General features: G+C 42.2%; 1 protein-coding gene across 1 annotated transcript; it reads left to right on the forward strand.

Moving 5' to 3' along the window:
- The first annotated feature begins 2,926 nt into the window (after positions 1–2,926).
- Positions 2,927–52,545, forward strand: RGS5 (regulator of G protein signaling 5). Its single transcript, XM_047705131.1, has 5 exons — positions 2,927–3,070; positions 28,540–28,650; positions 36,064–36,125; positions 44,720–44,886; positions 47,447–52,545. Exons 1-5 carry the CDS (start codon positions 3,027–3,029, stop codon positions 47,606–47,608), a joined length of 546 nt encoding a protein of 181 aa, XP_047561087.1. The 5' UTR covers positions 2,927–3,026; the 3' UTR covers positions 47,609–52,545.
- The last annotated feature ends 19,544 nt before the right edge of the window (positions 52,546–72,089 follow it).

Consider the following 72,089-nt stretch of genomic DNA (forward strand, 5'->3'; position numbering starts at 1 on the left):
AGTGCTGTGTAAGGTGAAGACTCCACCTTACTTATTGCCTGTGCTCTTGGTGGGCCTTAAGGTGGACTCGGAAGTGTTAGGAGAGATTCAACAGTGGGTGGATGCCTGTTCACCATCGACCACAGATGGTCCCAGATGTCCCTGGATGGGAGGTTCTCCCCACAATGTGCCATCATTGGCTATAAAAGGCATCCCAATAAATGTGTTGTTAACCATGCTGAAGTGGACCAATGCATGATTTAGTTAAGAAAATGTATTAGAAATAAATCACAGCAGTCCTGTGGGGTAGGCAGGAGACCGTTCCATTGGACAAAAACCTCAATAATCCCCACTACTGCCAGCTCCGTAGCTAATTGCTGCCTCTGTGCTATCGAGCATCTTGGAATCTGCGCCCCGAGCTTCCTGCAAATATGTGGGCACCTGTCTGGGTTCTTCTCTGAGGTCTATCCGCTGCTTCTTGAGTGACCACTCCCAACCATGCCTTCCCACCTTCTATAAAGAGATGGAAACCACTCCAAACGTTACACCCTGTGTTTCCTTTCTCTGTGCTATTATAGCTTTCTACACTTTTCATACATTTACCATCATTTTGAGGGATGTTTGGGAGGGCAAGGAGAAAAAAAAATATAGTTCCATTTATTTTAGAAAGAACGTCAAGTTTATTTTACTTGAGTGTGATAGTTAATTCCGTGCCCAGGTATTTGGTGAACCAGGATTCTGGGTGTGTCTGTGAGGGTGGTTTTGGATGAGATTAACCTTTGAACCCATAGAAGTGTCAACCCCTTCCTCCCCAGGGTGTGTGTGGCTCATCCAATCCAGTAACGGCCAGACAAGGACAAAAAGGCTGAGGAAGGGAGGACTCACTCTCTCTTCCTGCCTGACTGTCTTCCCTGGGCCCTGGGTCCTCTTTCGCCCTCAGCCTTGGACTCAGACTGGAACCAGCACCACAGTTCTGCTTCTCAGTAGGACCGTGTGCCATTGGCTCTCCTGGGCCCGCAACTTGCCAACCACAGATCTCAGGACTGCTCAGCTTCCACGACTGCATGAGCTGATTCTTTATAATAAATTTCTCCTTACATATGTGCAGATACGGGCCATGTTTCTCTGCAGAACCCTGCCTCAGACAATGAGCAGACTCTTTTACATGCTCTTAGGCTATTTCATCCTTATGAAGGTTTTAAAACCAAAACAGATGCCGGATTCATATTTATTTCTATTGCATTTCACATCTTACACATGTTGGCTTCTAGACACCTTTTAGTAAGGCTGAGATAGTTTCGGTTCTTTAATAATCCATTCACGCATCACACAAACTTCTAGATTGGTCATAAACCTGCTTTGATGCTTCAACCTTCAGCCCTGGCCAAGACATCACCCTCCATTGCCTTACATTAATTTTTTTTTTCACTTTATTCTCTCCTCAAGGATCCTTAAATATCAAACTGTAATTTAGGTTCTTGCCCAAGGAGTCTCCTCGGCTAGTTTTACTTTCCTAACTTGAGACCCAGTGGTCAACACCGGTGTTCATATTCTATGAACACTGAGTGTCTGTCACTCAGATGAGCTGATTTGCTGGTGTTTACGTGGCTGGCAAATGGCAGAACTTGGACAATTGCACTTAGCTCAAGCACTGTTTGTAAGTGTCGACGTGCTGACTTTGTGCTCGGTGCTGGGGTTGCAAAGGTGACTATGACAGGGTTCCTTGTAAATAAAATATATGGTAGAGAGCTGTGGTCTTTAAACCACTTTGATTATAAATCATAGTAAGAAATACAGTTAATCTAATGACCTTGTTCACACACCCATATTGGTCATGAAAGCAAAAGTTTCAGAAAATAATATTTAACTTTCTTCATGTGGTGCACCTGCTTGTATGTCTATTATAATCTATTTAATTTAAAACATCAGATCATAATACACTGTATTGACTTTGCAAGCCAGGGACGGGCCCCAATCAACAATTTAAAACAATTTCAGACAATGGGGAACATTATGAGAATCATCTTTAGTTCTAAATTTAGAGCTTTCCTTACAGATGATGTGGTTGCTGTTTATTTTTAGCTTGGACTCATGCCTACCCCTTAGGCATCCGCATTTACATATTAATTTATTAACCCCTTGGGTCCTGATAGGATGAACTGCAAATGAGGTCATTTTTGGTAGAAATAATCCTGGAGTGATATAAGACAGGGAAGGTGGAAGAGGCAGGCAAGATAAGCCTGGCCAAGGATGGGTGACAGGGGCAGGGTCCAAGGAATTATCTGACGTCATTATCAAAGTAGAGAATAATCCCAAAACCAATTACGGAATTAGGGGAACTTGGGGGCAACTCGTGGATAGAATGCCGCAGGGTATTTTGTCTCCTACATCTCTCATCTCAGGGCTTATTTCCTCCCCCAAATCTTCTCTGGTGGCCCTTGAAAGCACTCACACGTCTTGAGCCTGCCTCCATCACTCACTTGCATGGTATTAATAGGATGTTTGGGGGTCTTGGGGTCAGGCAGTACCTTTCCTTGAATTCCCAGCATCCCGCTGAGAGCCTGGGGGTGGGACTCAGCACATAATCCCCCAGCCTTTTCTGAATCTCACCTCCAGCACTGTGACACCCAGTTGGGCTAACTGATCTCTGGGGCTCTTGCCGTCCAGCAGGCTATGATTTTGACAGATCTGGGGCAGCCCAAGGCATGCTGCTCTGTGGCTGGCTCACGTTTACACGTTAAAACATGAATGACCCATGCAGGAGGGACCAGCCCTGCCCCGGCAGAATGAGCATCCTTCCGGAGCAGACGGAAGCCTAAGGCTGCAGAGACAGGAGTCTGGCCTGCAGCTCCCACAGCTGCTGCTGCGTCCCAGCCTGTGATTTCCTCTAAGGTCTGGATTGGTCCAGGGAGCAGAGAGGGCTGGCAAAGAGCCTCTATATATTCCTCAGAGGGAGAGGCTGTCCCAGACACTTGGGAAGTTTTCAGAGTCTCGCTCTGCTGTTCCGAATTTGTGCTCAAAACTGAGGAGCTAAGCCACTTGCCAAAATGTGCAAAGGACTTGCGGCTTTGCCCCACTCATGCCTGGAAAGGTGAGAACCAAGTTATTTTGGCTTAAGAGATAGAGATAACCAGAATCTTTGCTGAGGGGCAGGGAGGTGGATACCCAGGGGTGATAGAAAGCTGGTGATGTTTGTTCTGAAACAGGTGTGTGATTGTAGAGTGGGGCTTGTCTCCTCTCTGCCAACAGCACTGACACTTGTAGGACCTGAGCTGTGGGAGGCAGATCCAACAGGGGCTGTCTCATGCACCATTTCATATCCAGATCTCATTTCCTCCGGGGAGATACCAAAGCCATGGGTGCCTGGTCAGGGTCAACGAGTGCATGATTAAGAGCATGGATTCCAACATCATATTGCCTGCCTTTGAATCCTGACTCCACTACTTATATTTTGTGGGGTTGGGTGATTTATTTACTCTCTCTGTCTTTCAGTTTCCTTCTCTGTGAAACAGAGATGCTGGGAGCATCTACCTCAGGGGCTGGTTATTAGGACTGAATGAATTACTGGATCTTAAACTCCTAGCACACAGTCTGGCACAGCCTAGAACTGTGTAAATGCAGGCCTTTATTACTTGATGCATGTGGACTGAGAGAGGGAGGCCAGTTTGCAGTGAGGAGAGGGGGTTTTTCATTGTTCTTAGTGTCTTGATCCCATTAGATGGTAGTAGCTGGATTCCTGGAGAGAAGAAAGCCCCTGGGACACAGAGGTTATTTACTGGCTAGTACTCTCCTAAATACATGGGAAAACACCTTTGAGATTCTCTGGTTATCCGTTAAGCTGGACGATATTCTGGAGGGAATCCAAAGTATCCAGGCTAACAACCCAACAACCCTAACTGATGCAGGGAAGTGGGGATCTTACTTCCTAAGAATGGAGTTGATTACACTTGGTTTGAGTTTTCACCATTTAAAGGAAATAAAGTGACCCTTGTGCAACCCAACTCCATCCCTAAAGCCATTGGCAGTGTTTGCCTAAGAAGGTTGTGTTCAGTGGGCTGTTTGTGATCTTTCCTGCCTCTCAGAAGCTCAGGTCTGACTCCTCTTACTGTTCTATACCTGATTCACAATCAGCCATAACACTGAATTGCTTTTTGTTACCTTTCAGTGCACAGTGAAATCTTACGCACCACAATACAACTAGTGCTCATGTGAAATTCTTTAGGGTGGCCAAGGAGTTTTTTGTCTCAATTGCCTGAAGTTTTAATTTACTGGCTGGTGGTAGAATCTTGCAATTTCAGTTTCTTATTAATTTTTTTCATGTTCTATTTCCACTGCAAATAGAATCTTAGTTCCAATTACAATGCTACCTGAGAGGAGTGTTTTGGAGAAATGGGATTGTGGAACTGTGGAACTGTTAGTGCACAATCATGGAAAAATCTGAGACTATCTATCCTGATTTTTCTAGAGAAAAATCTAGACTATCTATCTATACTGTTTGTTCAAGCATGGTGCTTGAACGAATGCATCCAAACCTACCAACCCTGCTCTCTCTGTCTCTCATTTCCCACCTCGCCAGTGGCCCTCTCTCCACTTCTCTCTACACTACAGGAGGAACGGAGGTGGACCGTAGTGCTTACTTAGATAAGGATGTTTGAAGAGTCATATAGCATAAATTAGGATAACGTATATGCTTACAAAAGGAATCTATAATGGAAAGCTCTACCAAAGAGTTGCATTGGGCATAAAATTCAGTTTACAAAAACCAGATTAACATGTTGTGATTGATTGTAGTGGAAAGAGGACTGGTAAAGGAGTAAGAAGCAGATTCAGTTTGGTCATTATCTAAATTTGGACCCATGAGCAGTTTCTTTCACTTCTCCAGGATTCTATGTTCTCATTTAATCAATGAGAGTTGGACTGACTATCTTCTCACCTTCTTTCCCACACTGCCGTAGCTTAAATATGTTTAAGACACAGTTTAAATCAGCAGCTAGCAAGAGATGCAATTAAAGGGAAATTTATCCTAATGAATTTCTCCCTAAAAGTTTAGGAGCAGAAAAGAGTCAGTTAATGAAAACTCGTCCAGAACCCAGCCCTGTGCTGAAATCATGGCGGTGGCAGAAGCAACCTACTCTAGGATTCTAATGAGGATTTACAAGAAAACAAAATTTACTCCATGTGCCTGGAGAGTCTGTCCTAGAAAATAGTCCTTCATCAATGTGTAGAGAAGCATTAAGCCAGAGTCAACTTTGACATAATCATAGGAACTGTTCTTTCTTTCTTTAGATCTTAAGACTATTGCTTATGAAAACCCAAAGTGGACCTCACACATTTTTATATATTCGGAGAGACCAGTAATCCAAACATACGAGCAACAAATGGCCACCACCCCAGACTTCTGCCTCATGGCATATTGAAACCAGTGCTGTGTTGGTGGCAATGTGACAGTCAGTGGAAAAATTAAAAAGCTGAGTCAATTCAAGTTTGTATTTTTCACCCACAGTCTTCAACTTTGAATGTTAGGCTTCTTCTGAAGATGCGTTTTATTTCTAGGTTCTCTGAAATAAACTTCTCTGAACAAGTTTAAGTTTAAGGTAAACATGGCTCTTCCAAAAAAGACAAAAAATTCCAAAATAAAAAGTGTTATTGTGACGATTCCCAAAAAAGTCGTTAGTATAATATAAGGCAGTCAGGGTGATTAATATAATTGTTCTCTTTCAGTGCTGACAAGTCCTGTCACCAAGTTCACGGTCTCTGCTAACCTAAAAAGGAGAATAAGAGAGGAATGAAAACTTAGCTACTGACAGAGAGTTTCCCCTGGGATAGTAATGAAGTGTCACAAGCCCTGTACCTCTGTCGGTGTCTGCTGTAGCTCTGATTTCTGTTGAAGGTTATAAAGCTGCTGGTGGTGAAATGTTTTCAGTCCACAGTTCACATGGGAGCGTCTGGTCATCTCAAGTTCGTGGCAATGCTGGGAATTTCAGGAACTGTGGAAAGTTAATGAGGAAGGGGACATTCTGGGTTTTTTTAATTTATTATTATTTTCACTAGACATTCCATTGTTTTCTCCTCTTCCAATTTATATATAGGTCTACGTGCGGGTAATTTCGAGTAGAAAGTCACCTAATAAGCAAGGCCACTGACCAACTAATTGTTTAAGGTCGTTAAGCCACATGGAAGCACCTTGCTGAATGGGCCAGGTTCCTGGGTCTGCAGGGTTAAGTAAATACTGCTTTTTCAAAGGTATGAACACATCCTTGGGCCAACTGTGGAGAAAAAAGGTGGCAATGAACTTGAACAAGTCACAGCTCAGTGAAAATAGGTAAAAGATGATCAAAGAAGCCTACAGAGAGAGTGGCAGTGACTCTAGCTAACTTTAGGATCGTGCTTTCTGGGAATAAGTATGAATTTAAAGCTTGCTGTAGCTCATAGAGAGTCTTCTAGTATAATCACCTATATTCCAATGAAATTTCATTATGTTAAGAAAGTAAAGGAACTATTTAGTAAAATTGAGGGGTGGTGAGTCACTCAGAAAGACTTGGATTCTTATTGATGAGACAATATTGATCATTTCTCTGGATTGCCTTTCAAAGCTCCATACTTGCCTTAGGCACAGAGACGAAAGACCCTGACCCTGCTCTCAAGGAACTTGCAGGAAGCCCTGTTGGGGAGACCGCTAGCAAGAAATGAGTCCACGGTGTTGAGATCTACTGTGAAGGAGTAAAAGCATGGAGTGTAGAAAAGCAGAAGAGTGGGAGGAGTTGGGGTGGGAGCCCAGAGAACTTTTGGTGGTCAGGAAAACTTTGCAAGAAATTACAATAAACGGTACTTAACCCAGGCTTGTGAATGAAGCCTCAGGAAGGAAAGTTTGCCAGGTCTATGGGAGAAGAGCCAGGAGGATGAAGGCATTCCAAGGGGCCAACTCCCCAAGGAGCCTGTGCAGAGTCAAGGAAGGGAAAGGGCCCAGTGAGCTTGGTGGTGTTAGCACCTCTTCATCCGCTCTGCATCATCTGTCTGAGGCGAGCAAGGAGGGAACTTTGAATTTCTAATCGGTTAACCTCCCTGCAGCGCATCCTGTATCTTGTTTCCTTGGGACTTGTCAATTCCATCCACTCCTTTCTGTGAAGATGGAAGAGATTTGCTCAGCGGAGAGATATTCTCCCCACCCCCCCACCCCTTCACCTAAAGAATTTATTTACTAAATAGACAGTCCGTACTTGGCACATAGTAGGCACTTAATAAATATTTTGTCAGAAGAATGCATAAATAAGCTTATAACAAGTGAAGAAGACAGGGTTGCTCCCAGTTTGGCCTGGTGTTTCTTCTGCTTGCAAAGGGTCAGGGAAGGATATCAGCAGGGCTATTAGAGGCTATAATGGGGACAGAGAGTCTGTTCTGAAACAAAGAGGGATTCCCTCCCCAGGGAGCAGGAGTCAGGTTGGGAGGGGGAGGAAGGTGGAGGGGAGGTCTTAGGAAAATCTTGTTAAACAGGTGAGTCCTTTTGTTTCTGGTGGAAGTGGGCCTGGAGCTCTTGGTGAAGCTCCTGGAACCATCACTTTGGCTCCGTCTCCTGCAGTCACTGTCCCACCTTCTCCTGCGGATTTCATCCTCTGTTCTGAAGAGGCGTCTCTTCCTAGTCTTCCGTTCAGTCTGGGCCATGTTGAAACACCAGATCTCAATTCACAATACTTGTGGGTCCCAGAATCTTAAGTTTGGAAAGATCCTTGAAAGATTATCTAATTTTTTTCCTTCTTTAGCAAAGACAAGCCACTAATCGGGAACAGCTGATATCTAGGGACAGGGCTAATGTTTCTGTGGCTCACGGTTACGGCTTTTGTCTGTCCTGCTGGCCAGAAAGCAAAGGAACTAAACTTTAATTAGTTCAGTCCGGATCAATCCTTAGTAACAGGAACCAGACTATGGCTGGAGGCCAGAAGATAGCAGGTTCCTATCTCTTTCTTCCTTTAAAGCCCCCATTCAGGTCCCAGATAACATTGAGCCTGCACTAAATTTTAAAGGCTGAGTCACCCAGAGGAGAAAGACAATGAAAGCCTGTTTTCTACTACCTGAGGAAGTAACTCTTAAGACTACACATTTTAGGAATACTTAAGAAAACCCAGGCAAGGTCACAGTCTATCCCCTGCCTTAACATCAGCAGGAAGGTGGAGCAGAAAGAACAGGGCACTCATAACTCTTCCTCTATTACTCCCTAGCTGTGTGAACTGGAGAAAATCACTAAAACTCTCTGAGCTTCATTTCCTCATTTGTAAATGAGGATATTTTCTTGTTTCGGAGAGATGCTGTATCCCCTATTAAAGAATTAATTTCCTTCCATCCTTCTTTCCCTCTTAATGGGCAGTCAGGAAATCATTTAAATCTCAAGTAGGTGCCAAGGTCTTTGATAAAACTTATTTACTTTCACCCTTCCTCATCATAACCTTGTCTTTTTAAATAATAAAGATGGATATGTCAGATAGTACAGTATTTTTACTATTTCAGCCATCATTCTTTCAGTAGGTATCTCCTCTAAAAATATACCAACTTTTTCCAAAACATTAATAGATGTTAATTTTTACTAAACATTAAGAGACATTAAAAACCAAAATCATACTTAAAAATGAATAATTCTTTAGTATTAGTAAACATCCGGTGAGCATTCCAATATCCTCAATGGCCTTTTTGCAGTTGGATTGTTTGAACAGGATCAAACCAAGGTCACGCTTTTTTATTGTTATTACTGAATTTTATTATTATTAAATAGATAAGCACTACCCATTGATCTAGCACTCTTTCTACAATTAACTGGGCTCCGTTATGTAAAAGCACTTCTTATAAATGTCCTTAAGGACACCTAGAGACTGCTTTTACCTGGTAGGGAGTCAGTAGCATCTTCATCTTACTATGAAGTGATTTGACAGCAGGTGTGGTGAGGCAGGGCGCACTGTTCACACACAGTGCTGACCTGAGGGGTTTGCCTCCAGTTCCCTTTCTCCCACACTTTCATATCCCTTCACTGCCAGGAACAGCCTCTCAAAGAGCCTGCCGGTCTTCTCTACTCTACTGAAGGTTGTGCACCATGCCAGGGGCTGGAAGCCTGCTGGGGGTGCAGATCCTTACTCTGCTACTTTACTTCTGGTGGTGGTGGGGAGCCCCTGCTGAGCTAGCTCACGTCCAGTCACCCTGCCCACCACATCCCACCTACCCCACCCCCCAGGACTCAAGGACAGCCCCAAATCTCCACCCCAGTGCAGAGAACACATAAAACCCAGGCTCACACTTTGGGATTAGTTGAGAGACCCTTAAATCTCTCCTTAGTCAATAGGACTCCTGTCTTTTATTTCTCTTTTCCTTGCCATTATTTGTAGAACACAGAATTTTTACTTTTTTTTTGTTTTTTTTTTAAGAGAAAGAGAAAGCACACATGTGCATGGGGTCGGGGAGAAGCAGAGGGAGAGAGAGAGAATCTTAGGAACCCAACACAGGACTTGATCTCAGGACCCTGAGATCATGACCTGAGCTGAAATCAAGAGTCAGGTGCTTAACCTACTGAGCCACTCAGGCGCCCTGTAGAACACAGAATTTTTAGATGCAAGTGTAAAAGGCTATAACACATGGGAAGGGTCCTGGGTGGGGAGAGCAGGTGTCCTGAGCTATAACCTTGGCCTCTGCTAAGTAGCAGAGGGTGAGTCCTCCATCAGGTGCCTCTCCTGGCCTCATCAACCATACTTGTAATGGTGACGAGTCAATTCTATGATCCTCTCCCCTGCTTCCAGCCTCACTACTTTATTGCCCTTAATTTGGATGCCATGCATTTTGAGGAAAGATTGTACTTCTATTTGAATTTTGCATCTCATCCCAATACCACAGGAAGGCCAGGGAACTAACTTCTGGATGTAGCTTGAAAGCAGTAATCACTTAAAAATGGGCAATTTTCTTCCAGCCACTTTGGATCTCAAAGGACTAAATTAAGAACCCCATATTTCTTTAAAAAAATAGTTGTGATACATTCAGAATAAACTTTCAGTTTGTCAAAAATACATATTTATGGGCAGTGGAATGTGAGTCTAATTTTGGTGAATTCCATGAAAGGAAAAGATGCTTTCAGTTTCTTATAAATTCAAGGGTAATTTAGGTTCAAAGATCATGGATTCTAACAGCCTGTGATTTTTGTACTTTGTTTACAGTTAATCTCAAGAGTGTAAGCTCCTGGAGGGCAGGCAGGGAAATGGAATGTAAGGACACAGACATGCCTGGCCTTGGGGATGGGGTTCCATTGACTGCTTTCACACTAGGTCACTTTTTTCTCCAATGGGAAGAGTGGCCCACTCATGCCCGCCCTTCCCAATGCTGCCCAGAATGAAACTCACCCTTCGCCGTAGCAGTTTAAGAGTTTCTATCCTTGAGGCTGGAATGAGAAGGGTGAATCAGATTTCTAGTCCTTTATGTATTTAAACAGTCTTCATCTACCACCTGAGTAGATCCTGGAGTCCCAGCATTCTCAAAGCAGTGTGGGGACTGCATAGATCCATGCCAGGCACATAGCGCACCGTGATTGTAACTTCCACCTACATGAGGACATGGAGCTTGCCTCTGCTGCAGGCATTAGAAACTGTGTCTTTCCTGGAAAATCTGAAGGTGTAGCCAACCTACTCACAGGACCCATGTGTCATCAACCCCGCTCAAGTGCATGTTACTGGGTTGATTCACTCTGACCAGAGTGCTCCTGGAAAGTCCAGACAGGGCATTTCTTCGCAAAGCCTTCTATTCCGTTGCCATGTGGAGATAACAATAACTTGGCCTCTCCCTGTTTCTCCTTCAAAGAGGAAATGTTCCAGGGTTGAAGGGTTCACCCAGGCAATCTTTGAATACTTTGGGCAGTAGGTGTTCGATCATCACAATGGCTCCATGAAGAGCAAACGAGGCTACGGTCACGTGTCTATAGTTTACATGTTCTTCCTTCTCCTATCTGACTGCTTCCCCAGACACTTCTCAAGCAACACCTAGCCCATCTGGAAAAATCTCACTCAGCTCCTCACAACTCTACATTCTAGAATGATATTGGAACTACCCTCTTAAAGTCAGAGGAGAATCAGCATGCAGAAAAGTAGTTGAAAAATGTAAAGTGCTCCGCTGTGTAAGTTCTTATTATCAGTAGTGGAGTGTGTGGAGCTGTTTTGGTCAAGCTACTACTTTTTGACATTTTCTTATGCAGAACATCTGTTTCTGGATTAGGCTCTTGTCTGAGGGGATTCGGGAAATTTAGAAAGAATCAAGATGTTCCGCTGGCAAAGTAGTTTCTTGTGTTTAGCAGCATATTTGAAGTCATAGTTTACAAGAGATATCTGAGTTCAAGGTCGCAGGACGGGATGACCCGTGAACTTCGGGACAAGGTCAACAGTGTACGTTATTCTCAAGACTTTCTCGGAAGCACCCATTGTCTAAGGTCTGGTGCTGGTGCTTTCTGAATGACAAGCTACCAGAATCTGTTCCTGAATCCCCAAATCTAAAAACATGTATGTCGCTTGAACCTGCGTGCATGTCCATACACTGTGCACACACCCCGGATATTTTTATAACATGGAAAGAAAAGATCTGTTGAAATCAGAGATCCCTGTAAATAAACTGAAAGTGAAGCTGTTCACAGAGATGGATGTAGATCGATGGGGATTTTTTTCCTTCTCTGACAAATATGTCTCTTACCCTCATGGTTAACATTCACACTTCCTCCTTCAGCTGGCAACATCAAGGGAAAAACCGTCTGTGAGTTGGGATTTTCTCAAAATTCTCAGCTGAAGTTTCAAAAGCCTTTTAGATTTTTTTTTTAATTGCCCTCTAACTTTTATATTCCAGATTCAGTAAGAATAGCTTAACCTTTGTCTCCCTTCCTGGTCCACACAGCACCCTGAGGTTTGTAATCAGGCCAAAATGAGTGGCAGAGGCCGGCCTGCAGTGAGGGAAGGAATATGGAACTTTCATCAGCTTCTCATGGAACACATTTTACTAAATGGATCCTGGCTTATGAGCAAGGAAAGGGCAAGAAGAACTAAGACAGCGAGTGATTATGACAGTCTAGAAATTAGTGTCTCGCACAATCTTGACCTCTCAGATGCACGCAGTAAAGTCAAATGCCTAGAATGGATGAATTCTGCTCCTTGAGGGGAGAGTGATTTTTTTTTTCTTTCTCTCTCCTCTCTCACACCACCAACTCAGAATCACAGACTGAGAATAAGATCATGGCCCCAGATAAAATTCTTTCTTTCACAGGTGAGAAAACAGGTCCAGACCTGTTAGGAAGACTTGTCCAAGATCACCTAGCTGGTTTGAGTTGGAACTAATTCGAGATCTGCGGATTGATTTTCCACCTTTATTTTATTTATTTTATTTCCACTTTAATTTATGAATTTTGCGTGTCTTCACTTTTAAAATACTTATTCTTCCATAGACACCATCTTTCAAAAGGTTTTGGTTACCAAACAAACTGTAGTCTTTAGGGAAAAAAAGAATTTCCCCATTACTACGTACCAGCTGCATAGAGCTGCCAATTAGAATAACTGAACAGCGTAAGACAGGCTCATTACATAGCAGTTAAGAGCCCAGGGGCTGAAATGAGATTGAGTTTGACTCCTACCATTGTAATTTATGAGATTATTTTGGGCAAATCCCCAAACTTCTCTGTAACTCAGTTTTCTCATTTGCAAGGTAGGGGTAATATTTATGCTTTCTTCATGGGATTGTTATGTGCACTAAATAAGGTTATGCACTAGATGTAGTGAGTAAACCAGTAAGTTGGGGGGATATGCGTGATTTCTCTTAGTGCATGATTTTTCTTAACCATCTTCAACTGGGGAAAAAAACTTTGCAGCCAAATCTCGGAATGGGGCTAGAACAGGGAACTGTAAAGCACCCAAAACCAGATGAGACAAGTCCTCCTCCTAGCTTCCCTTCTTCATCTGTGCCTGTTTCAATGCCTTGTAGATTGTTTTTCTGACATCCTGAGTAAATATTTCTCAGAGGCAGGCCATGTCTCAAGGCTTTAACTGGATCGTTTATGCCGTTTAGAAGACATTGTTCTTCCCATCTATGTTCTGTGGCATGTCCCTAGCACCTCCCTGGTCCTCAGGGTTTTGTTTTGTTTTTTTTTTTTTTTCCCTTGTTGTGTGTTATATCTGATGGTCTCTTAAGAGCTGTGACTTGGATTTGCAAGACATACAGTTACACATGCATTTGTCTCCAATCCCTCTTGCTTTCAGGCTAGAGGAGGGTGCTCAGCCCAGCGACTCCTACTTTTGCATCTTTCTGGTGGCACCTTGGGTGACCATCTGCTTGGTTTCTGGTCTTTGTTTCTATCCTGAGCCCAGATCTCTAACTTAGAAGCTCCCAACCTATCCCAGCAACCACACAATTTAGGGTGCCCCCACTCTTCAGTTCTTGCTGTGTGAGGTCCACAGGGCAGACGGCATTACTCCCTAGGAGGAAAGTGAGGGAACGCTATAGCATACTGGAGAGAAGTGTCCAGGATCATGACCCTGCATCACACTCACAGACTTTGAAAGCTTCTTGGGAATTTTTAGAAAATTGTCTTAGGAAAATGTGGACTTCTGTATTAAACATTGGGAAGGATCTTTGGGGAGCTGGAAGAGATGCAGGAAGCAAACACCTATGTCAGGGTGCAGACTAATTCCCTAGTCCTCCGTGGTCACACAATTTTCCAGCCAAAGCACCCATCCTCAAACATCTACGTTTGATGAACATATCAAACACATCCTGAACACATCAAACAGTTTCTCTGCTTCTCCCTTGGGGATAAGCTAGCCCTCCATCCTCTGAGCTCTCACTCACAGAACTTTTTTCATCTTCCTTCTAGTTCATACCACTTTTCCCCCCACTTCCCTCAGATTCGACTTGGGTTGGGTATTTGACAGTACCTGATTTAATTCTTTTTCTTTTTTTTTTTTAAAGATCTTATTTATTTGACAGACAGAAATCACAAGTAGGCAGAAAGGCAGGCACAGAGAGAGGGGGAGGCAGGCTCCCCGCCAAGCAGAGAGCCCGATGCGGGGCCCGATCCCAGGACCCCGGGATCTCGACCTGAGCCGAAGGCAGAGGCTTCCACCCACTGAGCCACCCAGGCACCCCCCTGATTTAATTCTTATCCTAATTCTGCAAGGTAGATGTTATTAACATCCCTGTTTCACCAATGAAAAAGCACGGATAATTTTTTAAATATTTTATTTATTTATGTGTGCAAGCAGAGGGTGGGGCAGAGGAAGAAGGAGAGACAGAGAATCCTAAACCGACTCCTCACTGAGCACAGCCTGATGGGGGCTCGATCCAAGGACCCTGAGATCATGACCCAAGCTGAAATGAAGAGTCAGACGCTTAACCAATTGAGCCACCCAGGTGCCCCAGAAACACAGATAATTTAAATGTTTGGCCCACGGTCAGGAGGTTCACTTGGTGTACATGAGTTCCAGTGTGCTACTTTTAAATCTAGGGGGTAGCCCACTGTACCATAGCTGTATCCCAGTAAAACTATGCAGACGTACCTCCTTTGTAAAATGAAAGCTACTTGAGGTGGGGGAACAGTTTCTTCTTAATTGTGTAAAACACTCCCATACGTTCTGGTACAGTGCCTGAAAGATGGGGGTCCTCTATTCAAGTCTGATAAGTGAATGAACATGGAAATGCATATGAATCAGTAACTGGTTAATTCTCGAAAATATAAATCTTGAGGATGATAAGGGGTTGTTACAATATTTTGGCGGAGGGAGAGAAGAAATAGTATGAAATCAAATCCATTGCTTCAGACAAGAAATAGTCCTTTTTTTTCTCACACTGAGGTCATTATTTTGCTCAACAAACCCTTTTAATCATTTGGCAAAAAGAAACATTAATGCAGTATTTCTGATTATTTGAGATAATGAGTTTGGATCTGTTACATAAAGTCACAGTGAAAGGACAAATTGCATTCTGGGAGCCATAGATTTTACTAAGTGATGGGGCACATGTTACTGTTGAGTAAGGTCCTTGCAGATTTTATTTTGCCTCTCTTTCCTTTCTTCCTTCTTCAATACTCTTTATTGCCTACTTTATGTCCTTCTTTTATAATATATAAAATAAGTTTAAATAAGGTAGGGGCCGTGTACTACTAGAAACTTTTGGTCTATGAATTCTTCTTTATAATTTCGAGCAGAATGACATGGAGATGTTCAAAGGCTATGAGTCACACCAGTGTAAGAGAAGCTGTCGTGGGAATGCTGCTGACCCCTCCACTTTGGGAACTCAAAATAAACCATAAATTTCTGTCTTCCTCAACTGGAGGATGATGTTCCCACTATTCATTATCTGGCTTCCAAACTGAATTACCAAAAGTCCAGAAATCTTGCCAACAATATTTTGAATAAAACAGGGAATTGAAGGCCAAAGGGAAGTAATCTGCTTCTATCCTGTCTGCTTTGTCCCCCCATGGCCTCTTTCATCACCCCCAATAACCTACTCTTGAGTGATGAATGTGTCAGAGACAGGCCTTGAAAGCATGGGAAATATTTCCATTTCCACAGGAACCCATGGGTAGGGAGTAGCCAATGCCTGGGAAAAACAATACTCTTTTTTTTTTTTTTTCATTTTTAAATAGCAGCACAAAAGTGGTGATACTAGAATGTAGCTCTGAGCCACGCCGGGAAGCAACAGGCATCTCCAGATTGGCTTTCTGTGTCTCTCCATAGGAGTGTTTTCCAGCAGTGTACCTTCTCTGTGCCCTCAGAATTAGTTGTAATATTCTATGGAGAGGCCTTCTGAAAGGAGCTGATCTTGCATGTTAATCAAACAGATCTCTGTTGAACATGCTCTATTCTGTTCTGTTCCATTTCATTCCATTCCGTTCCATTCACCTAATGAACATTTAATAACCAACATTCGTGGGCAAGATGCTGTGCCAGAAATAGTAGAGCAAATGTAATTAAAGGATAATAAGAACAGGTAACTCTTGCACTACTGGGTATTTACCCCAAAGATACAGATGTAGTGAAAAGAAGGGTCATATGCACCCCAGTGTTCATAGCAGCAATGTCCACAATAGCCAAACTATGGAAGGATCCAAGATGCCCTTTAACAGACAAATGGATAAAGAAGATGTGGTCCATATATACGATGGAATATTACTCAGCCATGAGAAAGGATGAATACCTGACATTTGCATCAGCATGGATGGAACTGGAGGAAATTATGCTGAATGAAATAAGTCAAACAGATGAAGATAATTATCATATGGTTTCACTTATTTATGGAACATAAGGAATAGCATGAAGGACATTAGGAGAAGGAAGGGAAAAATGAAGGGGGGGAATCAGAGAGGGAGACGAACCATGAGAGATTATGGACTCCAGGAATCAAACAGGATTTTAGGGTTGCCTGGGTGGCTCAGTTGGTTAAGTGTCTGCCTTCGGCTCAGGTCATGATCCCAAGGTTCTGGGATCAAGTCCTGCATCAGGCTTCTTTTTTTTTTTTTTTTTAAAGAATTTATTTATTTATGTGACAGAGAGAGCACAAGCAGGCAGAGAGGCAGGCAGAGAGAGAGGAGGAAGCAGGCTCCCTGCTGAGCAGAGAGCCCGATGTGGGGCTCGATCCCAGGACTCCGAGATCATGACCTGAGCCGAAGGCAGCGGCTTAACCCACTGAGCCACCCAGGCGCCCTGCATCAGGCTTCTTGCTCAGTCCTGATTCTCCCTCTGCCTGCCATTCCCTCTGCTTGTGCACTTTCTCTCTCTCTCTCTGACAGATAAATAAATTAAACATGAAAAAAAAAAACACAGGGTTTTAGAGGGGAGGATGGTGGGAGGATGGGTGAGCCCAGCAATGGGTATCAAGGAGGGCACATACTGCATGGAGCACTGGGTATTATATGCAAACACTGAATCATGGAACACTGCACCAAAAATTAATGATGTGCCGTATGGTGACTAACATAACAAAATAAAAATTATTTTAAAAAATAAGAAGAGGTAACTCTTACAGAATATTTACTCTGCTTCAAGTGCTTCTGAACATTTCAATGCATTAATTTATTAAGCCTCAGAACATATGTATGAGGCAGAAACTGTATTATCACCATTTTACATAGAAAAATGGAGGCTCAGAATTTAAGTAACTTGCCCAAAGTTACTCAGCTGGTAAGTAAGAGTTGGAATATAAGCTCAAGGAGTGCAGACCTGTGCCTTAGGAGTTATAGCAACTTTAGTGTACTGAGTTAATTTCAAGATGCTCTGGGAGACCAAGAAAATAAGATATGGTACTCACCCCCAAGAAGATTGCTATCTCACTGGAAGTACAGACATCTGGAGCTCTTAGATCTACACTCATGGGTGCTGAGAGCCATTGTGTGAAAATGTGCTGTCCATGACTATGCAGGAAAAATGTGTTCTATCCCTTGCTCTGTAACTTCTTAGAAATCTTGGGATAAGATCTTGTAAGATCTTGTAAAAAACCTTTTAATTTCTATGAACCTCAGTTTTTTACTCTTTTAAAGTAAGAGAAGGGCAAATTAAAAGCCCTCTAAGATCCCCTGAGCATGACTCTATTTTGTGATTTTATACTAGAGAAGACAGAAAGCAGTATAGGTTGGGGTAGTTACCAGGTTTTAGGAAAAGAGAGAAATTTGTCTGGGGCCCAGAGTATTAGAACAGCTTTAAATTGCCATACAGATGGTGGGAGAGGAAGATAATGTGCTTGGGAGATAATGGAGAGACCAGCAGGAATAAGATAGACATTTTCCTTCATTGGCACAGGATTTTTAGTAAATCATCATCATCATCATCCCTGCTATGGGGACATGGTAAATACGCCAGGCATTAACATAAGTGCTTCATATATAGTAACTCCTCTTATCATCACAAGAACCTTATGAAGTAGGTACCATTTTGTCTCCATCTTACTGATTAGAAAACTGAGAAGTTTAAGTTTTTAAACGTTACCAAAACCTTTTAAGGTAAGGTTTAAAAACTTGCCAAAAGTCAAATATGTAGTAAGATAAATCTGGATGGTTTGGCTCTGTGCCCTTAACCACTATGCTAGTCTATCTCTTGCCTTTTAGATTTGGTATCAATTTGGTTATGGGTAAGAGCCCACTACTTCATTTTGTTGTCCCTCTAGTTGCTTTACGAACTCTTGCAGTTATGCAACCTGGGAGAGGATTTTGCCACAGTTGGGAGGTGGACATTTTCTTTGCCAAGTATGGAGAAGAGATTGAACACAGCTCAAGTGTTATTTGTCCCTGTAATAATGGAACTGAGATCTGGAAAGTGTCGTATGAGATCATCTGGTCAGATCCAGGTGGTTCCATATGACTTAAATTTTCCAAAGCAGCTAGTTGCTTGTCTTTTCTTGATGACTTTTTTTCAGCAATGGAAATTTTGCCACATATAGTTCACTATCACCATGGTTTCATCACCACATGGTGACTGAGTTCTCCTGAACACTTACTATTTTAATTTAAGCAATCTTGTGTTTGTGTGGGGGCTGCTTTTTCACACATACAGGTGACTGGTTTTGGATAGTTTAAAATGGATACATCATTATTTATGTTCTTTGCTTGAAACTTCACCATGCCTTGAAGCCACTCTTCAGCCCCTTGTTTGGGTCTGGAAATCATTTTGGATGAAATCAGGAGCTCTGGTGCTGAACGTCAGTTCTTATAGACACAGCTCTCTCTCTCTCTCTCTCTCTCTCTCTCTCTCTCTCTCTCTCTCTCTCCCTCTGTGGTCCTACCACCTCCCTGGAGTCCTGCAAAGGTGGGTGGTGGGTGAAGGTGGAGATTTGATGAGTTGTAGAACACTGAACTGTAGTCCTCTGACCTTGTCTCAGGAATGCTCTCTTGCCCCTCTCTCTTTTCCTGCTTCTTCCTTTACCACTCATTAAAAGTGGTCCTCTTTTTTGGGAACAAGCCAGCACATCTCCCCAGTGAGTTTAGGGTCTTGGAAAACAAAAGCCAGACATGAAACACTACCTTCCATTAACACCGGCTTTCGCCCTCCCTCAGAGGGCTCCCTCAGAGGTAAGAAAGCACAAAGCCCTAGTTACCTCAGGCATTGTCTCAGAATTGCAATTCAGGGAAAAGAGATCCTTGAAAGTAAGAGGAAAAGCTCTATGAAGGAGAAAACATGAACTAATGCTTCAGTAAATTAATATGGTATGCAGAGTATTGTTTCCATAAACATATTGTTACCTTTAAGAATTGCTGCAGATCACCTGCTTTCTGCCTATTTGCTGTGAGGAGTGACTGATGTAGGAAAGACATTAGGGTTCAAAGTTGATGGCCAAGAAAGAATTCTTGAGAGTCCTTGGTGCAAAAAGGTGATATTATTGGAGCACAGAGACAAGACCTCTGGGCAGAAAGACCTGCACGGGGGTCATGAGGAGTGGACCATTACATACTTCCAAGTTAAGACGGAGTTAGGGGTAGTGAAGGCCTCCCAGGTATTTTGGAAGCAAGGTTTCCAAGATCCCGAGGAGGCTAGCTATTGTTAGGAAAAGGCCATTTGTTACTGTTTAGTAAAAACTCAGTCACAAGACTCTCAGATGTGTGTCAGTGGGCCATTGTTTAGGTAATGATTGCCAACAGGTATCTTAGGAGGTAGAGACCTAATTTCCAAAGGAATTTTCTTACGTTAAAGTAGATCCACGGGATACTGGGATGAGGCGTACAATTGCCCTTTGCCCTTAGCATCGAGGCAGCTGTGTTCCTAGAGAAATGTCACTCTGCCTGTTTCAAAGACTTGTGAAGGAGCTGTCGGTACTAAGGAAATTTCATAATTTTTCTTCTGCCTTTGTTTCCTACATCATGATCTCTTCACCAGGCAGAGAGCATGCAGCTGGATGCAGGGATTATGTCATTGAAATGAAAGGCCAGTGACCACATCACCTTCCACACTTGGATATGTCAGGGATCTGGGGATACCAAGTGTTTCTCCCCCAGATGACTGAGGAAGAGGATGCATCATCAAATAGGACTGGGGTCTATCAACCTGCTTTTGACCAACAGGGAGCAAACAGGGTGCCACAAAGATAAACCTTTCCACACCACCTATAGGCAAACCAAGCCCTCACTTCTGTTTTTGGTCACTGCTAAGACCCTCCTGGCTTTTTACACCTAGCTTTCCTCCTGTCTTCCCCAGAGTAGGTCCACCAGGAATTATTTCTGATTTTTCCTCATTCTCTCATTTTGGTGTCTTTGCCATTTCACCAACAAAGTCATGTTGAAGGCATTGTCAACCGAGAAAGGAGGCAGAGCTACACTAAAACAAAAGCTTTTATTTGGGGTCTCAGAATTGCCACTCAGAAAATCCAAGTTCGGGTAGCAAAGCAAACTGCATTGTTTCCATCCCATCCCCTCTCAACCAGGGAACAAAAGTCAGGGATTTTTAAAGACAAAAGGGAATGCTTATATATGGTGTTTACAAAGAATTTCTATTGGTGTTGGTGGCAGGAAACAAATCTTGCTGAACATAATTGCTTGCTAAGGATAGCACTAAGCAAAAGCTTTTACTCTAGCAAGTCACAGGTGTTCAAGCTGAGTCCTTGGAATATGTGCAGTTTGGCCCAGTTGAAGGTTCATGATTGCATCCTATGAGAACGTGTATAAGGCCCAATTCTTTAATGGACTCCTGGCTCCATTTTAAAATCCGTGGACATAAGTAACTCCTTTTCATTTCACCTTTCACAGCAAGAAGTTCTTTCATCCAACCAAGAGAAAATGAGCTTAAAGTGATCAAATACTAATAACCCCAAGGTTAAAGGAAACTGCTACAAACTGTAATGCTAGGTGGTATAAGATGAAGGTGGTATAAGGTGAAGGTAATGAAGACCATAGTGATGATGGTGATGACGGTGGTGATGGTGATGATGATTATGGTAATGGTGATGGTGATGATGATGATTATGGTAATGGTGGTGGTGATGATAATAATGGTGTTGATGATGATAGCGGTGGTGATGGTGATGATGGTGATGGTGATGATGGTGATGGTAGTGATGGTAATAATGATGGTGATGATGTTGACCACCACCACCGTATACTGCATGCCATTTATGTTCCAGGCACTGTGCTAATTTTTACGTGCGTTATCTCATGCACCTCTCATAGAAACTTTTTTGCCAAAGGCACTAATGTTATCCTTTTTTAACAGCTGATGGAACCAAGAGATATTATATAACTTGTATAAGGTCACACAGATAGTAAGTGGCTGTTGAAAACTAACCTGAATCAATTTATTCATATCCAGCTATCCAGTTCTTCTTGGTAGATAAATGTAGCTATTGATGGCTAGGTATAGAGGATGGTTCTTCTTTCTCCACAATTATGCTATTGGCTTATGAAAGCAAGATCACTATACATATAGGGAAACCCAGTTGGGCCAAACTTATTTAGGCAAATAAGTATCAAGAAGCTGGTGCACAATGTTTATACAACTTGTCCTCTAATCTCAGTAAAGTCAGTTAAGTCCTCATTCTTTGTGCTCTAGCCGCAACTTGTAGGAAAGATTCAGTCAGACAATAATACTCTGAGGTAGGATTCTAATACCCTTGTAGGTAGTATCAGGCAACAAGGAATCTCAGAATCAAGGCTTGAATGTAGGACTCTTTTAGGGATCAAGCTACAGGTGCCATCTTGAAGGATGAAGAGATAATTCCATTTGTATAACCTTTCTGTAAAATAGGTGGGGGTTTCCACAACAGGCCACAAGTCCACATGACTAGAATGCCATTATTGTGATTGGAGAGAGCCCATTATGTACGGAACAAACCTCCATGTAAAAACTCATTTCTAGCATATTCTGCTAACTGGCAAAGCATCTGCCATTGATCCCAATCAGTAAGGATAGCCAAGACACCTACAGCAATCACCCCTGGAGCATTATCTCTCTAGAAAGTTTGCTGACCCCCAGTACAATGTAATTCCTTATTAGGGCATGTGACTGAAGCTAATTCCTACATACATAAGGTCACACTGTAGTGATTACAACGAGCTGACATTTTTCATTTCATTGTTTTGGTTCCTTGTTTTGTGTTTAACTTATTCAACTACAATATAAACTCCATGAGAGGATCTTGTTTTTTTTGTTCCACTGGGGATTTCAAAACTTATAATAGAGTATGGCACATGACAAGTGTTTAATAATTTGTTGAATAAATAAGTGAGCAAAAGGAGAATTCTGCTGAGGTCAGTTTTTTCTGTTTCTGCTATGATCCTATGAAATAAAGTCAGTTTATTTAAATAAGTACCCCGGTTGACTCCCTAGTCTTCACTGTGGTTTGCCTTGAGGGACCTGCAGATAACAAGTTAATCAGGGGCCATCAAGGTAGGAGCTAGAATGTAAGCAAAGAGTGACTTTTCTATAGTTCATATTGAAGTAGGTTAATTCAGGAAAAGTGGATGCGGATCTGATACCTTCTCGCTCTACCATAATGACCCGGCACAGCTTTCTCCCTGCACTTGAAAACTGGTCTTGATTTTAAAAGACCATGTTCCGAGGATCCTGGGGAGTTGAGAGTTTTAGTACTCTCCAGCCATGGGGACTGGTTGCCAACAAGTGTTTTAGAGACTGTTTTCTTGGTATTCATTACACTTCAGAAGCCAGGAAAGGGCACGTCCTTTTTAGTCTTGTGGTGTTTCTTCAGAAGGCAGCTGTCTGGGGCACAGAGGTCTGCTCTCAAGGTTAATTCTCCGCCGACGCGCACACCTTCCCATGACCAGCAGGGGGCATCTGCGACACAGATTTAAGCAGTATTGACTTTAAACGGGATTGTCCTTGAGACGGGACTGGTTGGGACACCTCTTTGGGAAATGTAAAAATCCCTGGTCTGTACTTCTCAGAGGTCCTCTATCTTGTCTTTCCTCCTGACTCTTCCCGAGATACGTCTGCAGTCTAGCCCGAAAACTGCCTGTGATGACTGACAGTCTTCCAACCACAGGACCGGTCCAGCTTCTTGGCTCTGTTTCTTTTAAGTCCTGATACATTATGGTCTCACAGTAGATTCTGATCAGATGTCAGTGGTTGTCATATCCCTCCCCGCCCCTTCTCATTGGAGTATTGCCGGGTCTGGCGTGAGGGTCGGAATGTGCATGCTCAGTTTGAGCCTTACCTGCCTCTCGACCTCTTTAACCGAGAGCGATTGAATTCAGTTGACTCTACGATTGAATTTAGTTACTTGAGAGTCCTTGTAGTCACTCAGTGGCTTTTAACCTCTCCCACCCAGCGATTCAAATTAAAAACAGCCCAGTTCTCAGGGACCTCTTCTGCGCCACACCCCAGTATATCACTTAACCTGAAATGTAGTTTTACTCTTAGGTAGAAATTCAATTCACTCATTCGTTTTTTGATTCGTCAATGTACATAGCAGGTCTTTTTTGAGCACCTCCTAAGTGCCAGGCCCTGAGAGATGCGCTCAGACTGGAACTGATATTGCTGGAGACCTGTCACTCTAATGGGAGAGGGAGACAAGACCCAAATAAACAGACAGAGATATGTGTGCAAATTGATAAGAGCCACGAAGGAAAAATACAGACGGCTCTGTGAACATTGTAGGGACAACTGTGGGACCTATGTCTGCCATTGCACTGCCTGCACGTTTTCACAGTGACACACACTTGAGCTCATTGAACTTAGGGCCTTCGGTCGTTCTATTTCATCCAGGGTGGTCAGTGCCTAGAAAAATATCTAGCATACAGTTGGCATGTACAGGAGGAGACAAGGAATCATGATTCACTGTAACCCTTGAAACACCTAGCATAGGACTTTACATACATAGTCGGCTCTCCTATATTCTACTTGAACAGAACTGTATTTTTAAAAATTAAGTTGTATTTATTAATGTTTCGATTGATTGCTTGTACTGTTTTTCATGCCTGTGCACCATAAGGTAATAACTTGGACTCAATTCGCCCATTAGAAGGAAAGACCCAGGTGTCCCAGAGCCTTTTGAAATTTGATTTTCTGGCCACTATACCCACAGAAGGCACAGATTTAAAACTGCAAACCCTACAATTATTTAAAGCCTTCCCAGTTTGAAACCACTAATGTGAGTCATCTACAGAAGGAATTATCTTCCTCCCAGCCTCTAATTAAACTTTCACCCAGGTATTTCAATTGATTTTATTTCAAAACAATGTTTTCTTTGTAAAACCAAAGGATACTAAGATGGGAAGGAGATGGGAGGAGACGCAAATTGTTTCTTGTTCACCAGCATTAATGTAACTCAGCCAGGAAAAATGCCGAGTGTACGGTAAAACAGAGCCCAAGACCGAGTTGAAATCATCAACGTGTCAGAAAGATTTCTTCTTCGGATGGGGTTGTTTTTGACATTAAATTCATGTCAGATACACCCAAGTTGATTTTTAAGGAGGGGGGAGATAAAATGATAGGTTTGAGTTTTCGTTTTGTTTGATTTTCCACTTGGTTTATTTTGTTCCCTTATGTGTGCAGAGGGAGGGGCTGGGAGGAAAAGGCAAGGGGGGGTGTTTCCCCACTTGTTCCAGGAACTCCTAAGGAGAAAAACAAATGTAGTAACACTATTTATCCTTGCAAAAAGAATAAAAGGTTTCAAGTGGTTTCAACTCTAGCATCTGATAACTCTTCATCCTATAAACTTTTAGTGTTTTAGAAGAAGAGATGCAATCATATTATTTATTCTCTGTATTCCTGCAAACTCCTCATTAAACCAAATGGATTGCCTGCCTGCCTTACAGACTCTCTTTAATGTCTGATATTTGAACATATAGGAAGTTAGGAGTTTGAAGCCATCAAAAGAAGTTTAAGCAAAGCCCTGAACATCCTTTCTCCTTTATATCCCCAGGGCAAGTATGAGGAAAAGAGTAATCTGATACACTGGTATGTTTGTCTACCCTGAGGAAATGGAATATAATTTTCTATAGGCAGTTTAAAAATGGCCATTGATTTCTAGATCATCCCAGGAAAAACTAATTTAATCAGTGATACCAACGAAACCATACTAGGGTTCGGATTCGTTCTGGTTTTAAAAGGTTTTTTTTGTGGGATGTCTTAGCAATTTAACCACCATTAATAGACAGTGTTTTTATGGGAAAAAAACATCTTGAAAGAGTTAACAAAAGAAAAACTTGACACAGATTGAGTTTGTAAGAGAGGATGACACCCGTTTACTCACAGACCATCTTTGAAGCCACCTTTCAATCATTTTACCCCCTTCTTCTTGTTTTCCTACCACAATTGCCCTAGGCTGAGTGCTGTACAGTTCTCCTGTCGTCCTTCTGTTCATCAGGGCAGGCAGGCAGAGCGAGCCCACATCTTCTAACAAGACTTTCTGCTCTCTCTAATCACACATTGCACTGAAGAAATATAGAAGAACCAGTCCTGTGTATCTTTTTTTTTTTTTAAAGATTTTATTTATTTATTTGACAGAGAGAGATCACAAGCAGGCAGAGAGGCAGGCAGAGAGACAGGAGGAAGCAGGCTCCCTGCTGAGCAGAGAGCCCGATGCGGGACTCGATCCCAGGACTCCGAGATCATGACCTGAGCCGAAGGCAGCGGCTTAACCCACTGAGCCACCCAGGCGCCCAGTCCTGTGTATCTTTAAACATTAGGCACATTCCTCTCTTTTTGCCTGGAAGGTCTGTCCTTTTCTTGTCCACCCAACCAACTGCTGCTACCATTCTGCCTCCTCTGAGAAGCTCTCTGACCTGCCCTTGGGCACCGGAGCTCTGCTGCTCTCTGGACACCCTCTCCTTGAATCAGTGCTTGGGCTCTCTCACAAGTTTGAGGCCACAAACAGCTATCAGGACCTTGAAGGCAAGGACCAAACATTGTGTTTGTGTGTTTACTGCCTAATGCTGACACAGTAAGCATGCTCGAGCGGTAATGGATAAATGAAATTTAATAAAAATACTCCACTCCTTCCTTCTAATTACCCCTTCATGTCCATCCTAGTCTTTGACCAGGGAATCATATACAAATATCTCTCTGCCTTTTACAAAAGCAAATAGCTCAAATGGAGCAAAGGGCATAAGGAGGGAAGGAAAAAAAAATAAACAGAAGTTGAAAGGAAAAACAAAACAAAACGCCAAAACTTTAAGAATCAACCAAACAAAAAAAACAAGCATCTGGGACACATTCAATAGATAATCCTTATCTAAACATCAGTGAGTGAACTACTGAGTCAAGGTCGAGGCTCAACACGGTCCCCGAGTGCAGCCCTCCCCTTAAGGGCAGGGACTGAGGGCAGCTGGGACCAGAAGGAGAGTGTAATGGATGGTCTTCAAGAGCTGGGTGGGATGGTACAACTGGACAGCAAAGATGGACCCGGTGTTTCTGGCAGTCCTACTGGATGCCGGCCAGCAGAGGGTAGCCACAAATATTGCAGGCCTTCCCCCCACTCCCTTTCCCTGCCCTAGTAATGTTTTCTTCCTATTCCAGATAAATATGAAATTGGTGGTTCTTGTTGCCAGAGCTAGAATATGGCAGGTGGTGGGAGTAGTAATTCTTAGTAACTTGTGGGAATCTTTTTGGATGTTTTAATCTGGTACTTGAAGCTAGGGAACGCGGGTTAAGCTCAGTTGGAAAAAGGATTATGCAGTTAGAACTAACTTTGAAGAAGCAGTATTATATGCCAAATGCTCTGCTAAGTGATTCACATGATTAGCATATTTAATCATCACGAAAAAGAGGATGTACTATTTTATCAGTCCCGTTTTCTAGGCAAAAAAAAAAAAAAAAAATCCAAAACATTAGTTAATTTAAGCAACCTGCTGAGCTTGGAAGCAAAATGACACTTATTCTTATTCTCCTGTGTTATGTAAGCTCCCCCGCGGAACTCGCCCGGTTTCAAGCAAAGTGCCGGGCTTGGGTGAGCTTGATTTGCTGGGGTGTGGAATGGACGCAGAAGGAAATGGAAAGAGAAAGACATTGTAGACGTGACCAAATTAAGTTCATACTTTGGAATTTGTATTTATGATACTAAAGAAAACTATGATACTGATTCAGTATTTATAGGTTTTTTGGTAAGGTATACAGTCCATTTACTTAACTCTTCCTCTCTTGATATCCATGATTGTTAATCTCACACGTTTTATGTACTTAAATGTTCTCATCCCTGTCTCCATGGGAATGGATGGGGAAAGTCTATTTATAGCAGCAAAGTCCTATGGGGCCAGAGGATGAATCCCATCATAACTCTTAAAGATTTGGGTTCAGATGAGCATGGACTTGGAGACACACGTGAGCAGACTTGTGAAGAACAAATTCAAGATATTTTTAGTTGACTCTGGTGACTGCTTTTGAGTGTTGACTGCGTCACCATGCGTTGTGATGCCCCAGGAGGTGAAGGTATTTAGGAATCGATGCCCGCCTTGATGGGGCTCTCACACCCAGCTTGGAAAACACACATGAATCAGCTACCATGGTACAACGTGATAAATCCCATCTTAAGACCTTGTATAAAGTGCTAAAGCAATGATGAAAAAGCAGCTTTGGGGCTCTCTCCGTCTCCATCTACAACGGCTTGCCTTATAGGTTAATGTTCACAACTTGCTTGGTGCTCTTTTGAATTCAGATTCACCATGAAATGATGGAAGACTTAGAAGGTTAGTTTTGAAATGAGGCATGAAAATGATTGTGTCTTTTGGTAGAGGAAGGCACAGAATTCTGACTCCATCTACTCACCAAAATGTTGAGGGTAGAAAGCAGTGATAAAATGCTGCTATCATCGGTCCTTTGGCAATGAATGCTCATCTCCCGAAGGCTGACTGCAAAGAACATAGGCCAGTAGCCATTATGGAACAAGGGGCAAGCAGTTGGGGGAAAAAAAAAAAAAAAAATCAAATCCATCTAAATAAAGAACACTTATAGGGAAGACATCTTCAGGCAGAATAATTTAATTTTATGGCTGGAGACAGCTGAAGAAAACATCTCGATTAGCTCTGTCACTTTATAGATGAGGGAACTGAGGCCTAGCGGTAAAAATATATATATATACATATATATGTGTGTATATATACACACACATATATATATATATATGATTTTTTTCAAATAGTCTACATCTAATTAATGGCAGATGTGGGACCAGAACCCTCAGAAGACAGGTATGCAGGGGAGTGAGTAGCTCACCTGTGAACTCTGGAGTCAGATGGTGTGGGCTCCAGTCCCAGCTCCAACACAGACTCGCTGGGTTATCTTAGGCAAGTTATTTAAACACTCTGACTTTCAATGTCCTCATCTGTAAAATGGGAATAACACTGTAGTATTCGTCATATGTAAAGTGAAAGAATACATGCAAAACGGTAATTAAGATGAAATAATGGATATTAATATTAATACATAATAATAATGCATATTAATCAGGGCCTTAAAAAGAGCTTGATAAATGTTAATTATTAGGATTCATGTGTCCCATTTCTACATTAGTATTCTTCCTGCCACAATAGTAAAAATGGGGTCTTGTTCATTTTTGTTCCTTTGACACAGAAAGAAATCTGTGTTTCAGATCTGTATGCTCTGATGGTGTTCCTATTCCTCCTTATATCTTTTTTTTCAGGGCCAAGGAGATTAAGATCAAGTTGGGAATTCTCCTCCAGAAGCCAGACTCAGCTGTTGACCTTGTCATTCCATACAATGAGAAGCCAGAAAAACCAGCCAAGACCCAGAAGTGAGTCATGAGCATGGATTCCACTCCTTTTCCCCCAGAGGATGGCTGTTTCTCAAATGTATAGCACCATCCCTCATCTGGAGAGCTCTCCACTCTCTACTCCTCATTGACGATCATAAGATCCCTCAGATACCTGGTCTGTAAATAAGCATTTTTCTACTCTTCTATGTCAGGACCATAACATGCAATACCATCAGGTTACTTAACAATAAAGAGAAGGCCCTGCCTTGGGACCCTGTTTGAGAGAGAGCATACCTTATAAAATGGCAACAGCATTTAAATATCTCCTCAGCGACTCACCACACAGAAGCATGACAGAAAAAATACCTGACCACCTGCTGCCTGGGGTTCAGGTAACCGCTCCTGACCCAGTTACTTAAGATCACTGGATGCTTGGGGCGCCTGGGTGGCTCAGTTGTTAAGCATCTGCCTTTGGATCAAGCTTAGGTCATGATCCCAAGGTCCTAGGATCGAGACCCACATCAGGCTCCCTCCTAGGCAGGAAGCCTGCTTCTCCCTCTCTCACTCCCCCTGCTTGTGTTCCTCCTCTGGCTATATCTCTCTGTCAAAAAAATAAACAAAAATCTTAAAAAAAAAAAAAAAAAAAGATCACTGGATGCTCATCTGCTGAGGAAGGACCCAAGGCTGCTTCCTCGGTGGGAGGATAGAAATGGAAACATTTCCCTCAGGAAGATGCTAAGACCAAGGCAGACAATTTAAGCCGAATAGCTTCTTCTCCAAAATATGATTCCTTCAGAGGAACAGAAGACTGTTACTTGACAGAGGAATTAATTCTTGCCTGGCCAATTCTATTTAATGTATATGAATCATTTTTAACCTCAATCCATAAATTAGTATTACTGACTGGACTTCCATAGTCCTCTCTCCCTTCTCCCTCACCTTCCCACACATACTTCCACCAATTTAGGCAAGGAGTGAGACTATATAGATTTAAGCTGTATGGCATGGGGTGCAGCTCCCCATTTGCATGGACTCTGCCATGACTTGGTAACTCTACCCTGAGCACGCACATGGCTTCCCATCATCCCACCAGCTACGCAGCCAGTCCTTCCCCGCAGATGCCCTCCATCTTCCCCTTCAAACAGTTTCATGGGCCTGAAAATCAAGAAAGGAGAGCAGGAAGGAGGAAAGCCAAATGTACTCGAATTCCTCCATTCTGCTATTGGAAAGCTTCGAGGAGATGGCAAAAGGGTGGTAGAAGCACAGGAATCCCTTTTAACCTCCGTTTCTTTTTAAATTTGACATCTGTATAAACTGGTCAATCTTCTCTTGGTCCAAATGACCTTCAACTTAATATAGCTGGATTGGTTGGGAGATAAAAAGGTTCCTCTTTTTAAATATTTTTCCATCAACCTAAGTGGATAGTTCCATTCCCCTCATATTACTTCAAAGTGATCCCCAACCGGAAGTGAGGCATAATTGAGTTTGGTGCATTTAGAAAGGGGAAGCTAATTCAGTGGGGAGTGGCAGGCACCAGGCACTGGAGGGGCATAAGAGCCACATTTTGCAACAGCAACAGATCAAAAAAAAATCTATTTTGAAATAAACAATGTGGTGCTTATGGATCTGTAGGAATTCACTTTAAAAAGTATGGCTCTACCTTTCCTGCTTTGATTCTCTGCTTTAATGTTCCACACAGACACTTGAACTATTTGGCTTAACAGGGATTCGGACAGAAGCAGTTTGAAAGGAAAGCTGGGGTTGATATTTATTGGATAATTTTTTTCTCTTATCTTCTATTTCCTTTCTTCTTCCAGGAGTTTGAATTATTTGGGGAGGGGGGGAAGCCTGCGCGTCTGCACTTGTCAGTGACTACTACAAGCCTTTCCCACCCTCTTCCAAGCCCCTAAACCCATTCCACCTCCTTGGTTTTGGCAAGTATCCATGCCTTTTAATTAACAGGAAAAGACTGTTTTCTGCATGAGCTCAATCAATTTCTCTTCTCCCCCACTTAAAACTTCTCTGTATTTTTGTACCCGTGTTCTTCTCTCAGAGAAGAAAATAAACCTTCTCCAGACTGAAGGTATTTTTAACCCTCTCATCTTTTAAAAAAAGCAATCCCTTTTTAAAAAAGCATTTTCTGGGGTGCCTGGGTGGCTCATTCGGTGAAACGTCCGACTCTTATTTTTGGCTCAGGTCATGATTTCAGGGCGGTGAGATCAAGCCCTGTGTCAGGCTCTGTGTCAGGCTCTGTGCAGGGCATGGAGCCTGCCTAAGATTCTCTCCCTCCCTCCCCCCTACCCCTCTAGCCCCCCTCTCAAAAAAGGCATTTTCTGTTTTTTTTTAATGTTTTTATTTTTCTCATTAGAAAAACAGAATCTAAAAAAACAGGAAAGAGTTTCCTATATTCCTACCACCCGTAGCCAGTGTCTGTGTTCTTAATTGCTCTCCTCCCTCTGGGACCATGTTCTACTCTGAACTCTGAAAAAAAAAACTCTCTCAGCCCCTCCCTCCTACTCCTTCCCCTTTCTCTTGTGTTCATCAGGTAGTTCTAGAAACAGGACGTGTCCATCCAGAAGCTGTAAGACAACCAAAGGATCTATTTGGGGTCTTAGGGATGGCAATCTAGGAGACACGAAGTCAACTGCAATCGAAAATGTGTTCCCAAGAGCCAGCATGAAGTGCAGGCTTAAAAAGGCAAATCACAAGGTTATGTAACTTGCTTTGGAGGACTTGTGATTGACCCTGGCAAACTTCTAACTATCTAATGCAGGATGGGCTGCTCAGCCAGCAGGTGTTACATGATCTCTGTCTCAGTCCGGAGCAGTAGGATGTGCTCCAGGAAGTGGTCCAGGTGTGACCAACAGGACGAGTTTGGAGACAGGCCCCGCTTCCTCAACGTCCGCTTGACTCTATTCTTGACTCTACTCCCAGCCACGCTTGCTTGGTTTTGAATCTCCTTTCACAAAAGCCACTGCTTCCAGGATCTTCTGTTCACTCTTGCTTATCTGGTTTAAAACTTACCACCCACAGGAACCCTCTCTACAGGTGTGCCTTTTCCTCTTTGCCAGAGTTTGCTCAATGGTTGGCCTCCCGAAAACTCTCTTCCTTCACGTCTAACCCTGCCTTCTCTCTCTCTAAGGAGAGAGACCCACTTTTGACCACCCTCTCCGTATGTAAGCATTCCCCAAGGCTATGCTCTAGGTCATCATCATGAGTAATAAACAAATCAGTACACCACATAAATTTAGTTCGCAATAACTGTTATCATGGCTTGTCATAGAACCAATTGGGAAATGCCCAGGAGCTGATATAGATATTCTTATGGTTTATTTTATATTCTAGATGTTCCTTTTCCCTCTGGCCTATGCCACTATTTTTTTTTTTTTAATTTACTTATTTGAGAGAGAGAGAGAGAGAGAGAGAGAGAGAAAGAGAAAAGCACAAGCAGGGGGAGCAAGAGAGGGAGAAGCAGGCTTCCCACTGAGCAGGGAGCCCGATAGGGGCTCAATCCCAGGACCCTGGGATCATGATCTGAGCCAAAGGCAGATAACTAACCAACAAAGCCACCCAAGTGCCCCTGCCACTATTTTTTTTAATTTAATTTATTTATTTGACAGAGATGCAGGGAGAGAGAGAACACAAGCAGGGGGAGTCGGAGGGAGAGAAGCAGACTTCCCGCCAAGCAGGGAGCCAGACGCAGGGCTCGATCCCAGGACCCTGGGGTCATGACCTGAGCCAAAGGCAGATGCTTAACTGATTGAGCCACCCAGGTGCCCCGCCACTAATTTTTAACCACATTTTGTTGGTGGTGTTTTACCACTTTATAACTCTAGGATGACCTCCACACATAAGCAGGACCCCGCCTTGTAGAGGAGAACAGTTCCCAGTTGTTCCCGTACACTTGCTCTCACTGGGTGGACTGCTGACTAAGCATCACTGCCAGGAGTACAGCTGGATGTACAGTGTCTGGCCACAGAGAGACCACGAAAAGAGGCAGGTGTTTTTTATCTGCATCCCCATCCTCAGCGCCAGGTCACTGTTGGCCGTGGGGCACGGGCTTAACAAATTTCCATGAATGGACTTGAGCGGAGTCAGGACCATACTGCCCTGCAGGGAAGGAAAGGAGAGCAGAGCAGGCATTAAGGGCCAATAAATAACTGGGATTTAATTTCCCTTGTCAAGAAGAAGAACACGTGAGAACATTACCAGAAGTGTTTTAATGTGTGCCAGGGACCGTGTAGATTTAAAAAAGAACAAGAAAAGGAAACCACTGGTGTTTCAAGAGGTTAAAACACTTTCCCATGGTTACAGCTTAGGAAGCGTCAAGAGTTGCCCGCAGCTGGAGTAATGGGTCGCGGGGCTGACATTTTCAAAATGAAAGTTTCGGGTCGTTTATGGCTTTCATCAACCAGACTAACTATGGGCCCATGGAACCATCATGAATGTTTGCATTCCACACATGCTTACTGTGGTACAGATTAGTACTGCAGGTGAGCCGTGGGCCAGGTGGAATGGGAGACATTCTCCATGACCGACAAACTCTACCTTGAGGCAGTGAGTACGTTGTGGCCACGTAAGAGATTCAACAAGTGCACAGGTAAGAGTATAGTAAAGAGAGAGAACACTTCCATCGAGATGGCCACTTCCTGGACCAGTTGGCATTTACACCAGGCATTATAAAACACACAGTTAATCATCTCTATAAATGTTTATTTTGCCTTTCATGCGAACTGGCTTCCTCCGCGCCCCCCCCCCCCCACAGACTCCGTGCCCACTCTCTGTGGTCACCAATGACCTTGCAAACCAGGGCACTTATTGGCCATTTAGATCTGCATCTATCTTGTTTCCAAAGAAGTCAGACTTAATGAGGGCTGGCAAATTCTGAGAATTAGGACAGGATGAACCTCTGCTCCCTCCTAGGCTGGTGATCAGAACACTGGGCTTTATGCAGTGGGGCATGTGTCCTGCTCCACTGTGTCCTTGAATCAATTTGGACTAATTTAACCCCCAGGCGGGCTCAGCACATGTCCTTTTCAGGAATTTAATCTGGGCTGTGATGTACGGCTGCTATTGATCATTAGTCTGGTTCTAACAAGACTGTTTGGGACAAATTGGGTCTGGTAGCATGCTTAAGTGTGGTGCACCTGCTTATGTCATTTCTTCTTCCTGTGCTCCTCTGTATTAACCAGAGGAAAAGAGGGGGAAGGAAGGTGATCTCATTTTATGAGAATATTTATAAAATCAGAAAAAGATTCAGTGAATGAGCCAGGCCTTCCCCCTTTCTCTGCTTCTTTTGTCCAACTATTTACTGTCCTGCTCTTTCTGTCAACAATCAATAGAACCGTGACGTGTGTCTAGCAGAGCGTTGAACCCCCTGTAGTGAAGAAATTAAGATGTGTGAGCTCTAATGCTAAGAATGTAGGTATGAAATAATATACACATAGGAAGAGTTATAAAGACGAACCAAAAGGAGGTATGACCTCTAGAAAACAAGTCCTTTTCTGATTAGAAATAAAATGAGGCAGAAGAATTCTTGCAATCCTTTCCTCATGTCATTTCTCTTTCCTGTGCTCCTTTGTACTAACCAGAAGAAAATGGGGTGGGGAGGGAGGGTCGTTCACTTATTAAAAACAAATTTCCGAGGAATTGGTGTGGTGCTCTTAACCGATGACACCTGTGTTTCTAGCCAGGAAAATGGAAACCATGTGAGCTTTTTTTCACCGTGTTTAATCTTCAAATAGTAAAAACATAAAGCTTTATGGAAAGTCAAATAATTAAGACTCTGCAATGAAGAGCACAGAAGTGAAGGCTATATTCACAGCACTTTAGCCAAAAAAAGCTACTGCCATCTTGGACTCTTTACGTAAATAAAGTGATGCAGTATTTAAGCCAGGACAGCACAATAAAAAGTAGAAGTAGCAGTTGTCTCGTCAACCTCAGCTGCTAAATCTGAATGCTTAAAACCCCAAGATTTTTTTTTTTTTTAAAGACAGAAGCAGGAATGTTCCTATGCTGTCTGAAGAGTAGATTAAAACAAAACAAAACAAAACAAAACGAAGTGCTAAGGACGTTCCACCTTAGGAAGAACACCTTCATTGGCCTTAATATTCCATTTTTTAAAAATTTATTATTTGACAGAGAGGGACACGGCGAGAGGAAACACAAGCAGGGGGAGGGGGAAAGGGAGAAGCAGGCTTCCTGCTGAGCAGAGAACCCTGGGATCATGACCTGAGCCAAAGTCAGACGCTTAATGACTGAGCCACCCACGCGCCCCGGCCCTAATATTCTAATGACTGCTTTGTTAGTCTCTTCTGATTTGACAAGGAAGAACTCACATGACAATGCAGGAGTTGGAGGAGGGGAGCCCCAGGAGGGCAGAGTCAGCCATTTTTCCCAGATAACAGCAGTCTGCCTTGACACAATCCTGCTGTGAGAGAAGAGCTGGTGGTTTTAACGAGATAACTGCGGGGTTTCTGCATAGATAAATGTTAAAATAAAAACAGCCTAAGGGGAATTATGTGTTGGCTATTACTTTCTCCTTTTGAGTCAGCATCTAAAGCATTTATGTACAACATTCTCATTCATGATGTATAACCATTTTTCTTCTCAGAGAAAATATTTTAAAAATTATTATCCTATCCTAACTGGGCAGGAAAAATGCATCCTGATTTTTAAAAATGTAGACATACCATGATCACATTTCCACCATGAGGCAACATCCCCACATTCCGTCTTTCACCAGCCTTAACAATGGCAATGGGATACAGATGTGGAATCAAATGCCCTTTGCTGATTAAACTGGGCAGCTAAAGGGGAGCACTGGTGAGGCACAGAATGTGAGTTCAATCCCTATAATGGGGCAACTGGATTTCATTCAGTTACATTTGGGAAAAAAGGTCACAATTGGAGATACTGTCATGGAATATACAAGAATGCCAAGACACAGCTTCATAACAAATAGACTTTGCTTCTACAAAGAGAGAGACCTAAACAGATTGTGCAAAAGGAGATGAAAATACACACTCTTAGGGTGCCTGGGTGGTTAAGTGTCTGCCTTTGGCTCAGGTCACAATCCCAGGAACCTTGGGATAGGGGTCCCTGCTCAGTGGGAAGCCTGCTTCTCCCACTCCCTTTGCCTTTCCCCTCCACTCATGCTCTTGCTCTCTTGCTCTCTCTCCCAAACAAATAAAAATCTTAAACAAGAAATGAAGAAAAAAATGAAGAAAGAAAGAAAGAAAGAAAGAACAAACACAATATCCATGTGTGAAAGCAAACCCAGCCCACCAAACTTGATTTATTAGAAAGAAAATAACAAATTCCCTTGTCCTGAAGATGGGTCATTGGGTGTATCATTTCTAAGAAAAGCAGGTCCAAGACATCATCGGTGAATGGTTAATTCCCTTCTTCTCATGGCTGTTGCCTTTTTCTTTTCCCTAATTCTTGATTTAGACCTTCCTTGGATGAGGCCCTGCAGTGGCGTGACTGTCTGGACAAGCTCCTGCAGAACAACTGTGAGTTGGAATTGTCTTTTATAAAAGCTCAGGACAGGGACAGAGGCAAAATGTTGCCTTTGTACTGTCTGCGTCCTTCTCCAATTCTGAAATTTCTTCCATTTTTCAAAGTGGTCTCAGCAAGGTAAGAATGCCAAGGGAGTGTGGTTATCTAGCTCATAAGAAGAGAAAGGTCTACTGCATTGGAAGAGAATGTGAAAATAAAATGTCCTGAGGACTCAGGATTGCATGTTGTTTTCCCATCATCCTGCTTACCCACATGGCTTGGCACATGTGCTTCTTAATGTTTTCATCAGGAAAAAAGAGATACTGCCCTTTCCTGCTTAGTGTCATAATGACTTGACAAGGATTGGCTAGAGTAGTGTGCAGACCACTGTATTAGAAAGCACAAGCTAGATAGTATGTCTCAATGCAAGCTGCTATTAACTGTTTTTCTGGCCCAACGTGGGTTGTTCTCTCCCCAGACCTTGGTTTCCTCTTCTGGTGCTTGCTGGTTGGATCTTTATTCAAGACATGACCAAAGTGCTATTAACAACCCATTTCCAAGCTAATACCAATACACCTGAGCACTACTTGCCTTTCCCCTAATGCAAATCCTTACCTATTCCCAAGGCCTACAGTTTCATTTTCAAGTTTCCAATGTTTAAGCTGCTCCATAATACCTAGATGGCCAGTCTGCAGTCACACTGAAGTGTTCTTCCTCGGGAATTTCTGCATGCAGTCCCTTTGGTTGGAATACTTTGTATTCATATCTCTAGCTGTAGAAATTCTTCCTCTCCTATAAAAGCAAATCTAAACACAAAATGCCTAGTCTTATCCAGACTGATCTCCCTCTGAGCTTCCAGAGCTTTGCCTGCACAACTTTTCTCCTGCTTAATACATCTTATAGTGTACTTTTTCATAGGCATCTTCCTCCTATGATAAATTATAAACCCTGTGAAAGCCAGGACTCAATCTTTTTTTTTTTAAGATTTTATTTATTTATTTAAGAGAGAGAGAGAGAGCACAAGCAGGAATGGAGGAGGGACAGAAGGAGAGGGAGAGGGAGACTTGGGCTCTCCACTAAGCAAGGAGTCTTACATGGGACTTGATCCCAGGACCCTTAGATCCTGACCTCAGCCAAATACAGATGCCTAACCCCCTGAGCCACGCAGGCACCCCCAGGACTCAATCTTTTGATCTGAATAATCTCCCAATAAGAAGTGCACAATATGGGGAGAGTAATTTGTTGAATAGTTAATTTTAAGAACCCATATTTCTACATCTTTACCCCCAGAATGGCATATGAAACTTTGTTAGATGCTTTGCAAAAATAAAAATTTTAAAAATATTTCTCACAGGAGCATCATGATCAATAGGCCCAAAGTAGAATTATATATGAATTTTTTTTTAATGTCTTGGTTTTGGTAGGGAAGCTTCTGTTACCTGAGATAGAATCATTATCTTTGGAGGCAGAACAGCCAAACCTCGACTTTGTAACTTTCTTAATTTTATCCACTTATGATTCTCTTTTTATTGCTTGTGCTAAACGGAATACCCTGCCCCAACACATGTAAAGTGTTCAGTAAATGTTTATTGGCTTAATGTGTGGATGAATGAATTCAATTTGCTTCCCGGATCCAGAAATCCCATGTGATCAACCAAGAGAAAAATATATATATCTATCAATTGACTTATTTCTTGACTTACTTAATGGTTTTGGGGCCAATTGCAATCTCACAAATGATATATTGATACATTATGACTCCCAAGTATCCTGGGTGCAGCTATATCTTGCTGTAGTCAAGAAACCCTGAGAAGTAACAGAACTATTCTCATGTTTGCAAAACCACTAAGGAGAAGGATATATATTTGTGTGCATATATACAATCCTTTTCAGGTCACACTAATCCTTCAGGCCACATGTTTATATGTTTCAGGCTTGTAGGAGACAGGGAGCTATTGATAGAAGAAAGACAGGGGTTGAGGTTAAGCCAGAGACAGTTGGTGTTAACACCTTAGCATTTGTTGAGGGACTGAAGTCTTTCAGGTTGCACATACACAATGACCATGGTGTGACCTTGAACCCTGAGATTCTCACAGTAATGTTTTCTACTTCTCAGTATGGAAAATATATATTCACATGTGTGTGCTTGTGTAACTATCTACATATAATATTCACATTTCATTTAATCATATATATTTAAAAGTTAATTTGCATATATATGTGTGTTATACAGTATATATCTCTGTATGTGTGTGTATCCATATAATGTCCATATAATCTTTAATACAATGTCCATATAATCTTTTCTTTAATGTCCATATAATATAATGTCCATATAATCTTTTCTTTAAAGATTTATTTGTTTGTTTCAGAGATGGAGAGAGAGAGAAAGTCCATATAATCCCATATAATTTTAAGTTCCACATAATTATCCTCCTAAGTAATTAACATTTTTAAGACTTGGGCAATTGATTTCCCCAAGGGATAAGTGGAAAAGCATTTGATATTCATTCAGGTCAAAATTCTTCCTTTGAAAGGATATCTGTATATTCAAACTAACTCAAGTGAAAAAGAGGGTTTCTGATATGAATAGAGAGATCTCATGGAAACACAGGAGAGCCACATCCTCGGAAAGGGGACATCATTAGTAAACAAAACAACCTCTCCCTCTCCAAGTATAGTCCTCTGCTCTTACTGTCTCTCTGTCTCTCTCTTCCTCTTTATTTTTCCATTTCACCTTCTGCCCCCGCTTCTCTCTCTGACTCCCCTTCTTGCTCTGTGTCTCCCTATTGACACATTGTCTTTGCTCCCAGCTTCTCATTGTCTACCTGTCCCTACAGAAGGACTAATGGAATGATTGTCACGCCCAAATAATTCCACCCCAGCACCATCAACCTTCAGAAGCAGCATTTGACCTATTCTCCCAAAAACCAGCTATCATGCCTTGTGAATATTATTTAAGCCACACTTGAGCAACTCGGTTCTCATGAGATGTTTTTGTTTGACTCTGCTAAAACTAATAGTCTATAGTGAGAAATCTCTAACATTAGCTGTGATTGATGCAAAATACATAACAAAGAAATACACATTTGAGAAATCCATGCATTTGAAATGCCAGTCTCTTCTCTCATGTTTGATTGGATAAACGAAACCATTTAAACTTGAAGAGTGGCACCTCCATTGATTTATAAAGAACATTTGGCATTCTGTTCCACTAATGTAGGATATTCACTCACAATTGATATAGTTCTCAAGTATTCCTTAAATCCACATTTTTCTTGAGTGGAAATGAAATCAATTGGTACCTGACCTCTTAAAAATAAGACAATTAAGGTGCTACTCAATCTTTTCTTCTCCAGCTAACAAGATTTCTCTTACTTTTCCTCATTTAAAAAATCATTTTTAATCCTCCAGTGTATTTGACTCTGTTTTGAAAGTACGTCAGTTTCTTATACATTTTGTATTCAGTTCTGTAATTTACGCCATCTGTTTTCATTAGGTCCATGGGACAAATAACCAGTGTGTCGTTCATTAAACACAAAAACAGATTGCACATGGGAGCTTAAATAAGACAGTGACATTAAATTTCTCCACGTGACTGTCTTTAAGAGCAGAGGAGGAGTGAAACACAATCTAATAGCAGAAAGATTTTATGTGAATTCTTTTTTTCCCAGGAGCTCCAAAAGGTCAGCATATTTCCTGAGATACCCTTGAGATATGAACTCTTCCGTGGGGAATGGAATTGCCTGTATCTAGCCTTCTTTCCACACCCTTCCCCCTTTTCCTATCTTCGCATTCACCTCCTGCTTCTCTTTGGTTTCCAATATTTTCCCTTCCCTTTTCTGGCTTATCTATGTCCTTGGCTTACTGGCAGTGGCAAATTTCTTTAAAGCAATAATGATAATAATATAAGCAAGAGCTTTTTTGTATTATTCACTGTGTACCAGGCACTGTCCAAAGCACTTTGCATATATTGGTTTATTTATTCATTTTAAAAAATATTTTACTTATTTATTTGACAGACAGAGATCACAAGTAGGCAGAGAGGCAGAGGGAGAGGGGGAAGCAGGCTCCCTGCTGAGCAGAGACCCCAATGTGGGGCTCTATCCCAGGACCCTGAGATCATGACCTGAGCTGAAGGCAGAGGCTTAACCCACCCAGGTGCCCCTATATTGGTTTATTTAATGAGTGTAATCATTTTAGGACTTAGGTACAATAACAATTTCTATTTTTCAGAAAAGCAAACTGAGGTTGGGTAACTTGCTTAGGAAACAAAACATTAGAGTGTTAGCAGAAAACTTACTTTTCTTCTAAGTTTGTGTTTTTCAGTTCTGTGATTTGGAAACAAATGTTTCCCTTAATGGTCTTTATTCAGTTCAGCACAAATCTATTCAATGTTAAGCACAAGGGTGCCAGGTGGTTTGGTTGGTTAAGTGTCCGACTTTTGATTTCAGTTCAGGTCATGATCTCAGGGTCACGAACCCCGTGTTGGGCTCCATGCTGAGTGTGGAACCTATTTGAGATTCTGTCTCTCTTGCTCCCTCTCCCCCTCTCGTTGCCCTCCTCAACCCACTCACACACTCTCTCTCTCTCTCTCTCAAAAAAAAAAAAATTAGGACAGGTTTAGACTAGGAAGTGGAATATGAAAGAGAAGCAAAAGTAAATGAAACTCAAACCTTGAACTTAAAGAATTGACAGCCTCTTGGAGAAGACCAGCATGTAAGTGACAGTCCCAACAGAAGAACAAAGTGAGCTTTTCCATCATCATAATAAAAAATCTCCAAGGGCAAGTGGGAGGGTAGTATCCTCCCATATGAGGTAACATTTGAGTTGGGTTTTAGATGGTGATAAAGATAAATTTTAAATTGGGCATGAATAACAATGACGAAAGCCAGTCCTTACTGAGCCAGCTATCATGCTACGTGTTCAACACCATTTAAGAGTTTTACATGAACTACCAGATCCTTACAACCTTCTCGGGTGGGTTCCATGATTATACCTGTTCAACAGAAGAGGCAGCAGAGGCTCAGAAAGGGCAGGAAACTTGCCCAAATTGCCGTGGTTATGTGATGTGCCAAGATCCACCCCAGGCAGCCTTGACTCCAGACCCCGTGCTGTGAACCAATAAGCTATGCAATGGCACCTATCAGCTAGCCACACATTAAATTTCACCATCCTTTCTCTAGAAGAGATTTATTCTAATCTCGTTTTCAATATTTTTATTATACCAAACCGACTTGGCTTTGTCTAACACTCCTTTTATTTTATTTTCATAGGAAAATATAGCTGGCTTCATGCTGTTCTTGTATAGGGCTGCTGCACTATTTTGCTTGGATGTCCAAAGGGACACCATTCATGAGGGCCGGCTCTGGGACTGTAATGTGGGTCACAACCCAGACTACTCCCACAAGACCCGAGGTCAGGTGGGCTTCCTCTGCTGCCTCAGCAATAGATCCTGGAGAGGTGTGTTGACAAGTATCCCGAGGCTGTGTGCAGGCTCATCAAGGAGCAGCGTGGGGTTTTGCAGGAATGAGTGCTGGGGGATCGACTGGGGTGTGAGGTGGACTGGCAGTGGGTGGCCCAGAAAAGATGTGTGTGTTCTTTGCAGAATAGAGACATTCCTCCTAGGGTCAGTTTGTCTCTGACCCAAGAGCACTTCCTCAGGGGTTATGGGAATTGAACAGAGAGTATTGGGGAATGGACCAATAGAAACTCAGAGGCTAAGGAGGAGATTTCTGGAGAGTGACTCGTGGGTCCTATTAAGGGGCCATTCAGAGAACTCTCAAAAGCCAGTTGAGAGAAAGAATAGCTTTAAGGATCTCCTAAACCAATAGAGCAGAAAGCCATTTTATGAGTCTCCGTTCAGAGTGAGTGCATTGATAAAAAGCCTTGAAATAATACTGCGGAACTCAATGAGTGATAGAGCCAGTACCCAGGAAATGGACTTACTTCACTGGAAAGTTATTTTCCAAGCTGCCCCCACCCCAGATGCCTGGTAAATGTTAACATTGTTCTGGAGTCCTGGCATGTGTTCTCAGGTCATAAATAACAATGCTTGGGAGGACTGGGATTTTATCTATACCTTTAGCTGTGGAATGGGTGATTCAGAATGCCTGATGGCTGGTGGGGCCATGGGCCAGATGAGAATAAATTGGCCACAGACTTATTCTGCGAAGTTATAGTTTCCTCCGTGGTCTTGTGTGGTTGCTCATAAGACTTCATTCCTGCTGTCATTTCCAGGCAGCAAAAAGTGCCTGGGAATCTTTCCATTTCAACAGAGACTATCCGCCACCTTTTGTTTAACAAACAATGAAAACTTTAACCATGACAGAGATCTAGGCCTCCTTTCAGCATATATGTTTACTCCCATGTCACTAAATTATAACAAACGCTGCTAAAAAGACCGCAAAATCCTTAGTTTAAATTTATATCTATATGCAGGGAGAGAGGGGAAAACACACCTGATTTTATCCAGGCACACGTAATCAAACAGTTTTGTAGTAATTCTGCTAGCTAGGTTTCTAAGAGAAAATTGTTTATCATGTCTACCATTGCACCCAGATGTATTTTTAGATGTTGATCAACGGGAAAAAAAAAAAAAGTTGGTTTTTTGTTTGTTTGTTTGTTTTCGGTGAAGTACAAAAAGAGGAGATTAAAATGCAAGTGTTTTGTTTGGAGCCAAAAATTGCTGGCAACTCTAATCCAAGTTAATTATCACCTACCATCCTGTTTCTTTAGAATTTAATGTGGTTGCAGGGGACTGTGAGGGGCATGCAGACGGTCAACCTCTACTGAGGTAAATTGGAAAAAAAAAAAGAAGAAGACAGCCAGAGATGCTGGTTTAATCATTACACATGCTGTATGCAGGCCAGATGAAATCCATGCATCCAGCAAGATGAATGAATGGAAGCTAAGAGTCTGTAAGAAGTAGTCAAGGGAGAGGTCAGTTGACTGAAATGAGACCAAAGGAAATGAATTCAGTTCATGCATGTGTTCCCCAAAGAGAATGAATGGCGAACAAGTCTCTCCTGATGGGGAGCGAGTTAGAGCAACACTGGACCCTGATATGTCCTTACTGAGGACGGTCGTCCTGCTTCTGCCCTGGGAGACAAAGTGACCTGGAAAGCTGGCCAGTGGTTGTGACATTCTTTGCAAAACTGGAATTCTTCTCCTCTCCCTTCAGAAATCTACTTTTCCTAGATAGGGACATGGATTGTCTCTACAGCTAGGCATTTGTTGGACTTTGGGTTTAAAAAATATATATACATAGGAGCTCCTGGGTGGCTCAGTCATTAAGCGTCTATCTTCTGTTCAGGTCATGATCCTGGGGTCCTGGAATCGAGTCCAGCATGGGGCTCCCTGTTCAGCAGGAAGCCTGCTTCTCCCTCTCCCACTCACCCTGCTTGTGTTCCCTCTCTGTCAAATAAATAAATAAAATCATATATATATATATATATATGAATATATACCTAGATTTAAAAACAAGGAAAATATTGAACCTACAGAGTGATTTTTCCTTTATTCCTCTCCAGTGCCTTCCTAGACCTTTACCTTGCCCTCTACTCATCTCTCACTGTGGAGATTAAGAAAGAAAAAGTAATGCAAGGATCAGACCCAAGAACCCCTAATATACATACTTGTATGTGTATGTATGTATCACATGTATCTAAACATTTTGAAGTAAGCTGAAGTCTACATGAACCACAGCACACTGAAAACACAATCACAGTAATTGTAATTATATTAAATTTAGTATGTTTTAAATACTGACCTATGATCGATGGGCAGGGTGAACTGTTTGTCTTATGGTAACTTCACTGGGTCCCTTCCCACCCATCCTCACATCTCAAACTAAATAGCCCTCTCTCATGAGGCCTTCCCTAAAATCAAAACGAGCTTAAGAGCCTTCTGTTATTCTGTGAATCTCTTTAATATGGCTTTTACTTTGTCGTGTCAATGTTTTATGTGTTTCTTCATTTTCTTTCTATTTTCCCCAGCATCCGTAAGCTTCATTAGGGTGGGAACCATGATGACTTTACTTACCATGCTGACTTATCATAGTGCCCAGAACATAGTATCTGCTCAAATATCATCTGTAGAAAAAAAAAAAAAAAGATTGTAAGTCATTTTCATGTGATAATCAACATTGATGTTACACTACCAGACCAAGTTTCAAATGCATTTTTTTCTTTGTGCTAATTGATAAGTATCTGGATGGTATTGATGTTCATAGTATTCCTTGTTGCTGTGCACGGGTAAGCCTTCATCAACAAATACAGACTGCCTGGATTTGAATTCCAGCACTGCCACTTAGCAGCTGGTTAACTACGAGCAAGTCACTTGATTTCTCTTAACACATTTGTGAAATAGGACATTAATAGCACTTGTCTCTTACATTTATGAGACTAAATGAGCTAACACTTATTCTTATGTAAGTGATGGAAATAGGTGATAAATGAGCCAAGTCTCTACAGCAGCATACAGTGTTCATAAACAAGCAACAAATGTGTAATAAATGTATAATATGTTTTAGATAAATTTATAATACATGTATTATATATGTAGTATGTATGCATTTATCCATCCAACCGACCTTTCCCCTCGCTAGATGGACTTGCCAGCTTCAAAAGTTTCCTGAAGTCTGAATTCAGTGAGGAGAACCTTGAGTTCTGGCTTGCCTGTGAGGACTACAAGAAGATCAAGTCCCCTGCCAAGATGGCTGAGAAGGCAAAGAAAATTTATGAAGAATTCATCCAAACTGAGGCGCCTAAAGAGGTAGGTCTTGATGGGTAGGTGGCTGAGTGCAGCCACTGTTCTCTGAGCTGGGGAGCAGAGAGGATGAAAACCATGCTCCTGGCACGTCGTGAGCAGTCAGCAAATACCTGTGAGGTGAATGGATGTGGACACCCTGATCCCAGGTCTCCCTCCATGTGTGACTTCAGACAGGTCCCTAATTAAAGTCCTCCCATCCTCAGTCTCCTTCGCTGGAAACATCTTACATACATGCACGTTTGTGTACCTAGAGCATGTTTAAAACGGAGCTGTCATGACTTTAAAAATTCTCCAAGTCCTGTATTTTGACTGAAAAATTTACCAGTTCATGTTGATGAGTCACAGATGGACCCATATAACACACTCACACAGGCAAGTAGCAACCTTGATTTCCTGTCTCTGAATATTCACCTCAGGCTTTTCACGGCAGGAACTGGTGGAGAAACACAGTGGCAAGAACCAGAACTAAGATTTTGAAGAGAAACGGCCACACCTAGTTCAATATGCAGATGATTCGTACATTGCAAATTGTCATTTGATCATATCTAAAAGTAATGCAAGAATATGTTCCTGGCTCAGTGAACAGAGGCGTGTTTATCGGAATGATTCATTAGAGGAGGCCTCTGAGTGGAAAAGTAACAGATAAATAGCAGTTATTAGCAGCTGGATACAATGTGTTGGAGTTTTAAACACATCCCTTCTTTTTTCTTTACGACTTATTTATTTATTTGAGAGACATACAGAGAGAGAGAGAGAGGCAGAGGGAGAGGGAGAGAGGACCTTAAGCAGAATCCCCACTGAGTGTGGAGCCTGACCTTGGGCTCCATCTCATGACCCTGACATCACGACCTGAGCCAAAACCAAGAGTTGGTTGATGAACGAACTGAGCCATCCAAGTGCCCCAAGACATCCCTTCTTTTAAACATTAAGATTAGGAAAGAGCTTTATACTTCTCTGATATTCAATCATTCTGAGTAGTATTGCCTACCTAGCTCAGTCTATGCTCGGTGTAAGAGAAGGAAGAAGCATTGCTTTAGTGTGGCAGGAAGAATAACAGAGTGGGAACAGCGTGGTACACATCACGGCCTGTCCTTCCGGAGCAGTAGTGGGCATGCAACTTAACCCCATGGGGCTTGGAGTCTTTACGTGCAGAGGCAGTCCCCAGATGTCAGCTCTGAGGCTGCTCTGTATCATCTTGCCCTGTCCCTGCAGATAGCACTCCAGCCCCTCTCACCATGGAAAATCTCACCACACTCTCAACTCCTCCATCCTAGACCTTGGAGCACAGCTCATGCCCCCCGTCCAGCCCATTCTGGCCTGGCACTCCCCCATCAGGCTTATGTTCCTGACTCTGCTTCACCAACATCCTCTGAGTCCAGATGGTTTTTCTCAGAATCAAGGACCTCTAGCAGCCCAGGAGAGACCCAGAATGTTCTCCAGTGTTCCAATTCAGAACCACAGGCTGGCTTGGATTCTGTGTCTTTCTCTTCTACAGCCAGATAGTTTAAGGGTCCTTAAAGTACATGAAATGATAAATAGTGATTTCTCTCAAATCACACTCAGGCACACCCATGCAGGCTGTACACTGCACAACTCCAGGGGACCATTCACAGGGACCCTAATATGAACGGTGTCCCCGGGACTTGTGTGATGTGTTGACGCTGCATCCAGGACATAGAAGCCACAATGCCTTCCAACCCTACAGTCTACTGGTTAAAAGCCACATTGCTAAGCTTTTGAGTCCTCTCTCTACCACTGCCGACCTTGAGAAAATAGCTTAACATTCTGCTCCTCACTTGTAAGATGGGAATGTCAGTATCCGCCTCCGAGCTGTGAGGTTAAATGGGTTCACGGGCACAGAGCCTGTTAAAATATCGTTCCCAGCAAAGAGCCTGCACAGACGAAGCACTCAATAAACATTAGCTGCTATTCTTGCTGCTATTCTGTCAAAAGCATCGTTTCCTGGTTTGTTTCAGGAGAGACCAATCCTTGCTCCTCCAGAGCCATGCACAAGGTCCTGGGTCCTGGCCAGCATTCCTTTCTCCCCTTCGCTCTCTCCACCAGGCGTGAAACCTGGTGGGAAGGAAGGAAGGTTGAGGGATTATGCGTTAGGACACCTGGATTTGAATTCTGAGTCTTGGATGCAATTTATACGTCTTAGCTCGGTGACCTTGAGAAAGTCACTGAAGCCCTGTGTGTGTGTGTGTGTGTGTGTGTGTACATATATATGTATATGTATATATATATATATATGTATATATATATATATCTCCATTTGTAGGGTTCTCATGAGGATTCGACGTGGTGTGCACATACTAGCTGCCAGTGGAGGGTCTGACACCCAGTGGGTGTCTAACACTGCTTGGGTCTCCATCTGATTCCTGCATGTATGGGAGTGTCACTTGCCTTACCCCATTGCCTCTAAAACAGAAATGATATTGCTCACTTTTTATGATCCTCTGCCCCTCATGTGTTTTACTGGTGACAAATTCCACTTCCCTCCCCACCTGCCATCAAATCCTGCAACCTGAGTGGACTCGTGACCCTGTTTCCTGGCCCACAGGTGAATATTGATCACTTCACAAAGGACATCACCATGAAGAACCTGGTAGAACCTTCTCTGAGCAGCTTTGATGTGGCGCAGAAGAGAATCTATGCCCTGATGGAAAAGGATTCACTGCCTCGCTTTGTGCGCTCTGAGTTTTACCAGGAATTAATCAAGTAGTAGTTCAGTCGGGCTGTGAGAATCACCCTGTGAGTTACTTCCTCCTTAATACCCTGTGTTTTCCAGCAGCCTGCGTATCTTCCCACAGCAGCTTCATTCAAAGATACCCAAACGGGGAAAACCCCAGGGAGCACTGCTTACTCTTTCTGTGCACTTTGATGTTTATCTGTCCTCTGAATGCCTTCCTTTCTTGGGGTCTTCTTCTTGTCTCGTCCTTAATTAAGTTCTCAGTGTGTTCTTGTCAAAGCTAATCAGAATTGCAGAAACATTCTGCTAAAGACGTGCAAATACAAGAATATGATATTGTTGAATGTAGGTCCATTTGTTTTGGGTATCGAATTCTCCATCTAAACCGGTCTGAAAAGAATGTGGATGTAGAAAGACCAATTTCAAGTGAGATTAATTGATCTCATTTGTTGTTTTAATTCTGACCCGGGGCAACCAGCCTGTATTTCTGATTTCGGTTAGTAAAAGGTGAGATGAATTTTATGAAGCAGCCATTATTTGATTTTTTTAAGCAAATACATTATGTAAAATACCAATTTTCCCTTTAGAGGGTCTTTGTGTTGGCTGGAGGTCACTAACAAGAGATATAACCATGAATGTTTCAAAATCAATCTGAATACAATCCATATTGATTCCTTCCTTGTATCTCTCTTATACTCCCCCACCACCTGGTCACCATATTCTTTATTAAATCAATGACCTGGCAACAGAGTATTTAATAAATGTATATATGCCCTTAGTATTTAGGAGCAATGTTTCAATTTCCAAATTATTTTAAATCCATGTGAGTATAAAATTCCAAAATTTTCAACTCCAATCACGTCAAATAAAACAGATGCTGTCCAGCACTATGTCCCTTACCTCAATATCAGGAGAGCTGTACACTAAGATGGAAAAATTCTATCAAGCCTAAAATGGTTAATTACCCTATGATGCCATCTGTTTGTTTAGAAAATGATGATTTTCTTCAAAATACCAAATTATCTTTATAATTTGACTACATATGAAGGCTTTCTAAGTAAGACGGAGTTTCAAAGGACCCTGCATTTTGTGAAATGATTAACTTTTTTTTTTAGCATCCCATCTTGCCTCCCTACTCTGTTCCCTCCATTAGCAGATGGTATTTATCCTGAAAGTGCACAGTTATGCCCCAATGTACCTTGCATGCAGCTGACTGATAGGCCGTGGTATTTTTTCGTAGTTTTTACCTTTTAATTCTGCCTTTCATTATTGTTAAGGCTTGCTAGAACTTTTTTATTGTCTTTAGTAGATTTGATTAAGTAGTGATTTACATAATTTAGTAATAAAGAGAAGCAAGCTAACCATGTACGAGGCTAACTAACCAACATGAGGATGTTGAGTTAATTTTGAAAGAAAGTAGCCGTGAAAGGATGAATAAAGTTCTGAAATTTTGAAGGAGAAGATCACATTGTTTAGTCTTGTATTTCCTCCTTTCACATTCTTTTCTTCTCCACACACTCATGATTTTCCATGTTTATGGCCCATTTATTCAATTGTTTCCTAGGAATACTGAAAGCGAAGCAGCCATGTTACTGTAGTCTCCAGGCGAACTCTGGTTGTGTTGGCTGGCTCTTCTCTGTGTTTGCTCTTTGGAAGGATAGCGTGCCCTTCTGAATACTTGCCATTTCACATTCTGAGAGTGGGTTGGAGTGAGTGGGTCCACTGCCAACAGTTGCCAATGTGGTGAGAGTCCTTTCATAGTTGGAAACATTCCTCACTTCAGAGATACTTGTCACCAAGCAGTCAACAGCTAGTCCAAATCAACACTGTGAGCATCAAGAAATCCTCCCTGCATACATTTGTGTAGAAGTGACACACAATTCAGAGCAGAACTTCCTGGCACCACCTTGCTCAGCATCTGTCTACACTGACCAAATTGGCATCAAATCTCCAGCCCTTTATTTTCTCATGCAGCTAGAAATGTTAAGAACCCAAGGATCTAGGTGAATTATTGTTCTTGGATGCCAAAGCATTTTTAAGCAGAATGTTAATTGAATTGAAAATTCAAAAACTTTTTATTCGCATGATTTCAAAGAGCCAAATGTTTGAAAATACCCAGAAAATGTACTAGCTATTACAGAGCTCACCCAGCTGGTTGACGTTACACAGACCCAGATCAGCTGTATTCACCAACTGACTGCACACCCTATGTCAGTGGGTAGGACTTGTGGGTGTAGAGTAAGGAGGGCCTTCCCCTTTTCATAGGCTGAACTCAGGAGGCAAAGGGCAGGAAAAGCACCACCGCAAGGACAGACAGCGAAGGAAAAAAAAGAATGAATGCTTTCCAGTCAAATGATGGCATGTAATCTATACCAATATAGGATTTTAAATTTATAGTTTACACACATATTAGAAGCTATTCTAACACATAAAGTGATAAAATTGAAAGGAATACAAGTATGACAACCTAAAACAAGAAAGCAATCATATCAAAATTGCCCCCAAAAAGTTCTCTCTAATCTTTTTAAGGTGCTGTTAAACTTAGGGAAAAGATGGGGGGGAGGGAGGAAACAGTGTTACTGGAAGTTTCCATGGTAACACAAAGAAAATAACATTCTTTTAGTTCTGGGAAATTAGAGAAACTGGGATGGTCTTTCCAGGAAGAAAAAGAAATGTGTAACATCTCTTTATCACTCCCTCTCCCTCCCCACTTCCCTCCCCACTTTCTCTCGAGTAAATTTCTGGGAAAGCAAGAAACTGTATGCAAGAGTCCTGTTGGGCTTGGTGCTCTCATTTTCCTCCCTCGTGGAAATGGAACTACAGTCGTAAGTGATCTGGGAGGTAGAGAGGAAGCGGAGCCAAACTGTGGTCAATGGGAAGAGGAGTACACACTTCTCACTCTTGAAAGAAACCCAAGATGAGGCCGGGGAGTGGCCCACAACCTAAGATTTTCTGCCTGGGCTTGATACAGTTTGGGGTTGACGTCAGTTTAGGGTCCAAACTGGACCAGAGTAAAGAGTTAGACTGTTGATTCTAATGAAAATTAAGAGGCTGCGTTTATCTACTAAAGCAGGGTTCGCTCACGTGAACAACACACACACATACACACACACACACACACACACACACACACCCCTTCTCCCAGACAGACCTTCTGAGACGGAGAACTGAGGCCTTTCAGTTCCTTTGCTTTCACATCAGTAACATCAAATATATGGAAACGTTTTGCTCGCCATGCCCTGCAAACTCTAATTCTCTATTGTGTAAATTATACTATCAGTAAAGTTCAGTGTTTAGTGCATCATGAGAGAAACTTGGTGAAAGAAATTGTTTTTATTTTTATGCTCTTAAATCTGTGGATTTTCTTGGTTGATGGGTTCTCTCTCTAGACTCCGTTTCAGCATGATGGGGTTATTAGTTGTCTCCCAAGGAATAATAGCTGTTCGGAAGTTTCAGTAAAAACTCGACCATCACCACGTCAACGGATACCCTCAGAAGTGTCCCCTGCCAGGGCTTTGTCAAATTATTTGTCCCATCACAGGTTTGATCATGAAAATTATTTAACAGACTATCTATATTTAGCCGCGCATTCTCCCTGTTTGCTGGGACTTAGCAACTTTTGGAGATAAAGGCTGAGGGGAAGAACGGGAAGAGAGGACAGAAGGGTAATGGTGAAGAAGGGAGTGCCCACACCTAAGAAGTTAATCCATTTACTAGGAAACATTTAAGAACAGCTCCCTTTGACTGAATATCAAACCACATTTTGCTGTCATCACTAGGATTTGCAAACAAGGCATTCTTTGAATCACAGTGCAGCTAGATGAGGAAAATCATTTTCAAATCCTAGAGAGTCTTGATTAGAAGGAAAAATAGATGTAGAGGATCGGCTTTCCCCACTTGGGTCACCTGAGCGGGGGAACAGAGAGTGGAGAACTGAGTTTCCAACCGTCTAAACCCAAGAGCCAGGGAACTCTGTGTAGGTTCTGGACGTGAGGTCCTCATGCGTCTCAGTATATCCTGACTGACTTGTCATTAGACCTCTCTGGTTTCTGGTCTCCATTCTATTGGATAAACATGTACATGACACTTGGGAGGAGGCTCTTCAGGTAACAATTTACAGCTGTTGCTTGGGTTCAACATACTTTTCCTCAAATAGGGCATGTGGCAGTCCAGAGCAATTGATAGCCAAGGACAGTCCTCCCTCAGTATCAGTGAACCATCGTACAACTGAAAAGATCAGCTCTTCCAACTGAGGAGAAATTTGCAGCTTTGGAAACTCAGAGCAGAGAGTGAAGGGAAAAAATGTCTTGGGAATATTATCCTCACCTCACAGTTTAATAATAATTTTCTTATCTTATTTTTCTAGTAGAGAAGCTACACATCAAGCTTATTCAAATCCAGTTTAAGAAGCCTCTTGCAAGTTACTTGTTTTCTCACTTGAGGTATTTTCCCTCCCCACCTCACCCCTATACCCCCCCTTTCTCTCTTCCCCCTGCAAGAGGAAATATTTAATATAGCAGAGTCTAATCACAGTCATGTCATAATGGAGATATTAAAAGCATTTAACTTCCTGTCTAGGAAAATGTATAAGCTAAGGCATAGACAAAACAGCGGGAAATGCTGAGAAATTTTCCAATGGAGAGAAGCAATCTGGATCATTTTTTGCTAAAAGTTCTTTTTATGTTATATAGTATCAGGATTTGGGAAAACTAAATTTTTTTCTAAATGCTGGAACCCACATCTTCAGGAGACACATACCAGAGACAGGAGTAGAAATGAAAGGTTGAAAATCCATCTGTCAGCATTTATCCTGTAAATTTTTCATTTAGAAAAAATTGTATTTATCTTCTGATTTTGTAGTCAATATGTTGTGTACTGTGTGACTCATACTTCTTGGTAAATAAAGCACCAAACATGTATCTGTAACCATGATCACATATATTGTATTAAATATATATCTGTCTAACAACCTCTGTGAGTCCTTCTTCACTCCTGAACGTGCTTGATATGAAACTATGCCCAAGATAGGCTTCTTTGCTCACTGTGCTCCTTACACCACATGAGCCCTCGATCATTTGGGATGATCCTTATCCTAATAAGTATCAATTACAATATCCCCTGACAGCAAAACTCAGAAAGGGAGATACAAAGCGCCCCAGACTCTCACACTCTGTTGACTACCTTCTCTTGGATTCGAATGGCAACTTACTGACCTCACTGTTTGCTGTTAGAACTAAACACATTGTGTCATTTGGATCCTGCAGTAGTCAGTGAATATAGTCATTCCTTTCTCCCCTTGCACTGGTGAAAGAGCTGAAATCCTGGTGCTTTTTCAAGCAGCTCATGTCCATGACCTTAGATTTGATGCTCAGAGAGGTTAGGTGATGGGCTGAAATTATCCAACTAGGGCTGGGACTGGGGGTTAGGGAAACTTTGTGTACAGAAAGGAGCCTAAATGGGAGCAGATTTGCAGGGAGAAACAATAATGAGAAACATGTGGAAGAGAGAGAAATTGAAAATAATGTCTATTCTGGTCTCTGGCAGTTTATTAGATCTCATTCCAAGTCCCTATGAAGCCTAACTATATTTCATGTAGATGCAGTGGTCCTAAATCATTTCATTGACACCTATCCACCTCTATTCTCCTCCATATCTTGGATGAGGTGTGCCTAGTGGCTCAGTTGGTTGAGCATCCAACTCTTGACCTCAGCTCAGGTCTTGATATCAAGGTTGAGAGTTCAAGGTCCACGATGGGCTCCATGCCAACTAAAGAACAAAACAAAACCAAGAAAAACAAAAAACAAAAACCTATATATCTCTATCTATCTTGGATGAGTTTCTGAGAGTTTGCATTCAAGAAGTGCATGGAGGGGGGAGGAGTCAAGATGGCGGAGAAGTAGCAGGCTGAGATGACTTCAGGTAGCGGGAGATCAGCTAAATAGCTTATCTAAAGATTGCAAACACCTACAAATCCAATGGGAGATTGAAGAGAAGAAGAACAGCAATTTTAGAAACAGAAAATCAACCACTATCTGCAAGGTAGGACTGGCGGAGAAGTGAATCCAAAGCGACGGGAAGATAGACCGCGGGGGGAGGGGCCGGCTCCCGGCAAGCGGCGGAGCAAGGAGCACAAAATCGGGACTTTTAAAAGTCTGTTCTGCTGAGGGACATCGTTCCAGAGGCTTAACCGGGGTAAAGCCCAGGCGGGGTCAGCGCGGCCTCAGGTCCCACAGGGTCACAGAAGGATCGGGGGTGTCTGAGCGTCGCAGAGCTTACCGGTATTAGAACGGGGAAGCCGGCTGCAGAGACAGAGCCGAGGAGTGACTCTCAGCTCGGGGTTGCCTTGAACCAGTCGCAGGCTCGGTCAGCTCGGAGCGCGGCCGGAGGCCAGGGTGGCGGGAGTCATTGGGCGCTGTTCTCTGAGGGCGCACTGAGGAGTGGGGCCCCGGGCTCTCGGCTCCTCCGGGCCGGAGACTGGGAGGCCGCCATCTTCATTCCCGTCCTCCGGAACTCTAAGGAAAGCGCTCAGGGAACAAAAGCTCCCGAAAGCAAACCCAGCAAACCCGAGCGGATGACTCAGCCCGGCCCCGGGGAAGGGCGGTGCAACTCCGCCTGGGGCAAAGACGCTGGAGAATCACTACAACAGGCCCCACCCCCAGAAGATCAACGAGAAACCCAGCCAGGACCAACTTCACCTACCCAGGAGTGCAGTTTCAATACCAAGGAGAGCGTCGGAATTCCAGAGAAGAAAGCAAAGCACAGAACTCATGGCTTTCTCCCCATGATTCTTTAGCCTTGCAGTTAATTTATTTTTTTTTCTTTTTCAATTTTTTTTCTCTTCTTCTGCTAAATTTTTTAAACTTTTACCGTTTTCTTTTTTAACGTTTTTAAAATAGTTTATCTAATATATATTTATTTTTTTCCTTTTTATATTTTTTCTTTATCGGCGTTCTTTTTTTTAATAGTTTCTTTTTTTTTTTTCTTTCTGAACCCCTTTTTGTCCCCTTTCTTCCCCCTCATGATTTGGGATCTCTTCTGATTTGGCTAAAGCATATTTTCCTGGGGTTGTTGCCACCCTTTTAGTATTTTACTTGATCCTTCATATAATCTTATCTGGACAAAATGACAAGACGGAAAAATTCACAACAAAAAAAAGAACAAGAAGCAGTACCAAAGGCTAGGGACCTAATCAATACAGTCATTGGTAATATGTCAGATCTAGAGTTCAGAATGATGATTCTCAAGGTTCTAGCCGGGCTTGAAAAAGGCATGGAAGATATTAAAGCAACCCTCTCGGGAGATATAAAAGCCCTTTCTGGAGAAATAAAAGAACTAAAATCTAACCAAGTTGAAATCAAAAAGCTATTAATGAGGTGCAATCAAAAATGGAGGCTCTCACTGCTAGGATAAATGAGGCAGAAGAAAGAATTAGCGATATAGAAGACCAAATGACAGAGAATAAAGAAGCTGAGCAAAAGAGGGACAAATAGCTACTGGACCACGAGGGGAGAATTCGAGAGATAAGTGACACCATAAGACGAAACAACATTAGAATAATTGGGATTCCAGAAGAAGAGGAAACAGAGAGGGGAGCAGAAGGTATGTTGGAGAGAATTATTGGAGAGAATTTCCCCAATATGGCAAAGGGAACAAGCATCAAAATCCAGGAGGTTCAGAGAACCCCCCTCAAGATCAATAAGAATAGGTCCACACCCCGTCACCTAATAGTAAAATTGACAAGTCTTAGTGACAAAGAAAAGATCCTGAAAGCAGCCCGGGAAAAGAAGTCTGTAACGTACAATGGTAAAAATATTAGATTGGCAGCAGACTTATCCACAGAGACCTGGCAGGCCAGAAAGAGCTGGCATGATATATTCAGAGTACTAAATGAGAAAAACATGCAGCCAAGAATACTATATCCAGCTAGGCTATCATTGAAAATAGAAGGAGAGATTAAAAGCTTCCAGGACAAACAAAAACTGAAAGAATTTCCAAATACCAAACCAGCTCTACGGGAAATATTGAAAGGGGTCCTCTAAGCAAAGAGAGACCCTAAAAGTAGTAGATCAGAAAGAAACAGAGACAATATACAATAACAGTCACCTTACAGGCAATACAATGGCACTAAATTCATATCTCTCAATACTTACCCTGAATGTTAATGGCCTAAATCCCCCAATCAAAAGACACAGGGTATCAGAATGGATCAAAAAACAAAACCCATCTATATGTTGCCTACAAGAAACTCATCTTAAACCCAAATACACCTCCAGGTTTAAAGTGAGGGGGTGGAAAAGAATTTACCATGCTAATGGACATCAGAAGAAAGCAGGAGTGGCAATCCTTAGATCAGATCAATTAGATTTTAAGCCAAAGATTATAATAAGAGATGAGGAAGGACACTAGATCATACTCAAAGGAACTGTCCAACAAGAAGATCTAACAATTTTAAATATCTATGCCCCTAACGTGGGAGCAGCCAACTATATAAACCAATTAATAACAAAATCAAAGAAACACATCGACAAGAATACAATAATAGTAGGGGATTTTAACACTCCCCTCACTGAAATGGACAGATCATCCAAGCAAAAGATCAACAAGGAAATCAAGGCCTTAAATGACACACTGGACCAGATGGACATCACAGATATATTCAGAACATTTCATCCCAAAGCAACAAAATACACATTCTTCTCTAGTGCACATGGAACATTCTCCAGAGTAGATCACATTCTTGGTCCTAAATCAAGTCTCAACCGGTATCAAAAGATTGGGATCATTCCCTGCATATTTTCAGACCACAATGCTCTGAAGCTAGAACTCAATCACAAGAGGAAATTTGGAAAAAACCCCAATACATCCTTCTAAGAATGAATGGGTCAACCAGGAAATTAAAGAAGAATTGAAAAAATTTATGGAAACAAATGATAATGAAAACACAACGGTTCAGAATCTGTGGGACACAACAAAGGCAGTCCTGAGAGGAAAATATATAGCGGTACAAGCCTTTCTCAAGAAACAAGAAAGGTCTCAGGTACACAACCTAACCCTACACCTAAAGGAGCTGGAGAAAGAACAAGAAAGAAACCCTAAACCCAGCAGGAGAAGAGAAATCATAAAGATCAGAGCAGAAATCAATGAAATAGAAACCAAAAAAACAATAGAACAAATCAACGAAACTAGGAGCTGGTTCTTTGAAAGAATTAATAAGATTGATAAACCCCTGGCCAGACTTATCAAAAAGAAAAGAGAAAGGACCCAAATCAATAAAATCATGAATGAAAGAGGAGAGATCACAATGAACACCAAAGAAATACAGACAATTATAAGAACATACTATGAGCAACTCTACGCCAACAAATTTGACAATCTGGAAGAAATGGATGCATTCCTAGAGACATATAAACTACCACAACTGAACCAGGAAGAAATAGAAAGCCTGAACAGACCCATAACCAGTAAGGAGATTGAAACAGTCATCAAAAATTTCCAAACAAACAAAAGCCCAGGGCCAGATGGCTTCCCGGGGGAATTCTACCAAACATTTAAAGAAGAACTAATTCCTATTCTCCTGAAACTGTTCCAAAAAATAGAAATGGAAGGAAAACTTCCAAACTCATTCTATGAGGCCAGCATCACCTTGATCCCAAAACCAGACAAGGATCCCATCAAAAAAGAGAACTACAGACCAATATCCTTGATGAACACAGATGCAAAAATTCTCGCCAAAATACTAGCCAATAGGATTCAACAGTACATTAAAAGGATTATTCACCACGACCAAGTGGGATTTATTCCAGGGCTGCAAGGCTGGTTCAACATCCGCAAATCAATCAATGTGATACAACACACTAATAAAAGAAAGAACAAGAATCATATGATACTCTCTATAGATGCTGAAAAAGCATTTGACAAAGTACAGCATCCCTTCCTGATCAAAACTCTTCAAAGTATAGGGATAGACGGCACATACCTCAATATTATCAAAGCCATCTATGAAAAACCCACCACAAATATCATTCTCAGTGGAGAAAAACTGAAAGCTTTTCCGCTAAGGTCAGGAACACGGCAGGGATGTCCGTTATCACCACTGTTATTCAACATAGTACTAGAAGTCCTAGCCTCAGCAATCAGACAACAAAAGGAAATTAAAGGCATCCAAATCGGCAAGGAAGAAGTCAAACTATCACTCTTTGCAGATGATATGATACTCTATGTGGAAAACCCAAAAGACTCCACTCTAAAACTGCTAGAACTTTACAGGAATTCTGTAAAGTGTCAGGATATAAAATCAATGCACAGAAATCAGTTGCATTTCTCTACACCAACAACAAGACAGAAGAAAGAGAAATTAAGGAGTCCATCCCATTTACAATTGCACTCAAACCTATAAGATACCTAGGAATAAACCTAACCAAAGAGACTAAGAATCTATACACAGAAAACTATAAAGTACTCATGAAAGAAGTGGAGGAAGACACAAAGAAATGGAAAAATGTTCCATGCTCCTGGATTGGAAGAATAAATATTGTGAAAATGTCTATGCTACCTAAAGCAATCTACACATTTAATGCAATTCCTATCAAAGTACCATCCATTTTTTTCAAAGAAATGGAACAAATAATCCTAAAATTTATATGGAACCAGAAAAGACCTCGAATAGCCAAAGGAATATTGAAAAAGAAAGCCAAAGTTGGTGGCATCACAATCCCGGACTTCAAGCTCTATTACAAAGCTGTCATCATCAAGACAGCATAGTACTGGCACAAAAACAGACACATAGATCAATGGAACAGAATAGAGAGCCCAGAAATGGACCCTCAACTCTATGGTCAACTCATCTTCGACAAAGCAGGAAAGAATGTCCAATGGAACAAAGACAGCCTCTTCAATAAATGGTGTTGGGAAAATTGGACAGCCACATGCAGAAAAATGAAATTGGATCACTTCCTTACACCACACACGAAAATAGACTCAAAATGGATGAAGGATCTCAATGTGAGAAAGGAATCCATCAAAATCCTCGAGGAGAACACAGGCAGCAACCTCTTCGACGTCAGCCGCAGAAACATCTTCCTAGGAACATCACCAAAGGCAAGGGAAGCAAGGGCAAAAATGAACTTTTGGGATTTCATCAAGATCAAAAGCTTTTGCACAGCAAAGGAAACAGTGAACAAAACCAAAAGACAACTGACAGAATGGGAGAAGATATTTGCAAATGACATATCAGATAAAGGGCTAGTGTCCAAAATCTATAAAGAACTTAGCAAACTCAACACCCAAAGAACAAATAATCCAATCAAGAAATGGGCAGAGGACATGAACAGACATTTCTGTAAAGAAGACATCCAGATGGCCAACAGACACATGAAAAAGTGCTCCATATCACTCGGCATCAGGGAAATACAAATCAAAACCACCATGAGATATCACCTCACACCAGTCAGAATGGCTAAAATGAACAAGTCAGGAAATGACAGATGCTGGCGAGGATGCGGAGAAAGGGGAACCCTCCTACACTGTTGGTGGGAATGCAAGCTGGTGCAACCACTCTGGAAAACAGCATGGAGGTTCCTCAAAATGTTGAAAATAGAACTACCCTATGACCCTGCAATTGCACTGCTGGGTATTTACCCTAAAGATACAAACATAGTGATCCGAAGGGGCACATGCACCCGAATGTTTATAGCAGCCATGTCTACAATAGCCAAACTATGGAAAGAACCTAGATGTCCATCAACAGACGAATGGATAAAGAAGATGTGGTATATATACACAATGGAATACTATGCAGCCATCAAAAGAAATGAAATCTTGCCATTTGCGACGACGTGGATGGAACTAGAGGGTATCATGCTTAGCGAATTAAGTCAATTCGAGAAAGACAACTATTATATGATATATGATCTCCCTGATATGAGGGAGAGGAGATGCAACATGGGGGGTTAAGGGGGTAGGAGAAGAGTAAATGAAACAAGATGGGATTGGGAGGGAGACAAACCATAAGTGACTCTTAATCTCACAAAACAAACTGAGGGTTGATGGGGGGAGGGGGTTATGGATATTGGGGAGGGTATGTGCTATGGTGAGTGCTGTGAAGTGTGTAAACCTGGCGATTCGCAGACCTGTACCCCTGGGGATAAAAATATATGTTTATAAAAAAGAAAATTTAAAATAGTAAAAAAAAAAAAAAAAAAAAAAAAAAGAAGTGCAGGGAATGCGCTGGATCCTGGCCAAAGAACCAAGTGGTGCTTGGAGACCTTGGAGGATTGGAGATTTATCTTACACTGACAGGCTCAGAGGAGAGTGATCTCTCAAGGTCTGAGCTCTGGGCACAAACAAAGGGGGTAGTTTATACACTTTTACTTCTGTATCTGTGTCACTCTTGAAGCTATGGCAGGAGGGGCTAGGAGAAAACCTGGAATGCCCTAGGAACAGGACTGGGATTCCCCAGCTAGATTGGCTGGCCACCTCAGAACTCAGATTTTCCTTATCAGAAGTATTACTAGATCGAAGATCATTGGTACTTTTGTCTTCCCCATGGAGAATTGATGTTTGAAGATCACTACAAGTTGGTGGCAGAACAGAGTACCCTCTCAGATTTCTGTTTGCTCCACTAGACCAAAGGAGCCACACGTGATTCCTCAAAGCATTAAGGTTACTCCTTCTAACTTGAGCAAAACAGGCTACCCCAACACCACCCAAGCGGGGATCCATGCTATCATCTGTCAATGATGTAAGCCAAGTTCTCCAAGCCATATGATCTCCAAGGCACATTTTGCTAATTTTGCATTTTCTAAATCAGCAGTATCTGGACAAATTAATTTGCTCATAAAACACTTTCCACATACCTTTTCAGATGGCTTCTCAGTGCCTCGGTGCATTTTTTCATTTGAATTAGTCTCATCTGGAAAATTCCTGGTCCAATTTCCATGATTTTCTACTTTTGGGTCAAATTCTACCCTTTCAATGTTTTCACTTGTTAAAGTGAATGAAAATTTTATTAGAAAGCAAAGCCTATGAGGAAGAAATCATTGTTCAGTCTTTGGCAGCAAAGGGTTCAGAGCCAGACTGCCAGGTCTCTTTCTATTTCCAAATGACTTTCACATGGAAGAAGACTGAGCTTGAGGCAGGCAGACCAGGATGGGCATGCCTTCCTACAGGGGAATTTGGAAGTCTTAGCTATGTCTTGAAGATCTGGTGCCTTGTAACCGCCACTGGAAGAAACTGTCTGGGACATGTGGCATGGAGATCCCTGCCTTGCACTGTCCTGCCAAATGCCCAAGACCTCTGTTCTTCCAAGCAGAGTTGTTGGGAAACAGAAGACTTAAGGAAGAATTGGAGCCCAGAGGCTTTAGTGAATAAGGGTAAATGGACCTTGATGTTCCTTTATTTCTTTTAACTGAATATTTATTTTGGCTGCTTTTTATTTTTTAAATATTTTGACTGTTTTTCACTTAGTAATTAAAGCCATAACTTTCATTTTTCTAAATATTTTATTTATCTGCGAGAGAGAGAGAGTGCACAAGCAGTGGGGGAGGGGTTAAGGGAGAGGGAGAAGCAGGCTCCCCACTGAACAGGGAGCTCAATGACAGGGTACTCAATCCCAGGACCCTGGGATCATGACCCGAGCCAAAGGCAAACGCTTAGCCAACTGACCCACCCAGGGGTCATAACTTTTATGTCTTCTTGAGTTTCTCCAACAATTGTACTGACAATGAGCAGAGAAGTGATACATGAAGAATCCAGATTCAGAAAATGTCAGCTCTGGAACAGACATGACAAATGTCCTGCACACAGGATGAGAGTGCGGTCTTCCTCTGTCCATGAAAATTTTCTTCAGCAGAGGTGACAGCAATTGGGGTCAGCCCTTGAAAGGAGAGGGGGCAGTCATTGGTCTGGCCGGGGAGGTGAACCAGATTGCCCTGGGGCATCAGTCCAGCTGTCACACACAAAAAACCACCCTGCCATCCTAAGAAATTATTCTTCCCAATCTTCATTTTAAAGATGAGGAAACTGCAACCCATAGATGTGAAATGGTTTGTCCAAAGCTACACATCTGGATAAATAGCATGATTCACTGATGAACTGATTTCCAATCTGGGGTATTTTTCCTATGGAACAAAGGTCATGGTATGCCTCTCTCACAGATCTACAACCGTGAGTGTTCTCAAAGTTGATATCAAAGAACTGTAAGATGCCAGAGAAATGGTGGGGCTTTTCTGGCCCAGAAAAGCTGTGCTTCCCAAAAATATATGTCTCTCCTCTATCTCTATAAGAATTTCCTCAATCAAATGTCCTTTTGGGTTAACAAAGCGCTCCTTTAAAAGTAAAATATCCTGTTAGAAAGTTATCAGTTACTCTACGTTGTTGAGTCAGCGGTTCCAGGAATGCAGGAGGAACAATAGAAATGACCGCTGGGGCCACCATCTTCCTGTCCTCTCCCCACCTCCTTCCTTAACCCTAGACTCTCCCACCAAAAGGGTGTACGCCCAGGTCACGTCTCCATAAGTAACCCGATACCTATGCAGGAAACCGGAGTATCAGGAGCCCTCACCCCATACCTTCTGATCACCAAATAATGGATGTGAGCCCATGCCCTGCCTTGGCCAGATAAAAGACCCCCGCCAACATCCTCCCAGTATGACTTCCCCCACTCCCCTTTCCGGAGTCGAGGAACCTCGCCCGAGGATGCCCACCTCCTCCCGACACGACTTTACTGGCTCCCCTTCTCCTGAGCCCTGAAACTTCTCCGGAGATGCCTTTAATAAATCTCGCCTTGCACCCACCTTGCCTGGTGTTGTGTTTACCTCGCCTGCGAAACTTTACATACACTAATGTGAGTAAATGCAATAGGATGATACACATCCCCTATTTCTCAAAACCTTCCTGAAGGCAGCCGGAGGGAAAGGGTATTTTGATTGAGGGGAAGACAGTTTTGGTTGAGGAAGAGAGGTCTGTCTTTTATAATCTTATTTTCTGAAATCTGGTCATTCCTCTATGGTCTACATGGCCCAATTCCCTGACGCACCTGGTAATAAGTAAAGATTTATGGACACAGAATGGTCTTAGACTATGATATTCTGGCAACTATTATGCATTGTTTTACTCTTTACTGGGACTCGAAGAACTAGCAATGTCATCATGCTAAATTCTCAACTACTATTTGCTATTTATCCCATTTTGTTAAGCATTGTCTGCATTTAAGTGTTCTCCCTCAAATGCAAATTCTCCTAAGAGGAATAACACAGAAAATCTTTACCAGCGTTAATGACCTGGGAGAACACAGCTTATCTAATCATGTCACTCCTCTTCCGATTTATGTGATCATGTGATTCCTGCTCAAAATCTTTCAGTGGCTTTTCATGCTCTTCAGCCTCCCAGGGGCTCCAGAAGGAAGAAAGTTTGTAAAGACTAAATTGTCCCTTCACTATCCATTGATTAACACCTCAAATTTCCACGTATTAATTCCAGTCAAGTCTGAAAAGCAAAATACAAATTTTACTTTAAAAGATTCCTGACTTTCTATTAGTTTCTCATTTCCAAATATTTTAAAGTAACAGATAATAACATTACCACTACTCTTCTACGGATGCCCTCAAAAATTACTCCTAATCTTAGAAGTTTGGTTTTTTTTGTTGTTTTTTTTTTTAAAGATTTTATTTATTTATTTGACAGAGAGAGCTCACAAGCAGGCAGAGAGGCAGGCAGAGAGAGAGGAGGAAGCAGGCTCCCTGCCGAGCAGAGAGCCCGACTCGGGGCTCGATCCCAGGACCCTGAGATCATGACCTGAGCGAAGGCAGCGGCTTAACCCACTGAGCCACCCAGGCGCCCCTAGAAGTTTGTTTTAATGCTAAGATTTTGACTGCCATTATCCTAGAGAACAGCATCCTAGGTCTTTGGCCTAATACAGAAAAGTCTTAAACCAGCCAGCCTTCAGTGATGTCTCGTAGAACTCCAAACGCACCGTCCTATCTCATGCTCTGGGCCTCAGTGAGGCAGTTCCTTTTACTATTTTCCCTGTATCTCACTGAGCTAACACCCATGCATTTTTAAAGAATTAGAGCATAGATACCATCTCCCCTGGGGAGACTTTCTTCATACCCATCAGATCCCATCTAACAAAAGTGGGAGACATTCCTCTATCAGTCATGCCTCCACAAAAGACGTGTCCCTACCAGTTGACTAAGGTAATTGTGTGGAACTCTTAGGGAGTACTCTTCTTTGAAGAGTGTTGGAAAAGCAAAAAGGTCTGGTATTTTAACTTTTGGAAAAGTCTGGACATGAGAACTTCCAGACACCTCTTTCCTCCCAAGTTCCTAGGATATGCCCAGGTTTAAGGAGGTTTAAATTCTTGTGGCTTGTAACTATGTCCTTAGGAGACAACATCCATGGAACTTCTTGGCTCTGTGGCTTTGCTCCTTTTCTGTACAGGTAAGTCAGAAACTCTCCTACGAGGTCTTTATCCTTACACATCCCCAGCTTGCTAACTATCCAAAAATAGTGAAAAGAAATGAATTCTTCTTAATTATTTTACAGCAGGTAGCTCTTGTGAGTTTTCATCTTAATACCATTTAATGTTAATATCATTTTTGCTTCACTTTAGCAGCTGGGCAAGTATTGGGGTCTAATCTTATCCCTTTGAAACTGCACTTTACTCCTGTAAAAAGGTTTAATGCATTTGGGTGTTGTACATCTCTCATCTTGACAAATTCTTCCCAGCCAAGTCCTTCCAGAATTACTAAGAATAGATAAAAGAAGAAAAAGAGGGTATATTTTTAGCTGTGTGAGGCACCTTCTATTTTATTTATCAGCTGTCTATAAAGTGTCTGCAACATGAAGATAAAGGCGTTTGAAATCCCAATGAAAGCATTTATTCAGATCTTAGCTCTTCAATAGGCAACAGGGCTATAAGAGATTTCAAAGATACAGATGGCGTATTTTGGTAAAAACTAAATCAATGTCCCTTTGAACTGTAAGTGCAGACTTCAGAAAATCATATGTAGATAATATTAGGCTTTAGGGTTAGGGGGAAATGGCTTTTCTAGTTATAATAATCATTTCTCTCTAGTTGGCTCAGTGTATGTGGCTTAGAGTCATAAAATCTGAGCTGTAGGCTAGGTTCTTCCTCTATTCCATCTTAAGCAGTAGAAGTAATTCCCTGAGACTCTGTTTGCTCATCTGCAAAAATGGGGCTACCTTGATTTTCTATCACAGAAATGTGATGAAGAATGAATGAAATAGTATGTAGGAAATGATTTTGCAAAATAAAATCTGTAAAATAAAATCTCAAAACCTCTTTTGGGTCATTTTGCCTCCTGTTATATCTTGCTGACATGAGTCATTAGGAGCCTAATCAGAGAAAGTAGGCACTTCTTCAAGTATGACCAAGAAAGACAACAATATGTCCTTCATTCTATCCCACTGCCCCTTTCCCCAGCTAATTCTCAACTGTGATATGGAGAAAAGTTGGGACCACTTTTTAATCTTTGGTGTCTTTATGTCCTGAGAATCTAGAATATTGTAAGGGCCTATTCAGCCAGACCAGCCCCACCCCGGTTGAACTGCCATTTTGTTGTAAAACTTAAATTGACCCCCCACCCCACCCCACCTAGGGGAACTTACTTAAAAACAAGTCCCAGAAACCAGTCCCAGGTAACAAAGTCCAAGTACAAGGGTGGGTCAGACCAGGTGGAGGTATTCAATCAGTGGGGGCGCATACTGTCTCCTAGCTACCAAGGAATATGGGCCCCCGCCCTTTGGGAGCCTTTTGGTACCAATCCTAACCAAGGTGTGATAGGCTGGTTCAAATGTCTACTAGGGTGAATTGTAATTCAATTGGTTGCCTAGCATCACTGTGAAGTTTCCTGTGTGTGTTACAGTGTCATTGACCACCTGTGTGTGGCCAGGCCCAACCACATGGCCTTTGCTCTATAAAAGTTAGTCTGGAAAACAGGGATGGGCCCTCCTTTCTGTAGGGGCGGCCCCGACTGGTCTGTTTGACGGTCAGTCTGATTCCTGATGCTTGGCGAGAAATAAAGCTTTGCTTGACCTTCGCTTTGTATCAGTCTCGCTCCTTTAATCACGGACCCATTATTGGGGTACCCAATTTTGGGGGGACCCAACAATATAATTTAACCATCTGGCAGAATCAAGATTGGTGAACTGGTCTACCAAATATCTACTTGCGTTATGTTGGTTTCTTCAGCACCATGGTCTTCTCAATGAACTAATAATAACGAATGTTTATATAGTTTTTTTCTTACCTTATTTCACTTGATGATCATCATAACTCCATGAGGTGGTTAAAGTAGGTAGGATTAAAATGTTCATTTCAGGAGCATCTGAGTGGCTCAGTAGGTTAAGCATCTGCCTTTGACTCAGGTCATGATCTCAGGGTCCTGGGATTGAGCCCCACAATGGGTTCCCTGCTCAGCGGGGAATTTACTTCTCCCTCTCCCTCTCCCTCTGTTGCTCTCCCTCTGCCACACTCTCTCGTTTGTGTGCTCTTTCTCTCAAATAAAGTCTAAAATAAAGTAAAATAAAATAAAATAAAATAAAATGAAACAAAACAAAACATTCACTTCACATATGTTAAGTCTGAGCTCATGAAATCTAAAGGACATGACAAGGTCACACAGTTAACATCAGCAGAGCTGAGTCGAGACTCGGGCCTTCTGGCTCTGGTTCTGGAGCTCCTTTTTTTATAGGAGACTGCAGTATGCTGTTAACTCAGCACTGGAGCATCTTTTCAGAGTTAGCAAAAGAGTGAATGACCATGAATAATGTCTGTGTGCTCTTTATCAAAGATGCATGGATGAGTGTCAGAAAAATGTGATCCTTCCTTTTAAATTCTTTTCTTCGTTAACACTAATAAAGTCACAGTTCATCTAAGTAGGTAAAAAGAGAAGGATTCAGGAGTAAATACATGAAGATTGTCCTTTAGTCCGTGATCTGGCTTATTTACAAAGCCTCTGCCTGGTTCCTTTGTTTAAAAAGGTGTTTGATCTCAGATTACAGCCAGATGGGCCATCTGGTACCTTTCCCCAAACCTAGAATTCTTGACTGACATCTGAGGTTAGACTCTCATGTCTACTCTGAAAGCCTGAGAGTGGTTCATTCTACTCATGGCTCCATTGCTTTAGTGTTTAGTGACTTCTCACATATGCAAGTTTCTTTGAAACTTTCAAGTCATTTCCACCCATGTGACTCACTAGCTTCTCCCTTCCAGTTTCTTTTCCCTCAGAGTCTTTGCAGGGATGACTCTGCCTCTGGTGTTGCACTCTCCTATTTTGAGATTAGGTTATACCATTTATTCTTGGATTTATTCCTTCTTTTTCAAAAAAATTCCTCTTTTTCTCTCTCCTTTGACTCTTCTACTACTTCCTTCTGATTTTTATTTTACAGCTTCCTTCTTACTCCAAATTTAATTTGCTCCATTCTTGGTGGATAAACGCATGATTTTATGACACAGGAATTTTTAGTGCATTCTGTTCTTATGAGGAACTAACACTCCAAGAGAGTCAGTGATGAGCTCAAGGTCACGCAGCTAGAAAGGAGCTGAGCAAGTATATAAGGTAGCTATGGATACTGAACTCTATGTTTTCCTTTCCCCCCTTAATTTTCTTTCTTCTGGTCTTAACTTCAATCCAGATAGTTTTACCCTGAAGAAGGCCTGGGTTTTCTCTTTTCCTTCTTCAAAGGTATGTAATTCCCATGCACAGAGTGCATTTTCTATGTCCTTTCCCACAGCATGTCCAGTCCGTGTTGATATTCCACACCTCTGTGGAAACCCACTGAATCCTACCCAAACCCAATTTTCCCTTAACAACCACAGACCATCACCTAGGGGTCCCTGAAGAATTCATACTTGTTTAAGCACAAGGAAATAAGAGGCTATGCTGACAGCAACCAGAGGTTACAGAGATTTTTCTAAGACAGCTGCCATTCCAAATACCCTATTTTGTCTTTCCCAAAAGTACACTTGTCATATCATGCTTTCTGGTTTGGGTTTTAGAAAATATATGTACTCTGCCTAAACTATAATTCAGTCTAGACAGACCAACTTTGTCTAACCCTAGTAATGTTAATAAACCAGCTGTAGAAACATTCCTAAGTGTCAAAGGACAAACAGCTGAATTTTCCAGATCCCAAAGGATCACTGGAACAAGTCACATAGTGCCTAAGACATTTTCTCTTAGAAAATGGTGGTCTAGTAGGATAAACACCAAGATCCTGACCAAACTCTGATGGACATTATTGCTTCTGAAACTTTTGGCTGCACTTCTGGTCAGGGGCTCCCCACTTCTCTGCACATCAACACTTTGTTCTCACCTTGGTACAGCACCTGTCACTGCTGTTCAAGACACATACATTCACTGTGCTCTGTGCTGGTTAGCAATGTGCACATGAACTAAACCACGTCCCTGTTCTCCAAAAGGTTTGGATCTAGTTGCGGGGGGCGGGGTATATTGCATAAAAAGGGTTCCAAAAGAAGAAGATAAGTGGCCCGCTATAGATCATGAATGTGGAATCCTGGAAGGAGCCCCAGCTCTGTGTAGCACACAGTGGGGAAAGTCTGATCAGGTACTCAGACCACACTATCCTTTCTTTTCTACCTGGATGAGCTCACCAAGCAGAAGCTGCACTGCAGACCAGCTCACCTATCCCCCTTCTTCTTCACTGCAGAACCTTGCCTCATTCTTACCCAATGGAGCCTTTAAGACTTAGCTGGAGGGTCATTTATTCATGAAGATGTTCTGACCATATTTCCTTTAAAGTAAGATGGATTCAGGGCGTCTGGGTGGCTCAGTGGGTTTAGCCTCTGCCTTCAGCTCAGGTCATGAACCCAGGGTCCTGGGATTGAGTCCCGCGTCAGGCTCTCTGCTCAGCAGGAAACTTGCTTCCCCTTCTCTCTCTGCCTGCTTCTCTGCCTACTTGTGATCTCTGTCTGTCAAATACATAAATAAAATCTTTTAGGAAAATAAAATAAAGTAAGATGGATTCTTTTGCTTGGTACTTTCCAAAATAATAATAACATAAAAATAATAACATACTTATTTATACTAGATGCTATACATTTTGCCACATAGATTCTGTCCACAGTAACTCCAAGAAATAAACACGGGGTACTTGTTACCACTCCTTTTTGGAAAATGAGAGAAGAGGCTTAGTTACCTGCACAGGGTTGCAAGGTATGTTGTATACATCTAGACTTGAGCCCGTGTCTTATTGTGTTGTGTAACCTCAGGATGTAGGACAGGGCTGCATGTGTGATAAATTATATTCTTAAAGGTATTTATGAGGGGTGCCTGGGTGGCTCAGTCAGTTAAAACCTCTGCCTTCGGCTCAGGTCATGATCCCAGGGTCCTGGGGTCGAGCCCCGAATCAGTCTCTCTGCTCAGCAGGGAGTCTGCTTCCCCCTCTCTCTCTGCCTGCCTCTCTGCCTACTTGTGGTCTCTGTCTGTCAAATAAATAAATAAAATCTTTTAAAAAAGGTATTTATGAAATGAATGAATGAATGAATGACAAAAGTGAAGCTTACTTGATCCTCACTGCAACTTGTGAGGCAGGAAAAGCAGATGGAATGATTCCCGTTTTACAAGGTCTCACAAGCAGAAAGGAAAACACATACAAGTCATGATTCCCAGTCCAAGACACGTAGGCTTCCATGCCCCCTCCCCACAGCAGCACCTTCTCAGATGCCTTTTCCTGACCCTCCCACATGTCCAGATGAGGAGTGGAATTACACTTAGTCATGTCAAAGCTAAAAATCAAGCTGAGTTCCAGGATTTCATTATTTGTGATCTCCTCCCTCTAGAACATTGAATTTCGTGTTCATTAACCACAAATATTCAGCAGCTACACATTGCTCGCAATTCTGGGTTGTCAAGAAACAGCCCTGGCTGAAAAGGATCTCCCTGGTGCAGACCAACTGGCATCTGATCAAAACAACTTTGGAGCCTCCCAGTTTGGACTACGAGGTCACAACTAAAGGAAGGCTTAGAAATATGTTTACTACATTTTATGCACTTTGAAAAGATAATAATCGGCAACTTGCTATTCCCGGACAACCGGCTCCAGGGTTTCTATCATTGTTTACTAATTTTATGGCAAAAGTTTCCCTAACTCAAAGTAATTTCACTGGGTATGGTGAATCCTATTATACAAAAATTCCTATAGAGATTAAAAAGCTCCTGTAAGGGCTCCTGGGTGGCTCAGTCAGTTGAGCGTGTGCCTTGCGCCCAGGTCATGATCCCGGGGTCCTAGGATCAAGCCCTGCATCAGGTTCCCTCCTTAGTAGGGAGTCTGCTTCTTCTGTTCCCTCTGCTGCTCTAGCTCTCTCTCTCTCTGTGAAATAAATTTTAAAAATCTTTTAAAAAATAAATAAAATGCTCCTATAATTCAGGAATAAGGTTTACCAGTCACTTCCTGAAATTAACACCTCAGATGACAGATTCTGTTAGGTTTTTGGTTTGTTTTTTATTATAATAAGATAAGATATATGGTTCAGAACAGGGGTTTCTATCTTCTTGTTGTTGTGTTGAGAATTAGATGTGGGTGTAAAGTGGAGGAGAGGAAAAGCAAGCTGCTCCCACGTGCTTGAGCAGAAATCTACAGGGAGAGACAGAAACCCATGCTTCTGATCCTGGCAGTGCGGGTGTCCTGCAGAAGCCGGGACCTGACTTAGCAAGTGGCATGAGGCAGAAAGTGAATCCAGGATCCACCGAGCCAAGAGGGAGAACTGAAATAGAAGCATTTCTTTAGGATCTCAGAATTACAATTTGAGGAGCACAGATTTGGGTAGCAACCCAAACCCTGTCCCCCTAGGGAAAAAAAGCCAGGGTTTTTGCTTGTTTGTTTGTTTAAGACAAAGGGGAAAGCTTGTATATGTTGTTTAGAAAGAATTTTGATTGGTGTTGTGGCAGAAAACCAATCTTGGCAAGACATCATTGGTCGCTAGGTTTCCCCCTTAAAAAAAAAGTTGGCTACTGGAGCAAGATGCAGATGTCCTGACAGCATTCTTGGAATATTTGCCATTTAGCCCCCAAATTTTATGGTTCCATCAGGCAAGGACACACATCTCCTTAATTAATGGCCTCTCAGTTCCGTGTTAAAATCCCTTGACATAAGTGACTCCATTTTGTTTCATTTGTCACAAGGATTTAGCATAGCAATTGCAGGTCCAGCTGTTGCTTCAGCCAAAGAAAGCAGAAGGCAGATAAATGACCTTGTAGACGAGCTCCGCCTCTGACTTTCCACATAGAATCTCTCCCGCAGCCCCCTCTAACCACAAGCACGCAAGGAAGGGAATTCTGCTAAATGTAGTTCACCTTGACCAAGGTGATCCATTGCAAAACCACTACTTTTCACCCTCTTGTCAGCTTGGCATCCATACACATTTCCTGAAAACCACATTTACTTTCCATACAAAGACGATAAAGTCATGCTTCTGCGTAAAATTGCAGGACCATCCCTGAATGGCTACCCTTTCCCCAGAAGAGGATACAAAGTTCCTTTTTGTCTTTGAGTGATATTCATTCCTATTCTAGTGGATTCATGTATCCCCTCTAATATCCCATAACTTAAATACAGAGACATAAGTTAATTACCATTAGCACATTTTATGCTATATGATGAGACCATGAGAGAGGAGGAGAAAATTTAGAAGTTACGTTGCTTGGAATTCGATGATTAGCAAATTGCCTTTCACCACTGCCCTTCCTAGTTGTCCCAGATGGGGCTGCGGGGTGCCAGTGCTCACTTGGGGGTGTTAACTTCTATATGATGCAGAGCCATCTGTAAGCTAGGCTCAAGGTTTTTCTTCCTCAGTCCACTGGTCATGGGTAGAGACCACTGGTCATGGTACATCCTCAGATCCAGCTGGAGAGATGTGGGGTGAGAGAGAGAAGATAATGTAGGAGAGGGACCTTGAGTGGGTACTTCCTTATGTTGCTTTTTTGTGCCTTCAGTCTGCTGGAGCCCGATCTCATGTATCACTTCCATTTAAAGATGAAGAGCTGCTATGCACATCCGACTGTATGGGCTGATAGGTCAGATAACTCCCAGGTCATGATGGGAAGCTTGGTTCCCATGGCCAAGCATTCAGCATCTCCTAAGGCCTAGTAGCAAACTCTAATGTCATTTACAGAAGATGGCATGACCACATCAAAACCCCAAAGGTCTTCTCTGTGGTTAACTTATAAGGACCCCCGAAAAGCTCTCAGCACTATCTCTACCTATCACTGAAATTTCAAGTAACCATGAAATCTGCTGGGTCATATGGTCCAAAAGGAGCCCAAGAATGCTAAGATAGTCACATGCATTTATAACTACATTCTAACTACATAGTCATACATAACTACATAGTCACAGGCATTTATAACTATATCCTTCCACTACCCACTCCACATCTCCACTACCTTCAACAAGCATTTCGGTTGGTTGTGGTTCTTAGCCAGATGGGATGACTCTGAACCTTCATTCCCCAAATTCATGGTCACCTAGACTT

Source organism: Lutra lutra, chromosome 15 (genome assembly GCF_902655055.1).
Source record: "Lutra lutra chromosome 15, mLutLut1.2, whole genome shotgun sequence".
Lineage (NCBI taxonomy): Eukaryota > Metazoa > Chordata > Mammalia > Carnivora > Mustelidae > Lutra > Lutra lutra.

Coding starts and splice junctions, on each gene's coding strand:
- RGS5 (XM_047705131.1), top strand. CDS start 3,027: ATGTGCAAAGGACTTGCGGCTTTGCCCCACTCATGCCTGGAAAG. Junction 3,071..28,539: donor CCCCACTCATGCCTGGAAAG/GTGAGAACCAAG, acceptor CTTTTTTTTCAG/GGCCAAGGAGATTAAGATCA. Junction 28,651..36,063: donor AAACCAGCCAAGACCCAGAA/GTGAGTCATGAG, acceptor TTCTTGATTTAG/ACCTTCCTTGGATGAGGCCC.